At 41.2% G+C, this 72089-nt stretch overlaps 2 protein-coding genes and 1 long non-coding RNA gene across 3 annotated transcripts in view; all 3 read right to left on the bottom strand.

Annotated features, from left to right (window-relative positions):
• LOC308661329 (butyrophilin subfamily 1 member A1-like) overlaps positions 1-17658 on the bottom strand; it is a gene marked incomplete at both ends in the record, with an annotated part of 24524 nt that extends 6866 nt beyond the window's left edge. Inside the window, 2 exons of the mRNA XM_081316252.1 lie at positions 3752-3850; positions 17583-17658. Coding sequence (XP_081172378.1) covers positions 3752-3850; positions 17583-17658 — 175 coding nt within the window. The remainder of the gene's footprint in view (positions 1-3751; positions 3851-17582) is intronic.
• Positions 17659-44264: 26606 nt separating this feature from the next.
• Positions 44265-53711, bottom strand: LOC308663617. Its single transcript, XR_014025453.1, has 4 exons — positions 53636-53711; positions 51696-51791; positions 47027-47125; positions 44265-44446 (listed from the first exon to the last, which is right to left on the bottom strand). It is a non-coding gene; the product is annotated as an uncharacterized lncRNA (long non-coding RNA).
• Positions 53712-55521: 1810 nt separating this feature from the next.
• Positions 55522-68284, bottom strand: LOC308661325 (vomeronasal type-2 receptor 26-like; the record flags this gene model as incomplete). The annotated part of the gene is made up of 4 exons (XM_081316248.1): positions 55522-56264; positions 59423-59549; positions 60626-60853; positions 68105-68284. The coding sequence occupies 4 exons, from the start codon at positions 68282-68284 to the stop codon at positions 55522-55524; spliced, it is 1278 nt and encodes a 425-aa protein (XP_081172374.1).
• Between the last annotated feature and the right edge of the window lie 3805 nt (positions 68285-72089).

Below are 72089 nucleotides of genomic sequence, written 5' to 3'. Positions count from 1 at the left end.
GAGACGTCCTCGGACAAGCGCTGGCTCTTTGGCTTTGAAACGGAGATGAGCACCGGCCCCTAGAGTTGGAAACGACTAGCACGCATGTGCGGGGGAACCTTTACCTTTACCTTTAATATGAGATATGATCTATATATATATATGTGAATTAGGGAGGTGTCTGCCTAATCACATACTTTCTTCTGATTTGGACCTAAGCCATGTTTTTCCCCTTGTCAATGTGGAAACAGATCTGCCCTATCTTTTTCCAAGTGCATCTTGAAGGAACCGTGGGGGCACAGTATAACTTCATGGAGTATTGCAGGCGAATTCTGCTGACTGCCAAGGGTTTGATCCTGACAGGCTCAAGGTTGACTCAGCCTCCCATTTTTCCAAGGTCAGTAAAATGAGGACTCAGATTATTGGGGCTAATACCCTACTCTGTAAACCACTTAGAGAGGGCTGCAAAGCACTGTGAAGCAGTATATGCTATTGCTATCTCCCTTACCCTCTGCAATTTCACACATTATGAGTGATGTATGCAGTGTAATATATATTCTTCACTCGGACTGATGGAAAATCACCATTATTTGTCTACATCACTCCTGTTTAGCAGATGAGTTGCACTTACATCATCTGACGGACAAAATCGCTCGGATCCGGACCGGCTTGGACTCTGACTGGGCAGAGTCTGATGTGGAGGAATCAGGCGGTCTTGAGCACGTTATCTGGACTGAGTTCGACCCTGTTTCCCCTGATGATGTGGACAGGATCATGGGGAGACTGAGCTCCACCACCTGTTTGTTGGATCCGTGCCCCTCCTGGCTAGCTTATGCGGCTCGGGAGGGAACACGAGGCTGGTTCCATGCAGTGATAACTGCTTCTTTGAAGGAGGGTGTCTTCCCTGCCACCTTGAAGGAGGCGGTGGTGAGACCCCTCCTCAAGAAGCCTGCTTTGGACCCGGCTGTTTTAAACAACTATCGTCCAGTCTCCAACCTTCGCTTCCTGGCGAAGGTTGTTGAGAGTGTGGTGGCGCATCAGCTCCCTCTGTTCCTGGAGGAAACTGATTATCTGGACCCGTACCAATCGGGCTTCAGGCCCGGATACAGCACGGAGACGGCATTGGTCGCGCTGGTGAATGATCTCTGGAGGGCTAGGGACAGGGGTTGCTCCTCTGTCCTGGTCCTATTAGATCTCTCAGCGGCTTTCGATACCATCGACCATGGTATCCTGCTGCGGCGTCTCAGGGGGTTGGGAGTGGGAGGCACCGTCCTACGGTGGTTCTCCTCCTACCTCCAGGGCCGCTCGCAGTCGGTGTTGACAGGAGGGCAGAGATCCGCCCCGAGGTCTCTCATTTGTGGAGTCCCTCAGGGGTCGGTTCTCTCGCCCCTCCTGTTCAACATCTACATGAAGCCGCTGGGCGAGATCATTCGTGGTTTTGGGGTGGGGTATCACCAGTACGCTGATGATACCCAACTTTTTCTTTCCACCCCGAACCAACCCAGTGATGCCCTCTCCGTGATGTCCCGGTGCCTGGAGGCGGTCCAGGTCTGGATGGGGAGAAACAGGCTTCGTCTCAATCCCGCCAAGACTGAGTGGCTGTGCGTATCGGCGTCTCGGGTTAACCAAGTTATTCCACCTCTAATGATGGGGGGTGAGGTGTTACCCCCCGTTGATAGGGTTCGCAACTTGGGCGTCCTCCTGGATTCACGGCTCAATTTTGAAGATCACATAGGAGCCGTGACCAGGGGGGCTTTTGCACAGGTTCGCCTGGTGCGCCAGTTGCGTCCCTATCTGGACCGAGACGCCCTACGCACAGTCACTCATGCGCTTGTGACCTCCCGTTTGGACTACTGTAACGCTCTCTACATGGGGCTGCCCTTGAAGACCACTCGGAGGCTTCAACTGGTGCAGAATGCGGCCGCGCGAGTTGTAATGGGGGTTTCCCGACACTCCCATGTAACACCTCTACTCCGCGAGCTGCATTGGCTTCCGGTTGCCCTCCGGGTGAAATTCAAGGTGCTGGTTATCACCTATAAAGCCCTACATGGCCTGGGTCCGGGTTATTTGAGGGAACACCTGCTGCCGGCATCAAACGCCCTTCGCCCAGTGCGCTCCCACAGGGAGGGTCTGCTCAGGGTTCCGCCGGTGAGAGATTGCCGGCGGGTGACACCCAGGGATAGGGCCTTCTCAGTGGGAGCGCCTGCCCTCTGGAACCAGCTGCCAGTAGAGCTGAGGACTGCTCCCGACCTCCGATCATTCCGCCGGGGCCTGAAGACCTGGCTCTTTGAGCTCTCGGGCCCAGGCTGAGGGGAAAATTTTAACTGGGGTTTTAATGTACAGGGTGAATTTAATGCTTTTTAAATTGGTTTTAACTTTTGTATGTTTTGATTTTAATTCCCTGTAAACCGCCCTGAGTCCTCAGGGAAAGGGCGGTATACAAATGCAAATATTAAATTAAATTAAATTAAATTACATAGCAATAGTGCTTAGACTTATATACCACTTCATGGTGCTTTACAGCCCTCTCTAAGCGGTTTACCAAGTCAGCCTATTGCCCCCCCCAACAATCTGGGTCCTCATTTTACTGACCTTGGAAGGATGGAAGGCTGAGTCAACCTTGAGATGGTGAGAATCGAACCGCCAAACTGCTGGCAGCCAGCAGTCAGCAGAAGTAGCCTACAGTACTACATTCTAACCACTACAGGTAGTTCTTGACTTAAAACAGTCAAGAAGCCTTGGTGGAGCAGTGGTCTAATGCCTCCTTAAGTAACACCAGCTGCCTGCAATTAGTGCAGGTTCGAGTCCCACCAGGCTCAAGGTTGACTCAGCCTTCCATCCTTCCGAGGTAGGTAAAATGAGGACCCAGATTGTTGGGGGCAATTAAGCTGACTTTGTAATAATGCCGCTTGGGGGATGTATGAAAGCCCTAATAAGCAGGCATATACATAGAATGAAGGCTACTGCTAAGCTTGTAAGCCGCCCTGAGTCTTTGGAGAAGGGCGGGATATAAATGGAATTAAAATAAATAAATAAATAAATAAAAATTTAGTGACCATTCAGTGACAACGACAGTGGAAAAAGTGACTTATGACCGTTTTTCACAGTTACAACCTTTGTAGCATTCCCATGGTCACGTGATCCAAAATTCACATGCTTGGCAACTGGTTCACACTTACAATGGTTGCAGTGTCCCGTGGTCATGTGATCCCCTTTTGCGACCTTTTGACAAGTAAAGTCAATGGGGGACGCCAGATACACTTAACAACCATGTTACTAACTTAATGGCTGCAGTGACTCACTTAAAAACTGGGGCAAGAAAGATCATAAAATGGGGCAAAACTCACTTAACTGTTGTTTCTCTGTGTCATATAATATATGTGGTTATATGCATAATTCTGTATTTATTTATTTATTTTTGTCTTATTTATGCAATGTATATCGGAGGTGGTGATCCTTTGAGGGCTGAAGGCAACGAAATCTCCTTTTAATGTATGTCGATTAGTGTACATTCAGAGTAACAATGAAGTCATTATTCTATTCTATTCTATTCTATTCTATTCTATTCTATTCTATTCTATTCTATTCTATTCTATTCTATTCTATTCTATTCTATTCTATTCTATTCTATTCTATTCTATTCTATTAACAAATGTCTCACTGAACAACAGAAATGTTGGGCTCAGTTGTGGTTGTAAGTCGAGGACTACCTGTATAGGGTGGCCGGAGAGAATGATGACAGGTTCAAGGAACAAAGCAGAACATTCCTTACCTGGAAGAGTGAGAACAATCAAAAGCACAGCCAGGGCCACGTTTCCTACAGTCGAAATGCCAAGCAGAATTTTCCATATGAGAGGATTCATCGAAGGATCTGTGGGATTGGAAGGGAATCGTGAAGTTCACCACCCGTTCCTTAATTTACGTGAAGTATTGTAACTTTAACAACAATTCCCAGTGGAAAGCCAAATGGGTGGCTGAACACCCAGACACAGGAAGACATATGAATGACCCCACACACAAAAAAGGTGCCAAGCTTTGAACAATCACCTCAGCTCTGGACAGCCCTGAATAGGATTCGCCCCTCACACAGCATCTGCTGGGACTCTTATAAATGGGGTATAGTATCCTCCCCTAAGTGTGACTGTGGGATCCCACGTCAAACTGTAGGTCACATTGTGACCAGCTGTAAGCTCAGGGCACATACCGGTCCACTATCTGATTTTTTAAATATAAACGATGCTGTGCTTCAATGATTAGACATTGGAGTTTGAACATGGATCCTTTTGACATTTCATCATCATTGTTAAATAGCGGGTTCTTTGGCGCAGGAATGAAGATGCGGAACAGAGTACAGAGTAACTCATTATTTATTTTGTGCTGGAACTCTACTGGGGAAATGGCTGCAACTAGCTGCAATATATAGTCTAGCCCCTAGGTGGCAGCCAATAGGTTTGAATCAACCATTGCTGCCTGGAGATAGCCAATTGCAACACAGGAGACTTGTAGTCTGGGTTGCTGAAGAGCCGTTAGCTGCTCCAGCAACCCACGTGGTATTTCACAAGAGCCCAGTACATAAAAATCATCATAATCATTTTAGCTGTTGTTCCATCCACTGTAGGATGAAGACCTCTTCCACATGTTTCCAACCAATACAGTCTTGGGCTTTCTTTTGCCAATTGGGCCCGCAATACTTGCTGATATCGTCAATCCATCTTGTTCTAAGTCTCTTTCGTGGATGCTTTTTATCAAGTGGGATCTGTTCTATGACTGCCTTGGCCCACCTGCTGTCCATTTTCTTTTCTGTGTGACTAGCCCATTTCTCTTTCAGCTCTTTTACTCTCTTGATGATATTATTGTATACTTTCGTTTGTTCTCTAATCGACGTGCAGGTCTTTCTATCCTGTCTTGTAATGCCGAGCATGTATTTTTCCATGGCTCCTTGCGCCACTCATAGCTTTTGTATCGATTGTGAGGTTAGTGTCCATGTTTCGCTGTCATATGTTAGAGCAGGTAGCACACACTGATCGAAAACTTTTCTCTTCAGGCATAGGGAGCAGTTGTTCTTGAAAATTATGCTTAGCTTGCTGAATGCCTGCCAACCACATTTACCACACCATTCAATTTCCTTTATAGTATCACTTACCATTGAGATCCGTTAGCCAAGGCATCACATCTTGACATTTATATTTTATTATGTTTTACTGATCTAGCTGAAATGTTAATATATATTGCTAGTCCACATATATATATATAAAAGGCCTTGAATAGGTTGAAATCCTCCACAGAAATTTGAGTGACTGTGACCTGATCATACTCCCTCCCTCAGCCCAGTCTACCTTAAAAGGATGTTTCAGTTAGAAAATAAAACAGGCAGGGGTGCCGTGTGCATTGTTGTGTGCGTCTGGAAGCACAAAGTGAAGCAACAACAATAACAAAACACTAACACCATTCATTTAGAGAAGCTTATTTTAAAAAAAAATGCAGCCAAGCTTCCCAACTCAGCATTAAATAGCTTGCCTTTTTACTAATATCTTAGAAAGGCTTCATGTGACATAATGAGCCCAGAGATAAGAACATGACAAAAAATTAGATAGCAGCCTTTGTCAAGACCAGAAAGAACAACTCGTGATCCTTAGGTTGGTGTCTGTGAAGATAATTTTACAGAGCACAGGGTAATTTAGAGAGGGGAACGTTTTGCTTCCTTATTCATGGCTAGCACCTCACTGTCTTGAGTTCAGGTTCTACAGAGAGGAGGTATTATAGGCAGATGCAGCTTCTGAAACAAAAATTAAGGGGATGAGTTATGTGTTCTTTGAATCTTTCCTAGGAAAGATGTTTTTAAAGCCACTGCCAGATTCATTTCATTATTTCATTTCATTTCATTTCATTTCATTTCATTTCATTTCATTTCATTTCATTATTTTATTTTATTTTATTATTTTATTTTATTTTATTTTATTTTATTATTTTATTTTATTTTATTTTATTTTATTATTTTATTTATTTTATTTTATTTTATTTTATTTTATTTTATTATTTTATTTTATTTTATTTTATTTTATTTTATTTTATTTATTATTTTATTTTATTTATTTTATTTTGTTTTATTTTGTTTTATATTTTATTTTATTTTATTATTTTATTTTATTTTATTTTATTTTGTTTTATATTATATTTTATTTTATTTTATTATTTTATTTTATTTATGTCATATTTATGTAGCGTAGTGACAGATTTTATTTTCCTGGGCTCCAAGATCACCACAGATGGGGACTGCAGCCAAGAAATTAAAAGACACTTCCGGTGGCGGCGGCGCCGTAGACAGCCGTTTTCGGGCTGTCCGCTCCGCAGCTGTGTTTATCCACCGAAAACAGCGCCGATCAGCTGTTTAGGTGGATTTGAAGCCCCCTCCTTGGGAGAAGAGGAGGGGGTGAGGCCCCAGGTAGGGGTTGAGCTCTCCGGGGCCGCCTGAGCTGAAAGTTTGGGCGGCTGAAGGATTGAGCCCCCCCGAAGCCTGGGTTGCTCCTAGCTGCTCAGCGTCTCTGCTCCGGGATTTTTGGAGCAGAGCCAGGCGTTTGCGACCACCCCTGCCAGAAGGAAAGACTTTTGAGTAATAAGGAGCAGGCAGAGCAGTACAGGAGGTCAAGGTGAAGTGGATTTTTATTTCTACTCCCTAGCTCAATGGATTTTATAGCTTTAAAGTGAAAGTACGCAACAAGTGAAAGTGGGAAAGATGGCGGCTAAATCTTCCTCTAAAGTTCTTCGGAGTGCGGGAACTTCCCCGGTGCAACAGACATCGTTGCAAGCTTTGCTTCCTCCTGCACCTCCTGTGGCATTGACGCTTAAGGACTTACAAGATGCCTTTGCAAAGCAATCCCAGGTAATGTCAGAAATGATGGATGATAAGATGGCAAAGCTGGAGGAGAAACTGGAGAAATTGGAGGAGAGGATGGAAGAGAAGTTTAGTGCAATGGAGGAGAGGATGGAAGAGAAGTTTAGTGCAATGAGGGTAGACATTTTGTCTACAATTGAAAGCGTGGCTGAATGTGTGCAACGTTTGGATGAAAAAGTGGAGGATCTTAGTCAAAAGAACTCTATATTAGAAGTAAAGGTACTGGAGAACGAAAATTTAAGGGATAAAATGGACGGAGAATTGAGCCTTGTCCAGTACCATCAGATGCAGTATGCTATTAGAATCAGGGGCCTAAAAGAGAATCCTAAAGAAGACTTAAAGCAGCTGATTTCTGAGGCTTTGGAAGCAGTATTGGGCCAGCCAGCATCTGAAATAGAGGGAAGCATGGATAAAATTTTTCGTGTTAATTCATGGATTGCAAGGCAGAGGAAGCTACCTAGAGATGTGGTGGTCTATTTTACAAAGAGAGCAACTAGAGATGAAGTTATTCAAGCTGCTTATGATACTAAAGTTGTGGTTGCTGAGCAAGAAGTCCTGGTTCTAAAAGAGATTCCTCCAAAGATTTTAAGGAGAAGGAAAGATTTTGCATTTCTTGTACAGGAACTTAAGCAACGTGATATCAAGTTTAGATGGGAGATTCCAGTCGGATTGGTGGTGATGCACGAAGGTAAAAGATATCGTCTGGTTACCGTGGCTCAGGCGCGTGATTTCTACAGCAATGTTTTAAAAGCAACCCCTCTATCACTCTTGGAAGCTGCAAAGGGATCTGGAGAGGGAAAATCTCAAGATGCTGAAGGGGGACAGACAGAGGAGAACGGTGTTGGAGGGGATCAAATTACAGTTTCATCGGCTGTTGCTGGAGAGCAGAGGTTGACGCGTGCCGCTTTAAGACGAGCAAGACAAGTACAAGAGCAAGATCAGCAGAAGTTTATGGAACTTTCAAAGCGTACTTACAGTGAAGCTGTGGGAGGAGCGCGGCCCAAAGAAGTTACAGGGGCCATTGAAGATGTGCTCCAAAAGCTTCGGGGCGCCAAGCATGGCGACTAAATTCCTAACCTGGAATGTCAATGGATTAAACTCACCACAGAAAAGAAAGAAAGTTTTTCAATATTTAAAACAATTTAAGATTGATGTTATATGTTTGCAAGAAACGCATATTAGGGTTATGGACCAAAAGTATTTATCGAACTCAAGGTTGGGCATGCAATTTGTTGCCTCCGCGATGAATAAGAAAAATGGAGTGGTTGTCTACGTTAAAAGTACTCTAACAGCGGAATTAATTGAAGCAGATAAGCAAGGAAGATATGTTATGATAGATTTGCTGTTAGAAGGTAGAAAAACGCTTCTAGTTGGACTGTATGCTCCTAATCAACAACAAGCTGATTTTTTTAGTTTACTTCACACAAAGGTTACCCAATTGGATTACAAATAGTTTATTTTTATGGGGGACTGGAATGGTGTTTTGGACGTACAGATGGATAAGGCTGGTTCTTTTAAGCGTGTTCCGTGTCATGCCAGATTGCCTAAATCTTTTTTCGAAATGAAGGACGATCTGGAACTGCTAGATATTTGGCGTGACACACATCTACATGAAAAGGATTATACTTTTTTTCTGACAGACATCAATCTTTTTCCAGGATTGATTTTATTTTGCTGACTAATGATTTTTTTTCTAGGATTAAGAAGGTAAAGATCTGTGCAAGAACTATTTCTGACCATAGTCCAGTTTGGTTAGAGATCAATAAGGACAATAGGGATAGGCGCTCGTGGCGCGTAAATGAGAATTTGTTTAGAAATCAGAGAAATGTGGAAGAATGTAAACAGCAGATGAAGGATTTCTTTGAAATTAATATGAATAAGGATACCTCTATGGACATGGTTTGGGATGCTAGCAAGGCCTACATGAGAGGGGTGTTGATATATATGAATAATAAATGCAGACGTACTTTGGAAGTTAGAAGGAAAGAACTGGAGAATGAAATTAGGGAAAAAGAAAAGGCCCTAATCGTGAACCCATTGGATGTGAAGACTAAGGAGGTTATTAACCTATTAAGAGGACAATTTGATAAGTTGATGGCTGATCAAGTGGCAACCAATTTACGGTTTGCTAGGCATAATACTTTTTGCAATGCTAATAAGCCAGGTAGATGGCTAGCTTACAGACTAAGGAAAAAGCAAAGGGCTTCTAATATAGATAAAATTGAATATAAGGGAAAGGTTGTGTTTCAACAGGATCTTATTAAGGAAGCTTTTGTGGATTTTTATTCTAAATTATATGCTAAGGAGAAGATTAATGAAAAAGACATTGATGTATATTTGGAGAATGCTAGCATCCCGGTTCTTACGCAAGCACAAAAGGAGGAGATTAATCAATTGATAACAGAAGAAGAAATTCTTATAGCAATTAAGGAATTGAAGGTGGATAAAGCGCCAGGTACGGATGGCTTGACTGCGGCTTACTACAAAAATTTACAATTGGAGTTGATAAAGCCGTTAAAGGAACTGTTCCAGACAATTCAGAGAGGGGGAAAGGTGCCTCCGTCTTGGAGAACTGCTTTTATCTCTTTGATACCGAAGGAAGATCAAGATGCTACTCAAGTAAAAAACTATAGACCGATATCACTTTTAAATACAGATTACAAGATATTTGCTAAGGTGTTGGCTAACAGATTGATGAGGGTTCTGCAACAGGTGATTCATGGGGATCAAACTGGGTTTATTAGTGGTAGGCAAATGAAAAACAATGTGAGGCATATAGTTGATGTGATAGAGTTTTTGGAGGGGAACAACCAGATCCCTGCGGCGCTAATTTTTCTAGATGCTGAAAAAGCTTTTGATCAATTGAATTGGCAATTTTTGATGAAAGTTTTAGATAAAATGAATTTTGGGGATAAAGTTTTGCAACCAATTAGGGCATTATATCAAAAACAAACTGCCCGAATAATAGTTAATAATAGTTTGACTGAAGCCCGAATTATAGTTAACAATAGTTTGACAACAGTATGTAATATTGAGAAGGGCACAAGGCAAGGCTGTCCGCTATCGCCCTTGTTATTTATATTAACATTAGAGATACTATTGGTTAAGATTCGGAATTCGGAAAAAATTAAGGGGATACAAGTTGGAGATCAGGATTACAGATTGAGAGCATTTGCAGATGATCTGGTTGTTACAGTGACCCAGCCAGAGAACTCTGTTGTGGACCTGATGGAGATAATAACACAATATGGGAAGGTTTCTGGATTTAAAGTAAATATACAGAAAACTAAAATTTTGGCTAGAAATATGACAGTTTCGCAGAAGGCTCTCTTAGAAGGATTAACTGGATTTGAGATTGTTAAAAGGGTTAAATATTTGGGGGTGATTTTGTCGCCCTCTAATACAAAGCTATATAAAAATAATTATGAAAAGTTATGGGGGAAAATTCAAAAAGAACTGGAGAGTTGGGAAAAATTGCAATTGTCTTTGTTGGGACGGATCGCAGCAGTGAAAATGAATGTCCTGCCCAAATTTTTATTCTTATTTCAAATGATACCGATTCTTAAGAAAGATTCTAACTTGGAGGAATGGCAGCGTGGTATCAATAAATTTGTGTGGGCAGGGAAAAAGCCACGAGTTAAACTTAAGATTATGCAGGATACTCGTGAGAGAGGTGGCCTTAAAATGCCTAATTTTAAATTATATTATGAAGCTGCTGCACTAGTAGGAATAAGTGATTGGATTAATTTGACACAATCGAGGTTATTAAATCTTGAGGGCCATGATCTGTTGTTTGGCTGGCATGCATATTTGTTGTATGATAAGAAGGTAGATATTGTGTTTAGGATGCATATTTTAAGACAGGCATTGCTGAGAGTTTGGAAGAAGTATAGACATAAGTTAAGCAGCAAGATACCATTGTGGGCAATCCCAAAACACGCAATAGAAAATATACATGCTGGTTTCAAACATGATGAGACTACTTACAAGGAAATTTTAAGTTTGGAAAGGAATATTTGGTGCTTGAAATCATATAGTTTCTTGCGAGAAGAGAAGGTTGTTCAGACTTGGTTTCAATATATTCAGTTACAGGCCAGGTGGAAAGAAGACCAAAAAAATGGATTTGCAACGACTGATGAAAATTTGATAAAGCAAATTAGAAATCAAGGACCAGCACATATTAAACGGATATATCTTGCATTGATAGAGATCGATTCAGAAACAGAGCTTGTTAAGGATTGTATGATAAAATGGGCCCAAAACATTCAGGAAGTTATTACAATGGACACGTGGGAAAAGATCTGGGTGAGGAATGTAAAATTCACTCAAGCTCAAAGTTTAAGAGAGAACTTTTACAAAATGTTTTATAGATGGCATCTAGATCCTAAAAAGCTTGCAAGTATGTATCCGAATTATCAGCCTAAATGTTGGAGGTGTGGTGATGAAGAGGCAACATATTTTCACATATGGTGGACATGTAAAAAGGTCAAGGCTTTTTGGATAAAAGTCTGGTGGAATATGCAGAAGATTTTTAAACGGAGGATAAAGTTTTGTCCGCAATTTTTTTTGTTGGGAATAATTGTTGACGCTACAGTTGTGGACTCTAAGTTGATGCTGAATTTAGTTACGGCAGCAAGACTTTTGATAGGTCAATATTGGAAGAAAGAGGAACTGCCGACTATACAAGAGTGGATTTTAAAGGTTTCCGACTTGGCAGAGATGGCGAAGATTTCGGCCTATTTGAAAGATTACTCGCAAGAACATTATATTATGGAATGGAGAAAATGGATTGAGTTTATCCAGAATAAGTATAGGGTCAAGAAGTTTTATCTAGCATTTGAATAAGTCTTCTTTCGTTTTCTTTTTTCTTTTTTTATTTTGTCTTCTATATATATTTAATAATGCTAAGTTTTGTTTGATCCTATATAAGTTAGAGAGTGATGGATTTTAGAATTTATAGTTGTTAGTATATGGTTGTTTATGATTGCCTTTTTATATATATATACCTTGTATTTAGCTCTGGGAAGTCCGGGGGGGGGAGGGGGGTTAGGGGGAGGTGGGGGGGGAGGAGGGAGGGGGGGAGGGGGGGGAAGGGGGGAGGTAGGGAGGGGAGGTAGGGAGGGGGAAGGGGGTTTTTTAAAGGAAAACTGTATTTTTAAAACTTTTCAATAAAAAAAAAAAAAAATAATAGTTTGACTGAAGCATGTAATATTGAGAAGGGCACAAGGCAAGGGTGTCCGTTATCGCCTTTATTATTTGTGTTAACATTGGAGATATTACTGGTAAAAATACGGAATTCGGAAAGAATTAAGGGTATACAAATTAGAGATCAGGATTATAGATTGAGGGCGTTTGCAGACGATCTGGTTGTTACAGTGACCCAGCCAGAAAACTCTGTTGTGGACCTGATGGAGATAATAATGCAATATGGGAAGGTTTCTGGATTTAAAGTTAATGCACAAAAAACTAAAATTCTGGCCAAAAATATGACAGTATCGCAAAAGGCTCTTTTAGAAGGATTAACTGGATTTGAGATTGCTAAAAGGGTCAAATATTTGGGGGTGTTTTTGTCATCCTCTAATACAAAGTTATATAAAAATAACTATGAAAAATTATGGGGAAAAATTCAAAAAGAAATGGAGAGTTGGGAAAAATTGCAATTGTCTTTGCTGGGAAGAATCGCAGCAGTGAAAATTAATGTCCTGCCTAAATTTCTATTCTTATTTCAAATGATACCGGTTCTTAAAAAAGATTCTAATTTGGAAGAATGGCAACGGGGTATCAATAAATTTGTTTGGGCAGGGAAAAGGCCACGAGTTAAACTTAAGATTATGCAAGATATTCGTGAAAGAGGTGGTCTCAAAATGCCTAATCTTAAATTATATTATGAAGCTGCTGCGTTATCAGGAATAAGTGATTGGATTAATTTGACACAAGAGAGATTATTAAATCTTGAGGGCCACGACTTGTTATTTGGCTGGCATGCATATTTGTTGTATGATAAGAAGGTAGATAATGTATTTAAAGTGCATATTCTAAGACAGGCATTGTTGAGAGTTTGGAAGAAGTATAGACATAAGTTAGACTGCAATTCCAAAACACGCAATAGAAAACATAAATGTTGGTTTCAAACATGATGTGACTACGTATAAGGAGATTTTAAGCTTGGAAAGAAGTGTCTGGTGTTTAAAATCGTATAACCTCTTGCGAGATGAGAAGATTGTTCAAACTTGGTTTCAATATACTCAGTTACGGGCCAGGTGGAAAGAAGATCAGAAAACTGGTTTTGCAATGACTGACGAAAATTTGATAAAGCAAATTAGAAATCAGGGTCCAGCACATATCAAACGAATATATCTTGCATTGATAGAAATTGACTCAGAAACAGAGCTTGTTAAAGATTGTATGATAAAATGGGCTCAGAATATCCAAGAAGTTATTACAATGGACACATGGGAAAAGATCTGGGTGAGGAACGTAAAATTTACACAAGCTCAAAACCTAAGAGAGAACTTTTATAGAATGTTTTATAGATGGCATTTAGATCCTAAAAAGCTTGCAAGTATGTATCCGAATTATCAGCCAAAATGCTGGAGGTGTGGTGGCGAAGATGCAACATATTTTCACATATGGTGGACCTGCAAAAAGGTTAAGGCTTTTTGGATAAAAATTTGGTGGAATATGCAGAAGATCTTCAAGCAAAGGATAAAGTTTTGTCCGCAATTGTTTTTGTTGGGTATAATTACAGATGCTACTGTTGTGGACACTAAGTTGATGTTGAATTTAATTACAGCAGCAAGACTTTTAATAGGTCAATATTGGAAGAAGGAGGAACTGCCGACTATAGAAGAATGGACTTTAAAGGTTTCTGACCTGGCGGAAATGGCAAAGATCTCGGCTTATTTGAAAGATCATTCGCAACAACGTTATATTATGGAGTGGAAAAAATGGATTGAATATATCCAGAACGAATATGGGACTAAAAAGTTTCATTTAGCATTTGAATAAGTCTTTCTTTTTATTTTATTTTCTTTTTATATGTAATATTAGTATTGTTTGTAGTTATCTTATATGAGCTAGAGAGTGATAGATTTAAGAATTTATTGTTGGTAGCATATGGATGTTTATGATTGTTCTTTGTTTTTATACCTTGTACTTAGCTCTGGGAAGTCGGGGGGGGAGGGGGAAGGGGGGAGGGGTAGGGAGGGATAGGTAGGGGTGGGGGGAGGGGGGATTGTTAAAGATAAAATGTATTTTAAAACTTTTCAATAAAAAAAAAGAAATTAAAAGACACTTGCTCCTAGGGAGGAAAGTCATGGCAAATCTAGACAGCACACTAAAAAGCAGACATCACCCTGCCAACAAAAGTGCTTATAGTCAAGGCTACGGTCTTCCCAGTTGCAATATATGGCAGTGAAAGTTGGACCATAAGAAAGGCTGAGCGCCAAAGAATTGAGGCCTTTGAACTATGGTGCTGGAGAAGACTCCTGCGAGTCCCTTGGACTGCAAGGCGATCAAACCGGTCAGTCCTAGAGGAGATCAACCCTGACTGCTCTTTAGAAGGCTAGATCCTGAAGTTGAAACTCAAATACTTTGGCTACCTAATGAGAAGGAAGGACTCACTGGAGAAGAGCCTAATGCTGGGAAAGGTTGAGGGCAAGAGAAGAAGGGGACGACAGAGAATGAGGTGGCTGGATGGAGTCACTGAAGCAATAGGCGTGAGCTTAAATGGACTCCAGAAGATGGTAGAGGACAGGAAGGCCTGGAGGAACGTTGTCCATGGGGTCACGGTCCATAGACTTCGCAACTAACAACAACATATCGGAGGTGGTGACCCTTTGAGAGCTGTATGCAACAAAAAATTCATTTTAATGTATGTCGATTAGTGTATATTCAAAGTGACAATAAAGTTATTATTCTATTCTATTCTAGACGGTCATGTTAACCTGCAATGCATCTGTCCTTCAAGCAGTCTGCTAGCCTAAAATTTGCTGTCCAGATTTCTGAGCCCACTTCTGGTGAATGGTGTTAAGGAAAGACCAGCAATGGAAGGGGATTAGTGGATTCTGCCTATAGAGATTCTCAACCATCCACGTCCTGGTTGTCCCCAAGGTGCTTTTTCAAAAGGCAGCTGGACTTTGTTTTCCTTGAAGACGTTGTGCTTCTCATCCAAGAAGCTTCTTCAGCTTCTTCAGAATTGAAGAAGCTTCTTGGATGAGAAGTGAAATGTCTTCAAACAAAGTCCAGTTGCCTTTTTTAACAGCACCTTTGGGTTCCTTGTGGATCAGGTGCAAGCCCACCTGAACAGCCCCACTCCCCTGGTGCCCAAAGAGAACAGCTGTGGAAAACAGGGAGCAGAGAGGAGAAGGTATGTTGACCACAACTTCCTGTGGTTGAGAGGATCTGGGCAGATCCCAGCAGATGAGCTCCAGGGAAATCCCTCAGAGATGAACATGAGACTTGTAAATCCAGAATATTAAAAATACATAAAAGACCATGTATTATTAAAGTAAGAGACATTTGGTATATAAATGAGGTATTTCTCTAAAGTTGCTTCGTTGCTCACTTCTCTAAATGTAGCCTGATCAGACTACAATATTCACTTCAATATTTTTCTTGCAGTAAATGATTATAGACAATGCCATTCTACTCATAAAATCTTAGCAATCCATCATGTCTAGTGGATTGGGATAATCTGCTCTATAGGAAAAAGCAAACCCACCCTAAGTAGATACCACACACGTATTGGAACAGATATTAAAAACTGGTATTTCCCACTTAGAACTTCTCTCCAGGCAGCGCCAACAAAGTACATCATGGGACACAGTAGCTTCATTTTCCGTTCACATGAAGGAAGACAAATTAGACTTTTAAATACTCAAAATGTGGGAGAAGTCTGTTAAGTTGCTTCATATGCAGCCTTCCCTTCAATCTGCTATTTTTATAAAACAAAAATGATTGGAAAAGGAATGTAAACCTTTTTTTGCAGACTACTCTTCCTCCCACATATATGAAATTATAATCTTGAAGTATGGAAGTTTATCTTGAGAGAACTCTAGTCATGTGGATGTGAATCTGTATTCCTTTTTCTCCAGTTTTCTTTTTTTTCTGTCTAGGATTACTAGATCATTAGGTGAGGGAGAAGGAGGAAAACAATATTGTATGTAGACAGTTTGATGGGGCAAGAATGGGATTACTTGATCTCTCTGAAGCACAGTTTGCAAAACAAGAAACCTAACACGTTATACAATGCTGTGCCAGGGAGAGAAGGAAACTTAATATGGGAAATTCATTCTATAAAAAATTCCACTAGCATGACAAGTTGTCGTACGACTTCCACCAGCATGATACTAGTGACAATACATGCTAGTAATACACTAGTGCGAGTAGAGTGCAATATTAGTGTTCCACTCGTATGATGAGTTGTCAAACTGTAAAAGGGATCTTGGAGTCCTACCAGACCACAACTTAAGTATGAGCCAGCAGTGTGCTGCTGCCACCAAAAAACCCCAATCCAGTCCTAGGCTGCATCAAAGGAGGGATAGCATCAAGATCCCATGAAGGTTACTACCACTTTATCCTACATTAGTAAAACCATACCTGGAATACCAGCTCCAGTTTTGGACACCACAATATAAAAAAGATGTTGCGACTCTAGATAGAGTGTAGAGAAGAACAACAAAGATGATTAGGGGACTGGAGGCTAAAACATATGAAGAAGGGTAGCAGGAATTAGATATGTCTCCTCTAACAAAGAGAAGGACTAGGCGACATGATAGTAGTTTTCCAATATCTGAGGGGCTGTCAAAACAAGAGGAGGTTGACCTATTCTCCAAAGCACCTGAGGGCAAGTAACGGATGGAAGCTTATCAAAGAGAGATCCAACCTAGAATTAAGGAGAAATTTCCTGTCAATGAAGTAGTGGAACAGTTTGCCTCCAGACGTTGTGGGAAGAGATTGAACAGCCATTTGTCTGTCATTGTATAGGATTTCCTGCTTACGCAGGAAGTGGATTAGAAGACCTCCAAGGTCCAATCCAACTTTGTTATTCTGTAATTCTGTAAAGTGTAAAAATGTTTTTTATCTTTCCAGAATTTTGTTCCATTGTACGAAATGAGATTTATTGCCATTTTTAAAAGCTCTGTTGTTTATCTTGCCAGCCAACCAACATCTCTGCTTTAGTTTCTAGGTTCTGGATGTAATTGATACATTTATTTAATATTTAATTTATTTTAATTTAATAATATTTCTATACCGCCCTTCTCCCGAAGGACTCAGGGCGGTGAACAGGGCAAGAATAAAAATACAAAATTACAAAAGTTAAAACAAGATTAAATAAATGCCCATATACTAAAATACATCTTAAAAACCCGATAAAATAACAATAACAAACCCCCCTGCCTCTATTACTGTTATAAACAACTCAAGGTGACAAACATATCTAATATTCCTTCATCCTGCTATTTTCCCCACAACAACAACTCTGTGTAGTGAGTTGGGCTGAGAGAAAGTAAGCAGCCCCAAATCCCCCAGCTGGTTTTCATGGCTAAGGCAGAACTAGAATTCACTGTCTCTGATTTTTTTTTCCTCCAAGAACAACAGGGACCAGATTCATTTTCATTTTTTTACTTGACTTCCCTTTTAAAAAAAAACAACTTAGTGCCGATATGCAGAGTAAAATAAGGAAAAATAAATAGCTATAAGATATTACCTTTCTTTCCTTTAACGGCTGGCAAGGGATGTTCTCTCTTAGTTGGGTCTATACTCATATATCCATCTTCATCCATCTTCTAGAACGTTTGATTAATTTTGGTGGCAGCAAGTTTTATAGTCTTCGCAAGAGGAAGTGGCAGTTCTTCAAGGTTCTTCAAACAGCCAGTCTGATACAATTGTGTAACTGGTTTCACAAAGCCAGCCTCCGAGTTAGTAAATATTTTTTTTTTGCCCAAGGGGGAGAGGAGACCAGCTTATTCCTTAGTTACAATCATCAGGAGTGAATTGATGCACAATGATGCTTGAAGTTGCCCATAGGATAGTTAGCTGAGATGTCTTTTCAGCCTGATTCAGACATGGATGTAGCCGTTTCTGCTCTTTACTTCCCACCCTATTTCTTTAAGCTTAGTTGCAGGTGTTTACCGCAAGTCTTGAGGAAGAAGTCAAGTGACTGGATTGGGAAAGTAGTTGGAAGGAGTTGTTGCTGGCACACCTCCTATGCAACAGAATGAATCATCCCAGGACATGGCGATGAGCCCCTAATGACTCACAACTACAGTGTTGAAGAAGGTGCCTTGAAATAAAAAGTTCTATCTAAGCTTTAAGAGCCTCTTTGTAGGCATATAGGCTCTCCTTCCATTAGAAATTAGTGTCAATATTTCTTTGGGAACTAAATGTTTGGGTTTCGCTCATTTTGTTTCTATCTCTCCAAGTCCAAGTTATTTTCTTTCTTAAGTTCAGTATAGGAAACATAGGTGAAGAGTGAACACAATTGCAATGGTGCATCTGAACCAGCCAAGCAGATCTCAGTGTGTAACGGAGCAGCCGTCTGACTTCCCAGCAAGAGGCTCCATAAAAGTTGAGACTTGATAGGGGCAAAGAAGTAGTTACAGATAAAGTAAAGGTAAAGGTTCCCCCGCACATGCGTGCTAGTTGTTTCCGACTCTAGGGGCCGGTGCTCATCTCTGTTTCAAAGCCGAAGAGCCAGCGCTTGTCCGAGGATGTCTCCGTGGTCATGTGGCCGGCATGACTAGACGCCAAAGGCGCACAGAACACTGTTACCTTCTCACCGTAGTGGTCCCTATTTTTCTACTTGCATTTTTATGTGCTTTCAAACTGCTAGGTTGGCAGAAGCTGGGACAAGTAACAGGCGCTCACTCTGCTACACGGCACTCGGGATTCAACCTGCCAAACTGCTGACCTTCTGATCAACAAGCTCAGCGTCCTAACCCACTGAGCCACCGCATCCCTATAGTTACAGATAGTGAGGAGTTTAAAGTTGCTTTAATTAAACTCTGAATATGAGAGTCTGGGAACACTTTGACTGTGTTTGGGCACCTATGAGAAGAACAGGAAAATGGTCTATCTATTCCATACCAAAGAACCAAGGCCTTTTGCTGACTATGGTGTAGATACACCTCACTGAAGCAATGGGTGATTAATGTGTAGAACTGGGTCAGGAAATTCCATATACAGTACGATGACAATAATTCTCTAACACACTTTGTCAAATTAATTAGGAAAACGAAAGAGAGTTCTTTGTTTTCCAATGAGCCTACAACAACTTTCAAACTTAGCTGATTTGGGGTTTCCCAAAGAAGACAGGAAAAAGTGGTTTTTGTCTCCGGATTCCAAATTATTAGAGGAGATCTCGGTTTCATCTACTTACTGTTTGCCCACTGAAATGACATGTAGTTGTGGGGCTTATAGATCTCACCAATTGGCATTATTCATAATGGGTGAATTCTAGATGCTCATGAGGTTCCTTCTTCCAATTCATAGTGAACAACTTGCCGAGTCATGCTAAAACACAGTTTTACAATCATAATTTATTGATAAAAACAAGCAGTTGGCTTTGCACAACTTGCTAAAAATGAGGTATGATATACCCCCTTTCCTTTGATGTTCTGAATCTTAGATACTTAGCCATCAGGCTCAATTATTTCTTCTCTTTTAGTCGATGAGTAATACTAAAAAGCAATGAAAGAGGAATCCAGCAAATGCCTTGCTGAGCCCCTAAAATCAGAGATTAGTGGAAGGAAGAACGTGCAGTAGGTGGCCCTCAAAAAGTGAAGTCACCATTGTGTGAAGACTTAAAAGGCATCTAAGATGCTTCCATAGCGATCTGACCCGTGGAAGTATGTTGGTCGGGTCCTCTCTTAAAATATACCCTTTCTTTTAAAAATATCCTACTGATCCTAGAATTATCCTTTGCTGGGGTTTCCCAGACACATCCATTTCCCCCTGTGTTTTAATCTCCGTGGATGTGTTGTTTTTTGATATTTGAATGTTTGAAAAAAATATCTGGGACTTCATCCCTTAAATATTTGATTCTGGTTAGCTGGCTAGAGGTGGCATTAGGAGACACGAGGAAGGTGAGGTAGAAGGAGGCCTTTGATTTAGAAGATAATGCAGTTATCTTCTAAATCAAATGGGGAAAGGAAGGTCAAAGGAAGTCAAAGACTTCTGTGACAATGGTGTGAATGGAGAAACACAAGTATTGGAAGAGAACTAAAGGCAGATAGTCTGAAGATCTTCACGTGATGACCCCTTTGCTCCACCATCTCACGGGTGCAGGAGAAGCTGTCCATTCCACTTATAGATCAAGAACCAAGCGTGAATCTTCTCTCCAGCAAAATTGGTCTTAGGAAAAGTGAAGATTTCAGCATTTGTGTCGCCATCAAAGAATGCTATGAGGCCCTGGGAATAATCCAGAGAAACTCGGATCCTTCTCGGCGGATGACTCAGTGACAAATTTATCCTGGGCTGAGTGGTGGCTTGATGCTGTCCATGAATTCGCTGCACTCCCCAGTAACCTCCACTTGGTTGAAGGCGAATGGGCCCATTTCGGTTTGCAGACTCCCGAACAATTCCCACCCCCCACCAGTTTCCTTCTGCAACCACCTCCACCTCCCAGCAAAGCTTCCCAGAGTTAAAGCTCTCGAGGCTTAGGACACTGGTCAAAAGTTCGTATCTCAGAGGACTGCCCTTCACTTGCTGTTTCATTTCTTTCCATCTCACGCTTTTCAAATCAGGAGACACATGGAGTTGGGGGTGGGCTGTGCCTGGATCCAGAGTCAGATTTGCTGTTTGAAAGAAAGAAAATAGTTTTTGGGAGAAGAAACCATCTTTTGCATGCCATCTAGTTTTTCTTATGTTGTTAATTTACAAAACCCCAAAACAACAGATTTTGTCTGATTGGGCCAAGGATTAAGGCTTTCTGCCCCCAAATCTTGGGAGAACTGGAAGTAATAAGATAAATAGGAAAAATAAGCAATTGAATCAAAGAACTGAATGTCTTTTCAGAATTGCTTTTGCTCAATTGTATATACAGTAAATTTTCTGTTTTATAGACACCCTATCAGTTGACTCTGGATGCAATTGAAAAAAAACCCAGACTTCATATTTTATATACAGTAAATTTATTATTTATTTATTTATTGATGGGATTTATATCCCGCCCTATCTCCCGAAGGACTCAGGGCGGCTAACAACAAAACATATAATAAGTACAGAAATCAAGATAAAAATAAAATTGAGAACATCTGTGCAATAAATTAAAATTAGAGAATTTAAAAAATAAATTAAAAATTCTAAATATAAATTAATTAAAATGCCTGTCAGTCCAGGTCAGCCTGGTGGAACAGGAGTGTTTTGAGGCCGCGGCGAAAGGATTGGAGGTTTTGGGCCATCCGAAGCTCAGGGGGGAGCTGATTCCATAGGGCTGGCGCTCCCACAGAGAAGGACCTTGCCCTGGGGGTCGCCAGCCGACATTGCCTAGCTGACGGTACCCTGAGGAGGCCTTCTCTGTGTGAGCGTACTGGACGATGGGAATTTGTTCCCGGCAGCAGATGGTCCTGCAAGTATCCCGGACCTAAGCCATGTAGGGCTTTAAAGGTAAGTACTAGCACCTTAAATCTCACCCGGAGGGCAACTGGTAGCCAATGCAGCTCACGCAGGAGGGGTGTAATATGGTAGTATCGGGGAGCTCCCATCACAACCCGTGCAGCTGCATTCTGCACCAGCTGAAGCCTCCGGGTGGTCTTCAAGGGCAGCCCCATGTAGAGAGCATTACAGTAATCAATACGGGAGGTAACGAGTGCGTGGGTGACTGTACGTAGGGCATCTCGGTCCAAAAAGGGGCGCAATTGGTATATAAGACGAATCTGTGCAAATGCCCCCCTAGCCACGACTTCAATATGATCTTCAAAACTGAGTCGTGAATCTAGGAGGACGCCCAGATTGCGTGCTCTATCAATGGGAGGTAACATCTCTCCTCCTATAGTCAGAGATGGAACCTCTTGGACTAAACGAGATGACGGTATTCTACAGCCACTCAGTCTTGGCCGGGTTGAGTCAAATGTTACCTGGGTAATGCAAAAATTAGTAATTTAAAATAAATTGCAAAGTCACATTGCATAATTAAGATACAGGTTGCATAATTTACATAAGATTTGACTACGTTGTGCACAAATTAGCTCTTGTGTAAAATTTCCCTAAATTCTGATTTAACAGATGTTTGGCTTTAACAGACATCTTCTTCCTTCCATTTCTCTGTAAAAGTGAGGTTTGATTGAAACTTTAATTTTGTTCCTACTTTCCCTCCCCCAAATTCTCTCTTGTTCAAATTAATGATTGCTAGTTTCGGTGTGTTGATGGTGCCGTTTAAACTTGGTCTTTTCACATGTTCTCTTCGTTGCCTCTACAGGTGGTTCTCAACTTACAATCATTTGCTTAGTGATTGTTCAAAATTACAAAAAGTGGTTTATGACTGGTTCTCAGACGTATGACCGTTGCAGCATCTGCACAGTCAAGTGATCAGAATTTGGGCACTTGGCAACTGTATCTCGGGTTCTTGGGATTGATGTCTGCAACGTTCCTAGGGCATTTCTGACAAGCAAAGTAAATGGGGGAAGCCAGATTCGCTTAACAATTACATGATTCATTTAACTGTGGTGATTTGCTTAATGACCATGGCAAAAAGGTCATAAAACGGGACATGGCTATCTTAATAACTGCCTTGCTTAGCTATGGAAATTTTGGGCTCAGTCCGGGCTGTAAACTGAGGAGTACCTGTATTAAAGTTTAAATCCTTCAGTTCTTTATTTTGCTCCCTTCCTGTTCTGAACCAGCCCTCTTCTGGCCTTGTAGTAAGGCAAACCCCTATTCAGAAAGAAGAGACTGGAGAGCGTCCAAGGCTAAAAGGCATCTGCCAAGATTTAATTACGCAGTTAACAAAAACACTAGAGCTTGTCTTCTCAAGCGGAAAAGTTGCTTTCAGCAACCAGCCCCTCCCCAAACACTCCTTTTATAGAGAGCTCAGGGCGTGGTCTCCCTGTGCCTCCTCCCGAGGAGTCCCACAGCCTTTCTTTGTTTGTTCCTGCTCGACTGCCTCCTGCGTCGGGCGTCCTTGAACAGGGCCAGCTGTGGGTCATCTTCCTCCGCACTCTCGGGCTCACGCAGCTGAGAAGAGGTCCCCGGTTGAGGGCTCTGCAAAGCCTCCAAACCATCATCAGCCGGTTCGTTTCCCTCCCCCTCATCTGAGTCATCCGATACATCGGAGCCGGCTGTCGGACCCACAGGCTGGCCCTGAGTCACAACACTTCCATTCCAGAATCTGCTGAAGCACCACAGCGCTGAAGCCATTGTTCTAGAAGTTTTATCTTTGCCCTTCTTCCTCCATTCAGCGGGGGGGGGAGGAGTATATAGCTCCCGATGTATGACTGGTTTCATCTAGAGGACTAACCCCACCCAGATATTGTGAAACGTAGGCAGAAGAAATATGGTACTTGGGGATATGCTTCCCTTGTGTTAATGCAGACATGTCAAACACAAGACCCGGGGGCCAGATCCGGCCCACGAAGTGGTTTCCTGTGGCCCGCGAAGCCATCCTGGAAACAGTGAGGGAACAGCCCCCACTGCCTTGGCACTTGCCTTGGTCCCATCTCCTTCTGCCAGAGACCCTCAGATCTGTCCCACTCCTGCCCAGGCCCCCATAGGCACCCTTGATGCAAACGATGTAGAGATGGCCACGCCCACCCAGTAGGCCACACCCACCCTGGCCACACCCACCCGGCCCCCTGAGGGCAACCGCAATGCTGATGCGGCCCTCAATGAAATTGAGTTTGACACCCCTGTGTTAATGCCTATGCAGTGCACCTATCCAGAGTGTTTATAAATCATTCCTCTAAAAAGGGAGGTCTCACTTTGAATGAGATATGGATCTAAATTCAAGATGTGAACTTATTATAACTAGCCTTGAGCTACACAGCTATGTTTTTTAACCCACAATCACTCTCGGATGGCTGATATTGTGTCACTGGAAGGTGAACGTTTCTTTTGAACTCAAGTTCACCAATTTGCTTTTCTACTTCTTTACTTTTGGGGGTGGGCTTGAAATAAATCTTCCTCAAACTGGCCTCATCTGGAAACCTCTAAGGGACATTTCTCCCTTGATACCTGAAGAAAGCATTTCATTTTCTGCTGGATTGTGCCCAAAAGGAGAAAAACATCCACAGCTTAATTTCTTAGCACTGATAGAAAGACTAAGCAGGCAAAGTTGGCAAACACAGCTCACACCTCTAAGTTCCTGTTATCTTTGTCCTTACTGTAGTTCCTGTTGCAATTGAATGGCCAACTTCTTCAGCAACGCATATTGCCAGAGGAAAGGACTGTATCCCTTTTGTAGCTGGTATCTTCCTTCCCCCAAAAGGCCTTCAGCATTGAGCAACGTCAGATGACCTTGCTTTATTTTGCAGTCCAAAGCCCATTTTGCTAGGGAGCCAAAATGATCACCCTGGAGCTTTGAAGCACACTGGATCATCCTGTCGCTGGAGCAACACGTATTTCTGAAAACACCTCAGCAATGTGTGAGCTTTCCCACCACATCTTCTATGTCTTTGAAACCACAAAGAGGAATAAATCTGTTGCTCAATGCTAGAGCAGTTGGAGTTTACCTGTTACACTGTTTGTAGCTGATCGACAAGGAATACAGTTAAGCATGCAACTCTGGATGTGGTAAGGTGCAGGTTTTGAAACAGGATGAACCTGGAAATCTTAAAAAAAAATAATAATATGAGTGTGATGCCATCCAACAACACCATCTGGTTTGTATTGGTTCACAAACTGCTCAGGAAAGTAGAAAACCCATTAGACTTTTGGTATTCTGAGTTACCCCTTCATGGATTACTGCCTTGTCGTGGCGAAGGGGCTTGCGTAATTCAATGAAGCTATGAGCTATGCCGTGCAGGGCCACCCAAGACGGACAGGTCATAGCAGAGAGTTCTGACAAAACGTGATCCACTGGAGAAGGAAATGGCAACCCACTCCAGTATCTTTGCCATGAAAACCCTATGGACAGTACCAAAAGGCAAAACGATATGACGCTGGAAGATGAGCCCCTCAGGTCGGAAGGCGTCCAATATGCTACTGGGGAAGAGCAGAGGGCTAGTACTAGTAGCGCCAGAAAGAATGAAGCGACTGGGCCAAAGCCGAAAGGACGCTCAGCTGTGGATATGTCTGGTAGTGAAAGGAAAGTCCGATGCTGTAAAGATTTTTTCTCCATAGGAACCTGGAATGTAAGATCCATGAATCAAGGAAAGCTGGACGTGGTCAAACAAGAGATGACAAGACTGAACATTGACATCTTAGGTATCAGCGAACTAAAATGGACAGGAATGGGTGAATTTAATTCAGATGACCATCAGGTATACTACTGCGGGCAAGAATCCCTCAGAAGAAATGGAGTAGCCTTCATAGTCAATAAAAGAGTAGGAAAAGCAATACTGGGATACAATCCTCAAAATGACAGAATGATCTCAGTTCGAATCCAAGGCAAACCATTCAATATCACAGTAGTCCAAGTCTATGCCCCAACCACCGGTGCTGAAGAGGATGAAATTGACCGGTTCTATGAAGCCCTACAGCACCTTATAGAACTAACACCAAAAAATGATGTCCTTATCATCATGGGGGATTGGAATGCTAAAGTAGGAAGCCAAAAGATAACCGGAATAACAGGCAAGTTTGGCCTTGGAGTACAAAATGAAGCAGGGCACAGGCTGATAGAATTTTGTCAAGAGAATACGATGGTCATAGCAAACACCCTTTTCCAACAACCCAAGAGACGGCTCTACACATGGACATCACCAGACGGTCAACACAGAAATCAGATTGACTATGTACTCTGCAGCCAAAGATGGAGAAGCTCTATACAGTCAATAAAAACAAGACCAGGAGCTGACTGTGGCTCAGACCATGAGCTTCTTGTTGCAAAGTTTAAGCTTAAACTGAAGAAAGTAGGGAAAAGCACTAGGCCAGTCAGGTATGAATTAAATCATATCCCTGTTGAATATACAGTAGAGGTGACAAATAGATTTAAGGAATTAGATCTGATAGACAGGGTGCCTGAAGAACTATGGACAGAGGTTCGCAACATTGTACAAGAGGTAGCAACCAAAACCATCCCAAAGAAAAAGAAATGCAAGAAAGCAAAATGGCTGTCTGAGGAAGCTTTGCAAATAGCTGAGGAAAGGAGGGAAGCAAAAGGCAAGGGAGAAAAAGAAAGATACGCCCAATTGAATGCAGAATTCCAGAGAATAGCTAGAAGAGATAAGAATGCCTTCTTAAATGAACAGTGCAAAGAAATAGAAGAAAACAATAGAATAGGGAGGACCAGAGATCTTTTCAAGAAAATTGGAGAGATGAAGGGAACGTTCAATGCAAAAATGGGCATGATAAAGGACCAAAATGGCAGGGACCTAACAGAGGCAGAAGAGATTAAGAAGAGATGGCAAAATTACACAGAAGAACTATACAAGAATGAGCTTAACGTCCCTGATAATCACAATGAGGTGGTCACTGACCTCGAGCCAGACATCCTAGAATGTGAAGTGAAGTGGGCCTTAGAAAAGCTGAGCAACAACAAAGCTAGTGGAGGTGACAGTATTCCAGCTGAGCTATTCAAAATCTTAAAAGACGATGCAGTAAAAGTGCTACACTCAATTTGCCAGCAAATTTGGAAAACTCAACAGTGGCCACAGGATTGGAAAAGATCAGTTTACATTCCAATTCCAAAGAAAGGCAGTGCCAAAGAATGTTCAAACTATCGCACCATTGCACTCATTTCTCATGCTAGTAAAGTTATGCTTAAAATCCTACAAGCTAGACTCCAGCAGTATGTGGATCGAGAACTACCAGAAGTACAGGCAGGATTTCGAAGAGGCAGAGGAACTAGAGATCAAATTGCCAACATACGCTGGATCATGGAAAAAGCTAGAGAGTTCCAGAAAAACATCTACTTCTGCTTCATTGACTATGCTAAAGCCTTTGATTGTGTGGATCATAACAAACTGTGGCAAGTTCTTAAAGAGATGGGAGTACCAGAACATCTTATTTGTCTCTTGAGAAACCTATATGCGGGCCAAGAAGCAACAGTGAGAACTGGACACGGAACCACTGATTGGTTCAAAATTGGGAAAGGAGTCCGGCAAGGCTGTATACTGTCGCCTTGCCTATTTAACTTATATGCAGAGCACATCATGAGAAAGGCAGGGCTAGATGAATCAAAAGTTGGAATTAAGATTGCTGGAAGAAATATCAACAACCTAAGATATGCAGATGATACCACTCTAATGGCAGAAAGTGAAGAGGAACTGAAGAGTCTCTTGTTGCGAGTGAAGAAGGAGAGTGCAAAAGTTGGGTTGAAAATAAACATTAAGAAAACTAAGATCATGGCATCCGGCCCTCTTAATTCCTGGCAAATAGATGGGGAAGAAATGGAGGTAGTGACAGATTTTATTTTCCTGGGCTCCAAGATCACTGCAGATGGGGACTGTAGTCAAGAAATTAAAAGACGCTTGCTCCTCGGGAGGAAAGCCATGGCATATCTAGACAGCACACTAAAAAGCAGAGACATCACCCTGTCAACAAAAGTGCGTATAGTCAAGGCTATGGTCTTCCCAGTTGCAATGTATGGCAGTGAAAGTTGGACCATAAGAAAGGCTGAGCGCAAAAGAATTGAGGCCTTTGAACTCTGGTGCTGGAGAAGACTCCTGCGAGTCCCTTGGACTGCAAGGCGATCAAACCGGTCAGTCCTAGAGGAGATCAACCCTGACTGCTCTTTAGAAGGCCAGATCCTGAAGCTAAAACTCAAATACTTTGGCCACCTAATGAGGAGGAAGGACTCACTGGAGAAGAGCCTAATGCTGGGAAAGATTGAGGGCAATAGAAGAAGGGGACGACAGAGAATGAGGTGGCTGGATGGAGTCACTGAAGCAGTAGGCGTGAGCTTAACTGGACTCCAGAAGATGGTAGAGGACAGGAAGGCCTGGAGGAACATTGTCCATAGGGTCGCGATGGGTCGGACACGACTTCGCAACTAACAACAACAACAATTCTGAGTTATTTTAAGAAACAAAGTCTCTACGAATAAAAGTAAAATATTAAGAAGTACTTTTGTCTCAGATTCAGTCATTTCAAAGGATTTCCTCACCAATGAGGCCAATTCACAAATTCAAGTTATTAATTGCTTGGTCACTCATGCCACGGTCATCTTCTGTTTGGACTACTGCACTATGTTGTAGATGGGGCTACCCTTGAAAAATATTCAGACGCTCCAGCTGGTATAGAATGTGGCTGTGCAGGCAATCTTGGATGCCCAAAGAATGGCACACGTAACACCTTCGTTGCAGAGGTTACACTGGATACCAGCTTGCTTCCGGGTCCAATACAAGGCGTTGGTGATGACCTATAAAGCCCTAAATGGCTTGGGTCCGGGATATTTGAGGGAACACCTCCTGCCAGCATCAAACTCCCTTCGTCCAGTGCACTCCCACAGGGAGGGTCTTCTCAGGGTGCCACCAGGAAAAGATTGCCGGCGGATAACACCCAGGGGGAGGGCCTTCTCTGTGGGTGCGCCTGCCCTCTGGAACCAGCTGCCCGTGGAGCTTAGGACTGCCCCTGACCTTCGCTCATTCCGCCGGGACCTGAAGACTTGGCTCTTTGAGCTCTCTGGCCCAGGCTGAGAATTTTTAACTGAGGTTTTTAGTTAAGGGATAATTTAATCTTTTTAATTGTTTTTTAACTTTTGTATTTTGTACTGTTTGATTTTAAATACCCTGTAAACCACCCTGAGTCCTTCGGGAAAGGGCGGTATATAAATTAAATTAAATTAAATTAAATTAAATTAAATTAAATTAAATTAAATTAAATTAAATTAAATTAAATTAAATTAAATATTAAATTAAATTAAATTAATTAAATTAAATTAAATTAAATTAAATTAAATTACCTACAGAATCATCTTTGCCCCATTACCTCAGCCCATCCTACCCAGTCAGGTAAGAAAAGCATGTTGCAGACCCCATCAAAGTCCCGAAGGTGCTTTTTCCAAAAGGTAACTGACAGAAGTGAAGAAGCTTCTTGGATAAGAAGCAAAATGTTTTCAAAGAAAAAAAACCCCAAGAAAGTCCTGTTGCTTTTTGGGAAAAAAGCAACTTGAATGCATTTGGGTCAATAAAAAAGGGTCAAAAAATGACATTGCCATAGGTATATACTATAGGCCGCCCAACCAAGCAGAGGAAACAGATGAACTTTTTGCTAGTCAGCTAACTAAGGTATGTAGGAAGCACATCACAATAGTAATGGGGGACTTTAATTACCCTGACATCAACTGGGAGACAAACTCTGCACTAAGTGGAAGATCGAACAGATTCCTCACAAACCTAGCAGACAACTTTGTCTCCCAAAAAGTAGGGAAGGGAACTAGGGGATTAGCCATATTGGATCTAATCCTCACTAACAGAGATTGTAGTGTATGCAGGTTTTGCATACACGTGTGGGTCAGTGAATTAAGGAGGCAAGGAGCTGGACAGCTCCGCGCAGGAACACCAAGCAGGAACAACATTCGGCGGGAAGCCAAAACAAAGACACAGCATTCAGCGGGAGAGCCGGATTTAAAGGGATTGGCTGACCAACTGGCAGGACGCTTGGATTTTAACCCATTGGCCAGGCAGTTACCTGGCCAGGTATAAATAAGAGCTGAAATCTTTTGTTCCCCAGTTCGGCCATGTTCCTCAATAAAACAACTTAGCTCCTGAACCTGTGTCATCTCTGATTCCAGAACCCAACTTAACAGAGATGAAATGATAGAAGGTGTCGAAGCCACAGGAACCTTGAGGGGAAGTGATCATGCAATATTGGAATTCAACATTATGGAAGCACAAGCAATAGAACACAGCCAAACTAGAGTCTTGGACTTTAAAAGAGCTAATTTCAATAAACTTAGAGAGAGCTTGGGAACGATTCCATGGATGAGAATCCTAAAGGGGAAAACAACTCAAGAAGCTTGGGAAATTTTGAAAAGTGAAATAATAAAAGCCCAGTCTAGGCAAAATACCAACAAAGAATTAAAATAACAGCTCTCAAAAGAAACCAGCATGGCTGCATAAAGACTTCTCTGATAAACTGAAAGATAAAAAGGACAAGTATAAGAAGTGGAAAGAGGGGCACATAACTAAGGCAGAATATCACCAAATAGCCCGTGCCTGCAAAGATGAAGTGAGGAAAGCTAAGGCTCAAAATGAACTAAGGCTTGCAACCAAAGTCAAAAATAACAAAAAAAGCTTCTTTCAACATGTAAAAAACAAGAAAAAAGTCAAGGAAATGATTGGTCCATTAGTAGGTAAAAGTGGTCAGAAGGTGACAAGCAACAGGGAGAAAGCAGAACTATTTAATTTGCTTTTTGCATCTGTCTTAACACAAAGGGGAAAAACAAACCAACCTATCAAAAACAGTGCCATAAAAAACAGAATAGAAACACAAGTTAAAATAGGCAAGAAAACGGTAAGTGAACACCTGTCCAGCATAGACAAGTTCAAATCACCAGGACCAGATGGATTACACCCCAAAGTTCTGAAGGAACTGGAGGATGTGATCTGAGAACCACTGAACTATATTTTTCAAAGATCCTGGAGCACTGGGGAACTACCAGAGGACTGGAAGAGAGCTGATGTAGTTCCCATCTTCAAAAAAGGGAAAGAAATAGATCCAGGAAACTACAGACCTATCAGCCTGACCTCAATACCTGGGAAGATTCTGGAAAAGATAATCAAACAATGAATCAGCGAACACCTAGATGCAAACAAAGTCATTACTAAAAGCCAACATGGGTTTGTCAAAAACAGATCATGCCAGACAAATCTTATTGCATTCTTTGACCAAGTGACAAAATTAGTGGACCAGAGGAATGCTGTGGATATAATTTACTTGGACTTCAGTAAGGCATTTGATAAAGTAGATCACAACCTACTACTTGATAAGATAGAAAAATGTGGGTTAGTCAGCATCACCACCAGATGGATTCATAGCTGGCTGACAGGCCATACTCAGTGTGTGGTCCTCAATGGAACTGCATCTACATGGAAGGAAGTGTGTAGTGGGGTGCTTCAGAGCTCTGTTCTAGGCCTAGTACTCTTCAACATCTTCATCAATGATTTGGACAAGGGAAACTCATCAAATTTGCAGACGACACCAAGCTGGCAGGAATAGCCAACATTCTAGAAGATAGGCTTAAGATATAGGAGGATCTGGACAGACTTGAACACTGGGCACTATCTAACAAAATGAAATTCAATTGTGAAAAAGTAAGGTTCTACATTTAGGCAGGAAAAACCAAATGCACAGGTATAGTATAGGTGGTACCTTGCTCAATAGTAGTGACTGTGAGAGGGATCTTGGAGTCCTAGTGGACGATCACTTAAATATGAGCCAGCAGTGTGCTGCAGGTGCCAAAACAGCCAACACAGTGCTAGGCTCCATTAACAGAGAGATAGAATCAAGATCATGTGAAGTATTAATACCACTTTACAATGCCTATGTAAGGCCACACTTGGAATACTGCATCCAGTTTTGGTCACCACGATGTAAAAAAGATGTTGAGACTCTAGAAAGAGTACAGAGAAGAGCAGCAAAGATGATTAGGGGACTGGAGGCTAAAACATATAAGGAACGGTTGCTGGAACTGGGTATGTGTAGTTTAACGAAGAGAAGGGCAAGGGGTGACATGATAGCAGTGTTCCAGTATCTCAGGGACTGCCACAAAGAAGAGGGAATCAAGCTATTCTCCAAAGCACCTGAAGGCAGGACAAGAAGCAATGGATGGAAACTGATCAAGGAGAGAAGCAACCTAGAACTAAGGATAAACTTCCTGACAGTTAAAACAATTAACCAGTGGAACAACCTGCCTCCAGAGGTGGTGAATGCACCAACACTGGAAGTTTTTAAGAAGAGACTGGAGAGCCATTTGTCTGAAAGGGTATAGGTCCTTTCCAACATTGTTGTTGTTGTTGTTGTTATGCAACTTTTTGGAAAAGCAACTTTGGGACAACCATGACCTGAATAATTGAGAATCTCCATAGACATGACCCCATCAAAGAATTCCAACTGGCAGAGTCCAGGAAGAGAGACTTCTCTGCTGTTGTCCCCACCCTTAGTAACATCCTTCCCCACCCCCCACCTCTGGATGTGAAGCAAGCCCCTGCTATCCTGGCCTTTTGGAAAGGTGTAAAAACATGGCTCTACAATGGAGCACAGAGCCATAGGGCTGGTTAGCACTGAAAACTCTTCCCTCCCCTTTTGATTAACTTGTACTCATCCTTGCCTCTTTTAAACATTTGATATACTATTTTTATGTTTTAATATTTTATTCCTATAGCTAAGAAAAGCATGAAAATTAGGAGAAGACTTCAGAGACCACACGTGGAATATTGCAACTGATTTTGGTCACTATACTACAAAAAAGATGTTGAGATCTTGGGAAAAGTTCAAAGAAGAGCAACTAAGATGATCCAAGCCCTGGAGACTAAAACATATGAAGAAGGGCTGCAGGACTTGAGTTTGGCTAGTCTAAAGAAAAGAAGAAATAGGGGTGACATGATAGCAGTGTTCCAGTGTTTGAGGGGCTGTTACAAAGATGAGGGTGTCAAATTATTCTCCAAAGCACCAGAGGGTAGGACAAGAAACAATGGTTGGAAACTGATCAAATAGAGAAGCAATCTGGAATTAAGGAGAAATTTCCTAACAGTGAGGACAATTAACCAGTGGAACAGCTTGCCCTCAGAAATTGTGGGTGCTTCAACACTGGAGATTTTTAAGAAGACACAGGACAGTCACTTGTCCGATATGGTATAGGTTCTCCTGCTTGAGTGAGGGGCTGGACTAGAAGACCTCCAAAGTCCCTTCCAGCCAGTGCTGGGAATCAAATATGTGAACAACTGGTTCTCTGTGTGGATGCCGCTTCTAGAAGTCCATTCTGGGCCTGGGCAACAAAAGATTAGCTACCGGTTCTGCCGAAGTGGTGCAAACTGGCTGAATCCCACCATTGCTTCCAGATTCTATTCTATTCTATTCTATTCTATTCTATTCTATTCTATTCTATTCTATTCTATTCTGTTCTGTTCTGTTCTGTTCTGTTCTGTTCTGTTCTGTTCTGTTCTGTTCTGTTCTAATCTTGTCTTACCTCCACATATGAGAAGAATCAAAAGCACAGCCAGAGCTACATTTCCCGCCACCGAAATGCCAATCCCGATCTTGCAGCAGAGATTAAAGGAACGACCTGTGGATATTAATCATAGAGTTTAGCCTTCCATCCCTCCACCAGCTTCCATAACTGTGTTGTGGTGATTAAAATACTGTGATTAGGCCCAGGTTTACCCTCAGCCATGGAAACTCACAGGGTGGTCTGAGGGCCAGGCTCACTTTTCAGCCCAACCTGCCTCACAGGGACTATGGATGAGGAAGTAACGCAGATGCCACGGGTGTCCACAGGATCTTGTTGTCTTGAAGAAAATCATGAAAGTGGCATTGTTTAGTTGCACTACTGTTCCTCTTGTACTTATGTGTGATGTAATAACAGACCTACAAAAGGGAGTCCATCATTCTTCAACCCTTGCAGATGATGCTGAAGGAGAAATTGCTCTGCACTCCACTATATTTCCTTTTGGTTTAACTAATTCCTCAGCAAAGCAAATTGAAACAAAAAGAACCCAGAAATAAAAGTCATAAGAACAATTTCAAATTAGACATTAAAATAAAACGTAAAAGCAAGAAACATGACAGCCCAATTTTGCACATAGAAACTAAATAAGTTGACTTTTTTCCAAAGATTTTTTGGGAAGGCCTTAAGGGAGGACTTAGTTTTTTGCAAAGGTCAAAAACAAGCAACCTGTGGTCTTAGGGAGAATTTCAATTTCTTTTTTTTATTGAAAAGTTTTACAGTACATTTTATTTTTAACAAAACAAAACAAAACCCCTCCCAACCCCCTCCCCTCTTCCCAACCCTCCCCAACACCTCCCTCCCTCCCTCCCCCTCCCCCCTCCCCAACTTCCCAGAGCTAAACACAAGGTATAAAAGTACAAACAATCATAGTCTACCATATGCAAACAACAATAAACTATTAAATCTATCGCACTTTAACTCTTATTAAAAAACTACAAGCAATATAAATATCACATCAATACTTATTCAAATGCTAAGTGAAACTTTTTAGTCCCATATTTATTCTGGATATAATCAATCCATTTTTTCCACTCCACAATATATCTCTGTTGTGAATTGTCTTTCAAGTACTCTGAGATCTTTGCCATTTCCGCCAGGTTGGAAACGTTTAAAGTCCATTCTTCTATAGTCGGCAGTTCTTCCTTCTTCCAATATTGCCCTACTAAAAGTCTTGCTGCCGTAATTAAATTCAACATCAACTTAGTGTCCACAACAGTAGTGTCAGTAATAATGCCCATGTTTAATAATGCCAATTGTTTTTACAAACAATTGCGGACAAAACTTTATCCTTTTCTTAAATATCTTTTGCATATTCCACCAAATTTTAATCCAAAATGCTTTAACCTTCTTACAGGTCCACCATATATGAAAATACATTGCATCTTCACCACCACACCTCCAACATTTAGGCTGGCAGTTCGGATACATACTTGCTAGTTTTTTAGGATCTAAATGCCACCTATAAAACATTTTATAAAAGTTCTCTCTTAAATTTTGAGCTTGCGTAAATTTTACATTTCTCACCCAAATCGTTTCCCAAGTATCCATTGTAATGACTTCTTGAAAATTCTGAGCCCACTTTATCATACAGTCTTTAACAAGTTCTGTCTCTGAATCAATTTCTATCAGTGCAAGATATATCTGTTTGATATGTGCTTGACCTTGATCTCTAATTTGCTTTACCAAATTTTCATCAGTCATTGAAAAACCAATTTTCTGATCTTCTTTCCATCTGGCCTGTAATTGCCCATACTGAAACCAAGTTTGTACAATCTTTTCTTCTCATAAGATATTATACGGCTTCAAATACCATACATTCCTTTCCAAACTTAAAATTTCCTTATATGTAGTCACATCATGTTTAAACCCAACACTTATATTTTCTATTGCGTGTTTCGGTATTGCCCATATAGGTATCTTATAATTTAGCTTATGTCTATACTTTTTCCAAACTCGCAACAGAGCATGTCTTAAAATATGCACCTTGAACACATTATCCACCTTCTTATCATACAATAAATATGCATGCCAACCGAATAGCAAATCATGACCTTCAAGATTTAATAATCTCACTTGTGTTAAATTAATCCAATCACTTATCAGAATTTCAATTTCTTTCAGACCGGCTAATCACACTTTGGCCACAAGTGGGAGCCATAAGTGGTTTGGTTTTGGTTTTACTTCCTTATGTGTAGCTGGCACCAGACTGCTTTGGGTATGTATTTTGTAGAGAGAATGAATTAAAGGCAGGTGCAACTTAGCAAAGAAAATCATGGGGATGAGGTGATGCACTTTGAATCTTTTCAGTGAGAGATCTTTTCTACAGGCACAGCCATGTCAACCTGCAATGCATTTGAGCAGCCTAGAAAGTCTTCTAGCATAAAATTTGTTGCGCTTCGATCATCTTCTCTTTCAGGAAGGAGACCGGTTGTGTAGTGAGTTCTTTGGAGGCAGTAAGCGAGACGAGAGGTTGCAAACAGGAACATTGTTTTATTGAGGCAAACAGGAACAGAACTGAATCAGAGGCTTCTGCGCAGCTACTTATATGGTTGGCCACTAGGCGGCGGCCAATAGGTTTAAAGGAACTCATTCCCGCCGCAAATCATCCAATGATCTTCTTGGAGACAACAAGTCTGGCAAGTCAGTGACCGTTACACAGACACACCAATTGAGCAACCTTAAGCAGCATTCAAACAGACACGTGAAACAGTTCAAGTAAAATCCCAATACATTACAAGACCTGTGGATGGAGCTGTCCTTACAGGGTTAAGAAAAGGCTACTGTAGTGGAGGAAGCTGGTTAGTGAATTCCCCTGGCTTTGTTTCTCCTTCCCTTGTCACAGGACTGACAAAATGTGGAACGAGTCCATTTAGTTGCTTAATATCTTCTCTTCAGCTGCCCTCGAAGGCAGAAATAGGAAAATTCCCCACCCAGAGATGCAATGTCATTGTGACTCTGGACATTTAGAGACAACAGAGCAGAGCCCATAGTCACTGTAACAGTGAGATGAGATGCCTATAAATTTAATAAGTAAATTTTAAAGTGTTCCTTCTATGCCTGCACAACAGAGACATTCATACTAGCCTCATTTCACCAATATGGTATAAATAGTAGGGCGCACAGGACAATTTTATGCCTCTGTGCACTCGCGGACACCAATCCTGCCACAACATAAAATCTTGCCAGATTTTGCACAGCAATGATTAAAATCTGCCAGATGATAGATGACCCGTGCCTCAAACCAGCCTTTAACATGTATTTGAATTGTTTGTTGAGAGTATTTTGTGTTTTGAGAGATTTAGTGAGCTATATTTTATATATATATTTATTTTTTAGCTTTTAAAATTATTATTTGTTTGTATTCCATCCTTCTTATGCTGGTTTAAAAAGGTAAAGTTTCCCCTGCACATGTGTGCTAGTCGTTTCCAACTCTAGGGGCTGGTGCTCATCTCCGTTTCAAAGCCGAAGAGCCAGCGCTTGTCCGAGGACATCTCCGTGGTCATGTGGCCGGCATGACTAGATGCCAAAGGCGCACGGAACGCTGTTACCTTCCCACCGTAGTGGTCCCTATTTTTCTACTTGCATTTTTACGTGCTTTCGAACTGCTAGGTTGGCAGAAGCTGGGACGAGTAACAGGCGCTCACTCTGCTACGCGGCACTCGGGATTTGACCCGCCAAACTGCCGACCTTCTGATCGACAAGCTCAGTGTCCCAACCCACTGAGCCACCGCGTCCCTTACGCTGGTTTATGACTGTAATAATGATTTGGTTGAGTTGCTTAATATGCATTATTCTGCTTAATACACAAGAAATGGCAGGATATGAACTTTGGGGAAAACTAAACACCGCAGTGTTCTCTTCTTTCCTAAAGATAAAATTAAAGATGAAACCTGAAGGACACATGCTTATCTTTAGAAATTCAGATCATATGGGTATCTGCATATATTCCATCTTCTTTGCTTTTTAAATATTTTCTCCTGCCTAATATGACCAGATCATTAGATGGCAGAGAAGAGGAAAATAATATGAAACGTAGCTCATAAAAATCTGATAGGGAAGGAGTAATCTTTTTGAAGTATATTTTGTAATAAAAATTAAAAAGTTATATTGAAGAGCTGTTATACAGACACCAGGAAGTTGTTGGAACATAGGAAGTTGGAATAGAGGAAGTTCAACCTAGAAAAACTTCAATTTTTATGACAATTTTATTAAAAGTTTGCAAAGAGCTCAAAAACTAAGACAGGTAAAGAGTAGAAGAAGCAAGGAAATAAAGAAAGAAAAAGAAGAAAAAGTGCAGAAAGAAAGAATGACAAGGAAATATAAGAAACTTCTGGTTTCCTTTGCAGTAAATATACGGTAAGCGCTATTATAAAATTATTTTTTTACCTATGTTTGAAAAAAACCTCTCATTTTTCTATTATCCAGTTTTTTCTAATCATCATACATCAATAAGAACATCTTTTTTCCAATAGATTCAAAAAGTCTAAAAGGGGTTTCCAATCAGCTACAGATGTCGATATTGTTTTTCCTCCGATCAAAGAAGTTAATTTAGCCATCGTTATTAGAACATTAACTTCATCTGAAGTTAATTTTTCCATCATCTTCAGCAACCGTTCCTTCATTGTGGGTAGTACCAAACCTCTCCCACTATTATGACAAATTTTAAATCTTTTTTTTTTAGTCTCTCCAGTTTCTTGTCCCATTGTAGCAACTGAACAAATTTGCTTCAATGTTTAAAAGCTCAGCTGTTAACCATGCCAATCAATCAAAATGGCAAATTTTGTATTTGTATTCTCCAGGAACAAACAAACAAAAAAGGAAAAATTCTTCATGAACCTATAGATATGAAGGAAAACATTCTTAGCTTTTTCCCTTTTTACAATAAAAAGGATAAAAATCCTAGGGACTGGATTCACTTTCACCATCTTCTTAAATTGCCCTAGGGGGGAAAAATACTGCCCACATACAGAGGGCAGTAAAAAATAGCTTTAAGCCATTACCTGTACTCTGTTTAGAAGCTGGCAAGTGTCTGTTTGCTGGATCCATAGGTACATAATCATCTGCATCCATCTTCTAGAGCTTGTTAATGGCAGTAGCAAGTTTCACAGTCGTCAGACAAGAAAGTCCCAGTTCCTTGAGCTTCTTAAAAAAGTCAATCTGAAGCAATTGCATAATTGCCTTTAGAAATCCAGCCCCATAAATGATGTTTCATTCAAAAGGGGGATGGATAGGATTATTCCTTAATTGCAATCATTAATATACAACTAATGCCTTGTTGACAATTATGGCTTGAAGATGACCAGGAGACAGCTTCTGAGTTGACAGCAGATAATTTTAGCTTTATTGAGACCCAGAACCTCAAGTTCTGGGGACAAACATCCTATTTCTATTTGATTCCATTTTCCCACCATATTTAATAAAGCCGAATTCCATAGTTTCATGACAACTCTTCTCAGACTCTAGAAAGGGTACAGAGAAGAGCAACAAAGATGATTGGGGGACTGGAGGCTAAAACATATATGGAACGGTTGCTGGAATTGGGTATGTGTAGTTTAACGAAGAGAAGAGTCAGGGGTGACATGATAGCAGTGTTCCAATATCTCAGGGGCTGCCACAAAGAAGAGGGAGTCAAGCTATTCTCCAAAGCACCTAAAAGCAGGACAAGAAGCAACGGATGGAAACTAGTCAAGGAGAGAAGCAACCTAGAACTAAGGACAAACTTCCTGACAGTTAGAACAACTAACCGGTGGAACAACTTGCCTCCAGAAGTGGTGAATGCTCCAACACTGGAAGTTTTTAAGAAGAGACTGGAGAGCCATTTGTCTGAAATGGTATAGGGTTTCCTGCCTGAGCAGCGGGTTGGAGTAGATGACCTCCAAGGTCCCTTCCAAATTATTATTATTATTATTATTATTATTATTATTATTATTATTATTATTATTATTATTATTATTATTATTATATAACTTTGGGAAAAACAAATTCAGAAGACTCAATTGGGAAAAGTGGGATGGCTGTTCCATCTCCTAATTAACCTCTTACAATAAAGTAGTCATAGAAGACTCATTCTTGGTTAAGGTTATAGTCATTGACAACCGTCATTGTCAGTGAGGGTTCCATGGGATCAAGAATTCTTCTGCATACAGATAGTGCTCTACTTACAACAGTTCGCTTAGTGACAATTCAAAGTTACAACAGCACTGAAAAATGTGACTTGCGTGCATTTTTCACATGATCATTGCAGCATCCCTGTGGTCATGTGATCAAAATTTAGGTGCTTGGCAACTGACTCATATTTATTTTTTTTATTAAAAAGTTTTAACATACAATTTTTCCCTTAAAAAAAATCCCCCCTCCCCCCCTTCTCCCTCCCCCCCTTCCTCTCCCCCCTCCCCCCCTCCCCCCCCCGACTTCCCAGAGCTAAGTACAAGGTATATATAAAAAAAAACAATCATAAACAACCATATACTAACAACCATAAACTCTAAAATCTATCACTCTCTAGCTTATATAGGATAAAACAAACCTTAGTAATATTAAATATATATAAATATATATAAAAAAAAAACTAATATAGAAAAAAAATAAAGAAAGAAGACTTATTCAAATATAAAACTTCTTAACCCTATACTTATTCTGAGTAAACTCAAGCCATTTTCTCCCTTCCATAATATAGCGTTCCTGCGAGTAATCTTTCAAATAGGCCAAAATCTTCACCATTTCGACCAAGTCGGAAACCTTTAAAATCCACTCTTCTATGGTCGGCAGTTCCTCTTTCCAGTACTATCCTATCAAAAGTCTTGCTGCCGTAATTAAATTCAACATCAACTTAGTATATTCCATCAGATTTTTATCCAAAAAACCTTAACCTTTTTGCAAGTCTACCATATATGAAAATATGAAAATATATTACGTCTTTATCACCGCACCTCCATCATTTAGGCTAATAATTCAGATACATGCTTAGCTTTTTAAAATCTAAATACCATCTATAAAACATTTTGTAAAAATTCTCTCTTAGATTTCAAACTTATATAAATTTTACATTCCTCATCCAAATCTTTTCCCACCTCCCACTACTTGGCTGTAAGTACGTTGTGAAAGTTCCATAGACTTCTGCTGATCTTGTTCTTTTATCTTTTTTGATCGTTTTAAAGCAGCACGCGTCACCCTCTGTTCTCTGGGATCATCCAAAAGTGTTATAACTTGATCTCCTGCAGCACCATTCTCCTCTATCTGTCCATCTTGAGTCTCTTGATATTCTCCTTCTTCAGATCCCTTTGCAGCTTCCAGAAGTGTTAATGGGGTTGCTTTTAAAACATTATTGTAAAAATCACGCGCTTGCATCACAGTAACCAAACGGTACCTTTTACCTTCATACATCACCATCAACCCAGCTGGAATCTCCCATCTGAACCTTATATCTCGTTGCTTGAGCTCTAGCAACTGACTCATATTTATGATGATTGGAGTGTCCTGGGGTCATGTGATCCCTTTTTGTGAGCTACTGACAAGCAAAGTCAATGTGGAAGTCAGATTCACTTAACAACTCTGTTACTAGCTAAACAATTGCAATGGGACAAAATTCACTTAACAACTATCTTCCTTGGCAACAGAAAGTTTGGGGTCAATTGTGGTCGTAAGTCGCTGACTACCTGTATTGTAATTTTGGAGGGGCCTTATACTTCCCTCAACTGACAATTGCTGTGGACCAGTGATGGCAAACCTTTTAGAGACCGAGTGCCGAAACTGCAACCCAAAACCTACTTATTTATTGCCGGGTGCCAGGTGGGCGTGGCCACTGGGTGGGCGTGGCTGTGGTGGTCATTGCAGATTGGGTGGGTGTGGCCAAGGTGGGTGTGGTCACCTCAGTGTTGCTCGTGGGGAGGGACGCCTGTGAGGGGTGGGCAGGGTTGGGGGAGATCCAGGGGGTCTCTGGCAGGTGGGGCGGTAGGCAGGAGGCTCATCCTGCGGGGTAAAGCGAGGCAGGGCAGGGGTGCCATTGCCATGGGGCAAGGTAAGGGCCAGGGCGGCTGCTTCCTGACACCATCGGCCCCCCCACACAGAGGCCAGCAAGCGCATGGGGGCCGACAGTGTCCATCAGCAGCCGCAGTCTGCCGGCCTCTCGACCAGCATGCTCTGGGGCTCTGCAGCCTGTTGCCAGCAGTTCAAAGAAGCTGCCTCTGAAATGGATAGCCGGCCAACAGCTGAGGAAGCGATGCAGTGGGACATGCCCTGGAAAAGGAGAGCATGCGAGGCCAGGAGGGATGGGACAGGGGGGAGGGAAACCAGCCGTACCTTGGTGAGTTAGCAGGCAACTGGTTGAAGAGGGACAGTTGCCATCTCCGGGGTATGGTGCGCGTGCCCACAGAGAGGGCTCTGAGTGCCACCTCTGGCATAGATGCCATAGGTTCACCATCACTGCTGTAGACAATCACCCTGTCAAGAATGAAACTTTGGCAACTTTGTGCCACTTTTTTTTTGACTTGCTATTAAAGTAAGGGGGGATGTGTTGCTTTATAAGTGTTTAGATGGAGAAATGAAACCTTTATCATTTTGCTGAAGACCATGAGAGTCTGAACCGTTTCCAAGGACATTGCAGCAGGTGTGAAGGAGAAGCAGACAGTTCCCATAACAAAGTAAAATTGTTTACAGGGACTATGTGAGAGAGTGGGGGGTTGGCCAGTAGTGGGATTCAAATACCTGAACAACCAGTTCTCTGCATGGGCGCCACTTCAGGAAGTCCGTTCTGAGCTGGGAAGGCCTCCCAGGCCCAGAACGGCCCACCAGAAGTGGTGTCCATGCACTTCCGGTAGTCCGTTCAGGGCCTTGCAAAAAAGGGCTAGGGCATCAGCTGGTTCACCAAAGTCAACAAAAAAATAGCCACCGGTTCTACCGACTTGGTGCAAACCAGTTGAATCCCACTACTGGGTTTGGCCAGAGAGAATATTGTGTAATTCTCTGAACTGGACTCTTGGAACCTCAGAATTAATTTTGTTTTGACAGTACCATGGCATATATTCAATAAACAGCAAGATTTTTGGAAACAATTTGGATCCTCGAGCTGGATGTTGACACACCCATCAGACATAAAATATATTAGTGTCAACATGTCATTGGGAGTTAAATGTAGTGTTCATTCTGGTTCCATCCTTTTTCTATCCCTACAAAGCCAAGGTTGTTTTTCCACTCTCTGCATCTCCTACTATAATGGTATGTGGGGAGTATCTCTCCTAGGGAACAATGAGATAAAAGGGGGCATAACCCAGAGTTGCATAATGGGCAGAGAAAGAAAGGAATCTCCCTGACTCATCAGGCAGTTAAAAAAGATTGGCGAGAGATTTGTCCTATCAAACTTGCAATGTTGTGGTCAGCCCTCCCAGGAAGGCCAAACAGGAAACAAGACCAGATGAGCTAATTCTACTTCATTTTATTTAGTTTAGTTTAGCTAATTCTAGCGGTGTGCGGGCGAGCATTATCGTGAACCAACACCACACCGGAAGTGGTGCCACAGAAAATGTGAAGTTGTGCCAAATGTGAAGATGCCAAAGGAGTACTGCTAGGTAAGTTCATGGAGTGTGGTTCGACCATCAGTTCAGAAGTCTACTGTGAAATGTTACAAAAACTCAGATGAGCCATCCTTAACAAGGGTCGGGGCATGCTGACTTCCGGTGTAATGTTGGTTCATGATAATGCTCGCCCACACACTGCTAGACACACCCAAAAACCTTTGAAGCTGTTCTATTGGGATGTTTTTGATCACACACACCCATAGCTCAGATTTGGTGCCAAGTGATTCAAACCTTGCAAGATGTTAGGACAAGTGCATCAATTCGAATGGTGATTGTGTCAAAAAGTAACGTAATGTCATAATTTTCTAATGTGTATATAAAAGTTCTGTATCTGTGAGTGTCTGTCATTGATAACCAAATGGAGGCTTATTTCCGAATTGCCCTTGTATCTTGATTCCTGGCACATACCTAGGACCCACCCATCTTAGAAAACCAGTTGCACCCTTGATCCAATCCCCATTATCTTAGACTCCTGCAGTTAAAGGTACTCATATATAGTTCAACAGTTAGTTCCCACACAAATGTCTCACAAGCAGACATTTAGGGTGATGGATCTTCCATATTGCTCCCAGGAACCTTTAGTGCTATTGTGTAAGAAAAGTCTATTTAGTTACCCCGGCCATGAATGGATGAATTCTGTTTTAAAACCATCAAAACTGATAGTTGTCAGCTGTTAATTGAGATGAATCCCATAGAAAGATTCTGGGGGAAAAATTGCTTCTTCAAATTCAGTATGGAAAACATTGAAGTGTGAAAGCCTGGGCTTCAGTATCTGAACCAACCAAAGCAGGTCCCACTGGATGATGGGATCAGAAAGTTTAAAACTGTGAGTGGCCAGCAGCGTAAAGAGAGCCAATGGCTACAAGGTACATGGTTTGGGGGATGGATTGGCAGATGAGCTTTCAAAGTCAAGATAATTATTTGCGTCCTAGTCAGGTCTAGCGCACTTGTTCTCAAATTTAGCAGACAGACTGAAGCACGATTTATTCCTTCTAGTCTTTCAGTTAGAAGTGTTATTTGGAATGAAGCTTATTACTGCAACTCAAAGGATCTTTGATTTAGAATTAAACAAGGTGGCAGCAGAGAGGCAGGACGAAACAAGTCAAAGGGCACATCGTACAGGAAGGCAGAGAGAAACAGAAGAAGTGGAAGAGAGCTTAAGGCAGGTGGTCTGAAGTTCTTCCAGCAGGATGACCGTCTTTGTCCCGCTGTGTCACGGGTGCAGGAGAAGCTGTCCATTCCACTTATGGATCAAGAACCATGCATGAATCTTCTCTCCAGCAAAATTTGCTTTGGGGAAAGTGAAGATCTCAGCATTCGTGTCGCCATCAAAAAATACCACAAGACCTTCTAAATAGTCCAAAGAAACTCGGACCCTTCTCAGGGGATGGCACAATTGCAGTTCTGTCCTGGGCTGGGTGATTGATTCATGTTTCCCATTAATTCGCTGCACTCCCCAGTAACCCCCTCGAGGCTCGAGGAGAATCAGCCCATTTCTGTTTGCAGATTCCCTAACAATTCCCACCCCCCACCACTCCCCTCCCTCCAGCACCTCCACCTCCCAGCAAAGCTTCCCAGAATTGAAGCTCTCATGGCTTAGGACACTGGCCATAACGTCATATCTCAGAGGACTGCCGTTCACTTGCTGATTCATTCCTCTCCATCTAACACTTTTCAAATCCGAGGATACGTAGAGCTGGGGATGAGCCGTGCTTGGATTCAGAGTCAAATTTGCTGTGTGGAAGAAAGGACGGAAAAACATTCACCACCAAGTGTGGAATGTATAGCTCTTCAAATAATTTTTATAGTTATCAGTTTGTAGGGCTCTAGAGGTGGGATCTCTCCTCAGTTCAGGGAGTTTTTCAATGAGGAGATTACAATGACGCTGATTTTAAATACGTAATAACATTGAAAACCGTAAGTAATTTCAAAAGTGTTCAGTACTATAGAGCAGGGCTTTTCAACCAGTGGTACGGGTACCACCTGTGGTACATTGGTACCTGGCAGGTGGTATGCGACCATCCTAGAAAAGTGGTAGTGGGGGAGGGGAATGAGCTGAACCAGTGTTAGCACCGCAAAAGCCTGAGCGAAAGATGGCTGGAGCTGCAGGGCTGTCAGAGCTCAGCGGAAGTGCTAGGATCAGTGCCAGGCTCCAGCTGGAGATCGGCGCTGATCCTGGTGCTTCTGAGCCCAGAAGAAGCGCCGATAAGCTGGAATGTTGCAGCATCTCCAGGGTCCTGTGATTTACATTCAGATGTTTAACAACTGATTCATATTTATGATGGACACAGTGTCCCAGGGTCATGCGAAGTGACCAAACCCTGCTGCAACCACCCAGCAGACAGGGGGAATAAAAACCATCCACCCCACCCCACCCCCACTCCCAATCCTCAACAGATATGCTCACAACAATGAAAACCTCGGACAGGAGGAAGAGCGCCACCAGGCAGGGAGGCAGGTGTCTTGCTCGGCTGTGACTTGGGAGGCACTTTTTTCAGTGCCATTGTAACTTCGAACAGTAACTAAACGAACTGTTGTAAGTCGAGGACTACCTGTATTTCATCCCTTTTTTCCTTTTGGGGGAGGGGTGTCATCAGGTTTTTGACACCTTGCTAGGCGACTGGTGGTACTCAGATGTTATCATATCCTAAAAGTGGTACAATGGGTGAAAAGGTAGGTATTCCAGGGATATATGGAACTGATGTTACATGAAGATACCTTGTCCTCTAGGCCAGTGTTTTTCAACCACTGTTCCGCGGCACACTAGTGTGCCGCGAGATGTTGCCTGGTGTGCCGTGGGAAAAATTGAAAAGTAATTATAAAATACTTTCTTTGTGTTTATTTGATTCCTATTCAAGAGAATTACGGTACTTTATATATAGTCAATATAGGCACAGAGTTAAATTTTTTAACATTTTCTAATGGTGGAGTGCCTCATGATTTTTTTCATGAAACAAGTGTGCCTTTGCCCAAAAAAGGTTGAAAAACACTGCTCTAGGCAAGACCCCAGTAGAAATCAATGGTGGCAAGTTGCAAAATCTGGACTAAAATTATTTTGAAACAACGTAGAATGGGGGCGGGGAGCGAAAAAAATTCCCAATGCAGCTTGTAAACAACAGATCACGATTCAGGTGGTTTATCTCTTTATCTGTCTCAGAATCACAGAGCTTTAGTTCACACAAAGATCACAAGTTAAAACAGAGATAAACGGAGTGTGGTTAGCCTCCTTCTTGAAATGGTTTACCCAGTGCTTTTTTTTTGTAAAAGAAAAAGGTGCCAGAACTCATACATGTCATACAACCCGCCTTGCCTACCCTACAAGGTTCCATCCCAAAAAGGTGCCGGAACTCCGTTCTGAGCGTTCTATGACAAAAAAAGCCCTGGGTTTACCTAACTTGAGCCACAAAAATCAAAGTGTGCCATCTAAAAGGCTGATTTGTGATGCCACTAAAACAGAAAAGGAAATAGCATGCATGCATGCACACAACTATTTCCTTCAAAGTTGAACAACTGCAGAACTGAAACCCTTTGATATCCACACTCGGATGAGAACAGATGCCACTACATGGAATGATGAGTGCTGTATTTTAAACCTAGTTAATATTTTTTGCCCAGCTTGCAATTTTATGGCTTAGCCACAGCAGGTCAAAAGAGCTAGGAGGAGATTTAAGGATTCTTCCTATGAATCAGACTTTCTCTTTCCCAATCCTTCCTATTTTCAATATAAAACACATCCAAGATTGAGCCAGGTTGTAAAATTACTCCGTTTTCTCTTCCTTGCACATTTCTCTTCTTGTATTTAGAGTGGGAAGCCGCAGAAGGCACATCTCTACTTCATGCTGCTCCTGTTTGAATCATTTGGGCAACAGCTGCAAAATCTCCTGCCTGGATTCAAACTCTCCCATTGGACAACTTCTATGCTTCTTCTCCCTCCCACTTTTCTTTCTCTTGTAGAATTCCATTGGCCTTGCTTCCTCTAGGTTGGGACTCTTAACCTATCAGAAGCCTGTAAAAAGTACTATTCTGTAAAAGCCTGTAAAAAGTACTAATTTAATGACCTCTGAGGAGATATCTCAGATGGACCTTCAGTTCTCCTTCTCCATTTTAAAAACCATACAGTAGCTGATATTGATATAGCTGATGTTTAGTGATGGAAATAACCAGTGCTTTTTTTGTAAAAGAAAAAGGTGCCGGAACTGACACATGTCATACAACCCGCCTTGCCTACCCTACAAGGCTCCATCCAAAAAAGGTGCCGGAACTCCGTTCTGAGCGTTCTATGAGGAAAAAAGCCCTGGAAATAACCTGGATTACCTGTTATGTGGCCTTTAGCTGATCCACAAGGAATACATTTCTGTAGACAACTTTCGATCCCTTTTCTTGGCTTGATTCCTTCGCTAGGAACCTGTGAAGCTTAGAGAATAGCTTGATGTTAGTCACGGTTTTCTTCTTGTTGTCATGGTTGTCATGGTGACCTCCCATTTAGACTACTGCAACGCTCTCTACATGGGGCTGCCCTTGAGGACCACTCGGAGGCTTCAACTGGTGCAGAATGCGGCCGCACGAGTTGTGATGGGGGTTTCCCGATACTCCCATGTAACACCTCTACTCCGTGAGCTGCATTGGCTTCCAGTTGCCCTCCGGATGAGATTCAAGGTGCTGATAATGACCTATAAAGCCCTAAATGGCTTGGGTCCAAGATATTTGAGGGAACACCTGCTGCCAGCATCAAGTTCCCTTCGTCCAGTTCGCTCGCAGAGGGAGGGTCTTCTTAGGGTGCCGCCGGTAAAAGATTGCCGGCGGATAACACCCAGGGGGAGGGCCTTTTCTGTGGGTGCGCCTGCCCTCTGGAACCAGCTGCCCGTGGAGCTCAGAACTACCCCTGACCTACATTCATTCCGCCGAGACCTGAAGACTTGGCTCTTTGATCTCTCTGGCCCAGGCTGAGAATTTTAACTGGGGTTTTATTTTCAGGGATAATTTAATCTTTTATTTGTCTTTTAACTTTGTATTTTGTATTGGTATGATTTTATAATGCCCTGTAAACCGCACTGAGTCCTTCGGGAAAGGGCAGTATATAAATATAATAATAATAATAATAATAATAATAATAATAATAATAATAATAATAATAATAATAATAATAATAATGGTTTTCTTCTTCTTTTTCTTACAAAGACATTGTAAGGAGTTTATTAATATATGCCATCTTTTGGAGAAGGTGTGTTGGAGTCCTACTGCTTCAAGGGCAGTTTTGGCTAAAATAAAGCTAAGAACTAGCTACTTAGTTCTCCCCCATGTTTGGCTATTTGGAGACTCTTCAAGGATAGATGTGGATTTATTTCTATTGTGATTTGCAAACTACTTTGGGCAATTTCATTCCCAGAGGGGAGAAGTGGTGTTTGAATCAGAACGATAAATATTTTGATGTGGCTTTTTAAGGAAGTGATATAGATGGAGCAGGTCACCAGTCCTATTAAGTGTTTGCCAAAATTTGCGCACTGCTTCTGAAGTGAGAGGAGGATTAGAATGTGAGGTTCCACTGGCTGAACCTCGCCTTCCTCTAAATTCAGAGTGTTGAGGGCTTTTCTTGGGCTAAAAGCTTTACTCAGGCTTTGAATGGCATGTTGGGACCAAAAATTAACTGAATTTAATTTTGTTATTCCTTTAAAACAGCCATACTTAATTCAGTTACTTTCCAATCATTGATTTAATTCTTTCTCCCTTTTCATCACATTAATGGACCACTTTATTTTTTAACTTTATTGAATTTTTATCCTGCTTTTGTTACTTTATAAATAAGGCAGTGAACATACTTAATACTCATTCCTCCCACTTTATTTAGTCTTCTGTTCTTTTTATATCATTTTTAATGGTTGTAAGCAGAATCATGTTTTTGAGACTGGTGGCCATATTGACACTGGATTGATTGATTGAATGATTGATTGAATGAATGAATGAATATAATTAAAAATACTATTATATAGTATTTAGACTTATAAGGGAAATGAAAATTAACTATTAGAACATAGTTTCAAATTATAATATAGAAGATGGACTGAGACAATAAAGGATATTTATTAGTAAGTGGTGAGGTACTAGGATGAGAAATAGAACATGTCTATGAAATAAAATGAGAATGTATTTAAGTACGGTAAGCAATATGTGTATTTTAGTTATGACAATTGTTATGTAGTGAAATAAAGGAAATTTGGGTTACCGGAAATCTAAATACTATGGATATTAAAGGTTAAATTGGAATACTGTAATTGAAAATTGAAAAGTAGGTAAAATCTAAAAATAGGACATGAATATGTATAAGTAAAAATATATTGATAAATGTTTTAATTGAATGTGCTATAACTAGAGATGTACTAGCTTAAATATGATACAGTAAATGTTAAGGTAAATTTTTGATGATGCAACCTGAGATATGTACAGAAGATTTTGTTGTTGAACTATTGATTACCCGATCACCACGCTGCTTTCTAAATATTTAAATGTAAAACTGGAAAACCAATAAAATTTGTTTTCTAAAAATACTATTATATAATAATAGCAATAGTACTTAGATTTATATACTGCTCCATAGTGCTTTACAGCAATCTCTGGGCAGTTTACCATGTCAGCATATCACCCCCCCTCAACAATCTGGGTCCTCATTTTACCAACCTCAGAAGGATGGAAAGCTGAATCAACCTTGAGGCGGTCAGGATTGAACTCCAGGCTGTGCGCAGTTTTCCTGCAATACTCTGAGCCTTCCCTGGTGACAGGCAAGACAGCCAGGACTATGAGATTAAAGCTCTGCCACTCTTTATGTGGAGTGCACACATGATTCACACACACACACACACAGAGAGAGAGAGAGAGAGAGAGAGAGAGAGAGAGAGAGAGAGAGAGAGAGAGAGAGAGAGAGAGAGAGAGAGAGAGAGAGAGAGAGATGGGGCTTTGCAGTGACCCTCTTGAATTTGTGTTTTCTTTGTGAAGCTTGGTGGTGATCTGTGTAATCTGTACCTCACGCTTTAGTTATCATTTGTCCCAACTTGTTAAAAAAAAAAAGATTCTCAGGCCTATAGTTAGCCAAAGGTATACTTTACTAAAGCTAAGTGGTTACAGAACAAGAGAAGCTAGATTTGAGGTTTCTGCACTCAAGCATATGGTTAACTTCCCTTTGTTCCCATCCACCCCCCCTGGTTATCAAAGAGTGTTCAGTTAGGTGCTAAAAATGTGTTTGGGAAATAGTCCCTGTGTCCACAGGCTGAATGTTTCTGCATTCCTTTGCTTGACCTTGGAATGACTGGCAATTCTCACAGGATGGTGCAATGCTTAGTTTCAAACCTTCCCCCTTATCCCACCCCGACAGTCCCTCCCACCATTGCTGTCAGGCTAACAGCAGCAATGCTCAGGAGTTGGGAGTTGAAATCCACGAGTCATAAAAGAGCCAAGGTTGCCTACCCCTGGCGTAGCTGAATGGCAGCCTTGACACTACTCCTCTGCAGCCAAAGAAAAATATTGTGACAGGAAATGGGAAGACTAAGATATTTATAACCTCTGCTCCCCAGATTTCCACCTATTAAAATGGGGAACAACACAGTGCTCTCTTCAACTTTGATTTGTTCTCAAAATGGAGGGGGAAAGGAACAAAAGATGTTCCTAGTGAATGAGCAAATATTGATTTTCCCGCAACCAAGTATTGGAGAAAAGTGGGAAAGACAGAGGAGGAAAAAAATTAATGGACATATTGATATATTAATCAGGGAGGGGGGGAAAAAGAGGGTTAGTTTGAGAAAATAGTGTTCTTACATAGGTCTCCAATCCCCTTTTTCACAGTATGCTGAAGACAACTCATGTTTCAAAGATTATGTCTTCTTTTCTTTAGAAATGGAATTGTGTCATCTTTAAGACAAAGAGAAATCAATAGACTTATTTTTAGAAATGTAACCATGGGGGCAAATACTAAAGGGGGCAGGAATGGTGCTTTCAGATCAATGTTGACTCCTGGTAACTGCATGAATGAGCTGTTGCAATTGCCCAATGGGGTCAGCCCTGGTTTATTTATTTATTATTTATTTATTAATTTAATTTGTATACCGCCCTTCTCCCGAAGGACTCAGGGCGGTGAACAGGGCAATACATAAAAAACAAGATACAAAAATTAAAAATTATTAAAAAGTAATTAAACAGTGCCCGTAATAAATTAATACAGATTAAAAATTAAAATCCGTTTATAAAAATCCCACCCCGTCCCATCAGGCCAGGCCAGCTTGTTCAAAGAGATGGGTTTTAAGATCGTGCTGGAAGGAGCGGAGATCGGGCACCATCCGGAGCTCGACCGGAAGATGGTTCCATAAATCCCGCGCGCCCACAGAGAACGCCCTCCCCCTGGGGGCCACCAGTCGGCATTCTTTGACCGGTGGCACCCTGAGGAGGCCCTCTCTGTGGGAGCGTACTGGGCGGAGGGAAGTTGACGCCGGCCGCAGGTGCTCCCCAAGGTATTCCGGACCCATGCCATGTAGGGCTTTGTAGGTCATTACTAACACCTTGAACCTCACCCGGAAGACAACTGGAAGCCAATGCAGCTCGCGGAGCAAAGGTGTGACATGGGAGTGTCGGGAAACTCCCAATACAACTCTCGCGGCTGCATTCTGTACCAGTTGGAGCCTCCGAGTGGTCTTCAAGGGTAGCCCCATGTAGAGAGCGTTGCAGTAGTCAAGACGAGAGGTCACGAGCGCATGAGTGACCGTACGTAAGGCATCCCGGTCTAGATAGGGCCGCAACTGGTGCACCAGGCGAATCTGGGCGAAGCCCCCCCTAGTCACAGCTACTATATGGTCTTCTAGGGAAAGCTGTGAATCTAGGAGGACTCCCAAATTGCGAGCCCTATCTACAGGAGGTAATAACCTCCTGCTATTAGTCAGGGGTTGGGTGCTGACTTTAGGGCCAGCTTTGATTTTCAGATTATAGGATGAAACCAGATGATTACCTGAAAACATCAGAACAATCACCGTGCACTTCAGAGCAATGCTTGCAATCAGCAATATCAAAAAAGCAGTTCTGGGCCAGAAGAAAGATGGAGCATCTGCGGAACATTGGGAAATAAATACAGTAAAAAAAAAAAACCAAACCAAATCAATAACATTGGAAAATGTAAAGAGTTCTTATGAAACATCTGGAAGTTCATTGTAGCTGATGGGTTGCCTGCACAATATTGATAGGTACAAGGAGAGACATCTGTAGCGTGTATAGAGTGTGTATGTGTGTCAAAAAACCAAGATGAGTAGGAAGCCATGGAGATGACCTGGCAGATGCCATCCAGAAGCCATCCAGAAGCCACAATAGAATAACAAAATAATAGAGTTGGAAAGGACCTTGAAGGTCTTCTGGTTTAATGCCCTGCTTAGGCAAGAAACCCTATATCATTTGAGACAAATGGTTTTCCAGTCTCTTCTCTTCCAGTCTTTCCACTAATTAATTATTCTAGCTGTCAGGAAGTTTCTCCTTAGTTCTAGGTTGCTTCTCTCCTTAATTAGTTTCCATCCGTTGCTTCTTGTCCTGCCTTCAGGCGCTTTGGAGAATAGCTTGGCTCCTTCTTCTTTGTGGCAGGTAGAGAAGAAGCATGTGTTAAGACCAGGTTGTTGGGAAAGTATTTAAAAAAAGATTGCCCCCTCAATTCATGGGGGTATAAGAAGGGGAAAAACCGCCAAACTTGCATGATTCTGTTACAATATCTCAAGGAAATATACAGATAGTCCTTGACTTATGACCACAGTTGGGATCAGAATTTCCTTTGCTAAGCAAGGCAGTTGTTAAATGAGATGCCTAATTTTAGGACCCTTTTGCCACAGTTGTTAAGCAAATCACTGCAGTTCTTAAGAGAATCACATGGTTGTTAAGTGAATCTGACTTCCCCCATTGACTTTGCTTGTCTGAAGCCGGCTGGGAAGGTAACAAGTGATGATCGCATGACACACACACACCCAGGGATGCTACAATGGTCATAACTATATGCTGACTGCAAAGCACCTAGATTTTGATCATGCGGACCGTGGGGATGTTGCAAAGGTTGTAAGGGTGAGAACTGGCCACAAGTCACATTTTTTTCCAGCGGCGTTGTAACTTCCAATGGTCACTAAACAAATGGTTGTAAGTCAAGGACTAGCTGTAGTTCTAATATTCCTGTGGAGTTGATTTCCTAATGGGGTCCACCTCATAGAGCTGACAAGATGGCAGTTATGGCAATATAACTGAAGCCCTGCTGTGCAAGAGATGTAATAAAAAAAAGAGATGAAGCTTCAGCTATGCCAGCATCTTGACTTTTTACATACATGCACCACAGTGGATAACGTACAGCTACAGCCTTGCATATCAGCAAGCCGATGTCAGCTTTTAATAGAAACATTCTCCAGATGAAACCAAACACCAAATGTCAAGCATGGCTAAACTTTTCAGAAACCGCAAAAAAGTCAGACAAAACTAGCCTCAAGGACTGATATAAGTCAAGCATGATTCTAAATTCTAAGAACTGGTCTCTTAAAACCATATAAAAGCGTCTTATTGCTAAAACAAGACCTTGTCAAATGTATTTTTCAATAAACTTTAAAAGAGAGTAAAAAGAGACAGCTACATTTTTTTTTGCCCTGTTTGAGATTGAAATTAGATAGCTGGCATGCACAGTTGGAAGCCCCTGGCCTACAGGCAGTTCTCGCCTCTATTTTTTTGGCCCTGCAAAACCTTGTCTCTCAACAATTTAGCTGCTGAAATTTGCTTGCAAAATAGCAATTTAAATTTAGTTCCTTTAAAAAGAAAAAAAACCCTGGGTCTTTCTTTGGGCTTTATTGTATTTTATGCTAATATCAAAAGATGCAGTCAAGAATAGCTTCACAGTTCAAAAAAGTGAAAGCAATTAGAATATTAATTCAGTACCTTTGGGCTGCGTTGATGCTAATGTGGGGCGAACTGCTGGTTTTGATGGATGGTGTGGTTGACGATTCATGTTGAGCATTTCTCTGCCTTAAAGAAAACCTTCAAAACAAAAATTGAAAATGAAAAAAACCACAAGCAAAAAAAAACCCGAAAAAAGGGAAGCTAATTTATGCAACTACTTCGTTTCCATTTTTTTTCAATAAAGTAGAGAGTGGTTTTTTTTGAATGCTGAGTTAAACTGCTGGCCAACTATTTTGGAGGCTTTTTTACTTTCTTTTTTGTTTTTTACTTTAGCATGTGTCAGCTTCCAGACAAAACCAATCCTGTTTATTCAAACCCATTTATTGAAAGAATAAATATTTCCTTTTCTCTCCCCGTGGTTTATATTAAGTAATTTATTATATTAAGGTAAAGGTAAAGGTTCCCCCGCACATGCGTGCTAGTCGTTTCCAACTCTAGGGGCCGGTGCTCATCTCCGTTTCAAAGCCGAAGAGCCAGCGCTTGTCCGAGGACGTCTCCGTGGTCATGTGGCCAGCATGACTAGACGCCAAAGGCACACAGAACGCTGTTCCCACCGTAGTGGTCCCTATTTTTCTATTTGCATTTTTACGTGCTTTCGAACTGCTAGGTTGGCAGAAGCTGGGACGAGTAACAGGCGCTCACTCTGTTACGCGGCACTCGGGATTTATTTATTTATTTATTTATTTTTATTTTAATCCCATTTATATCCCGCCCTTCTCTGAAAACTCAGGGCGGCTTACAATCTAAGAAGCACAAATCAATGTGCTTAGCAATTCATTCTATGTATATGCCTGCTTATTAGGGCTTTCGCCCCCCCCCAGCGGCATTATTACAAAGTCAGCTTATTGCCCCCAACAATCTGGGTCCTCATTTTACCTACCTCGGAAGGATGAAAGGCTGAGTCAACCTTGAGCCTGGTGGGATGCGAACCTGCACTAATTGCAGGCAGCTGGTGTTACGTAAGGAGGCATTAGCCCACTGCTCCACCAAGTCTCCTGCCAAACTGCCGACCTTCTGATCGACAAGCTCAGCATCCTAACCCACTGAGCCACTGCATCCCTAATTTATTATATTGGTGCCCTCTAATTGGAGTTTGTATTCAGTTAACTCTTACCTAGCACCAACTCAGTGCTGATCGTTAATGGACTCGATTCTTGTGTTTGGGCATAAGCAATAAATCATCTTAACTGGAACCTATTGTGTGGTCCTGATTCTTTGTGCGTGACAATGTGGGATCTGTTACCGCAATCAATTAAAGAAACATTAATCACCTAGAGTTTCTTGGTCTCTCAGTTATTCATCTTATTTAGCTATCTAATCTTGAATCTCTTTGCCTTTTCTAAAAGGGTTGTTCATTTCTCCAAACCTCTTGGGAAGATTTCATGTAAAATGTGATTTGCGTGAGGAGTAAGTGTAATGGGTTTAGTGTATTTTCTTTCTTTTTATTTGTTGACATTTTAATTTGCCCCACTCTTTTCCCTTGGTTTACTTATTTATGGCCCTGGAAATCTTAGAGAAGCAATGACTAATGGGAGGATCTGTTTATCTGATAATGGAGAAAGTCACTGAGTTTCTAACAGGAAAAATAGCTTTTTTACCTTTCATTAGATCTGAATGTCATATATTAACCTTAATAATCTGTAATAAATCAACAAATGGTAAATTCTCTCTGCCATGATAATCATACAGTTTTATTCGTCCTAGTAATGTACTAGGTCCTTCTTTGACTATTAAAAAAAGAGACATTGTAACTGTATAATTGCTACTGGTTTCATTGGTATGCATTTATAATCCAGTGGTTGGCTATCTTCCCAATAGCAAAAGATTCAGTGAAAAAACCCTTCATCATGGAATACCTTCTGAAATTACTTTCTTCTTTTCATCATTAGGTGCTCTTTGGTATTCAGATGAGGCTGCAATACAATTATGTAACACTTGGGAAGGAAGATGCAACCCACTAGCCCAGCACTGGAAGCCAAAATGGAGAAAACCTGCACAGCTACCATATATTTTCCCCTGGTGCTCAAGTAGCTTGGCACAAAGGACACCCAAACACTGCAAAAGACCAGCATACTGAAAGTGATTAGCTTGGCTTCATTGAAACCTCCTGGCAACTCTCTGGCTAGGAAAGCCACAGTGAAACAAATAGCTGCCAGAATGCCCGTGTAACCAAGAGCGCTGTAAAACATGGCGACAGACCCTTCATTGCATTGCAGTACCAGCTGTGTAATCTGAGAATCAGTGTCAAGTTCTGGGAAGGGGGGACAAATTCCAATCCAAGTCATGCAGATGCCACACTGAATTATGGACCCAGAGAATACAACAGCCATTGCCAAATTCTTCCCCAGCCATGTATTCATCTTGTTTCCTGGTTTTGTAGCCATGAATGCCAGCACCACAATCAGAGTTTTGGCCAGCACAGCAGAGACAGCAATTGAAAAGATTATGCTAAACGCAGTTTGGCGCAGGCAACAAGTCACTTTCTGAGGGGGACCAATAAATAAGAAGGAAGATAAGAAGCAAAACAGGAGGGAGACAAGGATAGTGTAGGTGAGCATTTGGTTGTTGGCTTTGACCAGTGGTGTGTCTAGGTATTTAATGAAGATTCCTAAAATCAGAATTGTAGTTAGACTTAAGCACAGGGCAAAGAAGCTCAGAGAGATTCCCAGAGGTTCATCATATGCTAGAAAGACTATAATCTTGTGGATACATTGATCTCTGCCATTGTTTGGATATTTAGTTTTGGAGCATTCATGACAATCAACTGCATCTGAAAAACACAATATATTTAGAAACTTTACCACCTGGTATTTTTCCACAATAATTGACATTTTCTCCTTTATTCTGGCTTTTATTGCAATTTCTTAAAGAGCATTAGAATATGAATCTCAGAGAAGAAGTCAAATCTAGAGACTGAAAACTACTAAGATAATACTAATGCATCTGACTGCAGAGACACTTCCATGTATTTGGCATTTGCAACCGCTCATCTCTAATATAGCAAGCTACAGTTAATTACAATTGTTTTGTGCCTACCCATGTCAAACTATTGTAGAGAACATCTTGAGTCAATCAATCTTTCAGACAGTGCCTTGGCCAAAATTGCTACAAGTCCTGGCACAGTAAAAATTTTCATCCCACTCCGTTAAGAGAAATTGAAGCATATCCAATCCATGTTTTTCATATTTGTATGCATTTTTCTGGTAATTTGCAAAACCAACATACAAACAAAATAGCTGTCTGAACATTTGGAAGCTTCTGATTATACAGCTCCTCATCCTATGGTGTATTTAATAATTTCTTAGAGCTGTGAAGGTAAACTAGTAGTAGGGCTTTTCGGTAGCTACTTTAGTTAAATGTAGCTGTAATGGCTAGAACACAGAAGAGAGGAAGAGGTATGCTTTAAACCAGAGTTTCCATACTTGAGGTGCACCTCCCTTGAGGAAGTGTAGACAGACTCTGGGGAAATCTGAAGACATTTTTTTAATTTATCACAATAAAACTATTCCCAATTTTCATCAAATTGTTTTCATTTTGGTATTTGGATTTTTAGGGAAGACCAGGATTACACTAAATAACAAAAGGTTTAGGAATCCCTGCTCTTGTTAGCACTGGTGTCATGTAGTCTTTGGTTTATAACCGTAATTGAGTCTGGCAATTATGGTCGTAAGTCATGAGGGTCAAAAAGTGGGTCACCACATGACTGGACCTGATTTTATGACCTTTTTAGCAGTGGTCATTAAGCAAACATGGTAGCAGTCATTAATTAAACATGGGAGTTGTTAAGTGAACCCATTGTGCAGTATTTGTCCATTTTTGCCGGAAACTAGAAGCAAATGCCAATTTCTGGCAAAAATATTGTAAATCAAAGTCATATGACTGTTAGGTGCTGCATATAGCTGTAAATGCAGGTAAGTTGCCAAGCTTGTAAAATAAAAATATTTAGTAAGGCCACACCTGGAATACTGCATCCAGTTTTGTCATCACAGTACAAAAAAAGATGTTGAGACTTTGGAAAAAGTACAAAGAAGAGCAACTAAAATGACTAAAGGCCTGGAGACAAAAACATATGAAGAACAGTTGCAGGGATTGGGTTTGGCTAGTCTAGAGAAAAGGATTACGGGTGACATAATGGCAGTCTTCCAGTATTTACTTTACTTTACTTTTACTTTTATTATATTTGTATACCGCCCTTCTCCCGAAGGACTCAGGGCGGTGAACAGGGCATATATAAAAATACAGAATACAAAAATTAAAAAGAATTAAATAGTAGCCCAGCTAAAACAATCAATAATAATATAAAAATCCCCATTAAAACCCCAACACATCCCCCATCAGGCCAGGCCGGCTTGTTCAAATAAATAGGTCTTCAGACCGCGTCGGATGGAGCGAAGGTCAGGTGCCATCCGGAGCTCGACCGGCAACTGATTCCATAAAGCCGGAGTGCCCACAGAGAAGGCCCTCCCCCTGGGGGCCACCAGCCGACATTCTCTGACCGGAGGCACCCTGAGGAGGCCCTCTCTGTGGGAACGCACAGGGTCTACCACAAAGAAGAGGGGGTCAAACTATTTTCTGAAGCACCAGAAGGCAAGACAAGAAACAATGGATGGAAACTAATCAAGGAGAGAAGCAACCTGGAATTAAGGAGAAACTTCTTAACAGTAAAAACGGTTAACCGGTGGAACAGCTTGCCTTCAGAAGTTGTAGGGGCTTCATCACTGGAGGTTTTTAAGAAAAGATTGGACAGCCATCTATCTGAAATGGAATAGGGTCTCCTGCTTGAGCAGGGGACTGGACTAGAAGACCTCCAAGGTCCCTTCTAGCTCTATTCTGATTGATTGATTGATTGATTGATTGATTGATTGATTGATTGATTGACTGATTGACTGACTGCAGGGGGGGAGTGACAACAGAACTTCAAAACTGGGTCATATGTCCCTTTTGGACGGGTCCCATTGTAACTTTGAAAAGTCGCTAAGCAACCAGTCATTTAAGTCACAGACCACCTGTAAGATGGACAAACTCAACTACAGTGGTGACAAGTGCACCATGAGAAGTCCTGAGAAAACAGCTTGGGGACTGATTGCCATGAAGAAAATCTATTGTAAGTAATTGCTAGGAGTTGAAAATGATTTAACGGCATATAATCAATCAATCACTAGATAGATAGACCAGGAACAGGATGTCTTATAATATATTTTATGGTGGGCAGCACTTCTGATGGAGCTACCAGCCAAGTAGTGGTACATGCATCCTCTTACAGAAACAACTGGGCAAAACAGCCACACAAAGCTTTCCAAGACACACAAGGATTTTCATCTTCTCTCATACCCATGGGCCAAATTGCTTTTCTTCAAATGCTTTACACGGTACCAATTCTCTTCCAATCCTTAAAAAAATAGCTCCAAAGGTGCTTCTTTTGAAATTAAAACATACACCTGTTTAATATTTATTTTAACGTGACAGCAAAAAGTCTCCACAGATCACCGTGGGTGTTGTCCATGGACAAATATGGTGTAGCTGAGAACCACAGGCAGCACCATCAGAAAGATTCTAGCTGGGGCTTGTTTATACCTTTCTTTTTAAGGTGTGCATTTGGGCTCAATATGGGGTAAGAAGAGCTCGATATGTTGGGGTACAAAATGTTTTGATCCAAACACTCTGGATTTGTACTTGCAAAGTTGATTAAAGTAGCTACAGGAAAAAAAATCTCAGTGAATCTACCTTTTGTCATTCAACACTTGCCATGTTCTCAGAGCAGTCTACCTGTTTGGGTAGAAATTGTCCCTTCTCTGCAGGGGGCACAATCATGGCAGCACACTTGGCGTCCTTCAGGGATCACTTTGTGGTATCCTGGTTGGCAGAATTCCGCACAGACCGAACAAGGCCTTGTCTGAAGAGTGTCAAGAAAACAACAATGCTTGAGGATCTGTGTTTTATTTGTGGGTTCTGTGTCAGCAGTCCCCAATGTCCGTGCTGCCTTTCCCCCAACTCTTCTACCATAGAAGTAGCTCCTGTCTGAGGTAACCACTTGCCCCCTGTCTAATGGTAGGCCTGGCCATATGAAATGGATCCTGATCCATAAAACCTTACGTTCTTTATCTCTTAAACTTCATTTTTGTTGCAAAATATTTCTTCCATATCTTCCCAGTAACAAAGAGGCTTGCCTACATCTTGTTAAGCCGAATCAAGGCATTTTGTGTGACTTATGTGATAAGGTTGGCTACAAACACCCAATGTTATTTTATCCCTAACGGATAAGAATGTATCGTCAAAACTATGGTTTTCCTAGTAGCAATGTATGGCTGTGAGAGTTGGACCGTAAGGATGGCTCAGTACCAAAGAATTGATGCTTTCAAATTGTGGTGCTGGAGAAGACTCTGGAAAGTCCCTTGGACTGCGAGGAGATCAAATCAGTCAGTGCTGAAGGAAATCAACCCTGACTGTCCTTTGGAAAGACAGATACTGAAGCCGAAGCTCAAATACTTTGGCCAGCTAATGAGAAGAGAGGACTCATTGGAAAAGACCCAGATGTTGGGAAAGATTGAAGGCAAAAGGAGAAGGGGAGGGCGGAGGACGAGATGATTAGCTAGTGTCATTGATGCCATGGGCATGAGTGTGGGCAAATTCCAAGAGACAATGGAGGATGGGGGGGGCCTGTTATGCTGTGATCCATGGGATCCTGAAGAGTCAGACACAACTTAGCAATTGAACAACAACCAAAAAGGTGACACCTGGGAGATAGCGGCTGGCTAAGGTTATTTGGTGAATTCTGCCTGAATTTCAACTCACACTTTTACTTTCTACATCAGGGGTGTCAAAGTGTCGGTCCATGCGGAGGCCACACCCACCCCAGCTCCGGCAATGCGAAAAAAGTCATGATACGTCACGACACGTCATGTGACGCGGCGAGTTTGACACCCAAGTTCTACATTAATTGCCTTAGTGGAGTTTAAGTTTCTTTCCCACCTGATTAAAGGAGCTGGGCCAAACAATGGCCTCTTCCTGAATGCTGATCACCAGACCTGCAGAAACCTGGCTCTCTAGTCTTCCCACTGTCTTGCGTACAGCTGACTTGTTTGGAAATACAACCAAATTCACAATGTCATAGTTGGCCACCAACTCCCCATCTGCATCAAAATATAACTCTTCTCCGATGGTTGTGTTAAAGCGGACAGTTTTCAGGAAAGGGTGAAGCTGGAATGAGAAAGGTAACACAATCCCCCCCAAAAAAACAAATCAGGTAAATCAATTTGATAATGTCAGAAAAATATATACCTGCAATAATTTTCTCTGGAATGCCTGGGCACTCACAGAAATCAAGTCTTTATAAGAAATGTAAGACAAGGCTATAAGAAAGTGTCTGAAAAGCATAAGAGAGTGAGGATCTTGGTCAGGGGTAGGCAACCTTGGCTCTTTTATGACTCGTGGACTTCAACTCCCAGAATTCCTGAGCTGGGAGTTGAAGTCCACGAGTCATAAAAGAGCCAAGGTTGCCTACCCCTGATCTAGGTTGTGGATGTGCCAAAGGTATTTTCCCAAAAGCAACTGGACTTTCTCATTCTTCTGTCTGAAATGGTCTAAGGTCGCCTGGCTGTGCAGGGGGTTGGACTATAAGACCTCCAACGGCCCTTCCAACTCTGTGATTCTGTAATTCTGTAATTCTACTGTACTGTACATATACAGACACTCCTCCATTTACATCCATTCAGTTAGTTACAACAACACTGAAAAAGGTGACGAATGGTCCTCACACTTATGACCAACACAGCATCCATATGGTCAGGGAATCAAAATTCAGCAGTTTGGCAACTGGCAGTTATTTATGATGATTGCAGCGTCCCAGGATCATAGTGACTGTTATTTCCCAGATAGATGATAGATAGATAGATAGATAGATAGATAGATAGATAGATAGATAGATAGATAGATGATAGGCGATAGATTAAATAGATGATTGATAAATAGATAAATGATAGATAGATAGATAGATGATAGTTTAAATAGATGATTGATAAATAAATGATTAGATAGATAGATAGATAGATAGATAGATAGATAGATAGATGATAGTTTAAATAGATGATTGATAAATAAATGATTAGATAGATAGATAGATAGATAGATAGATAGATAGATAGATAGATAGATAGATAGATAGATAGATAGATAGATAGATAGGGTTAGATGATAGATAGATAGATAGATAGATAGATAGATAGATAGATAGATAGATAGATAGATAGATAGATAGATAGATAGATAAGGTTAGATAGATAGATGATAGATAGATAGATAGATAGATAGATAGATAGATAGATAGAGAGAGAGAGAGAGAGAGAGAGAGAGAGAGAGAGAGAGAGAGAGAGGTAGGTAGATAGATAGATAGATAGATAGATAGATAGATAGATAGATAGATAAGGTTAGATAGATAGATAGATAGATAGATAGATAGATAGATAGATAGATAGATAGATAGATAGATAGATAAGGATAGATAGACAGACAGATAGATAGATAGATAGATAGATAGATAGATAGATAGATAGATAGATAGATAGATAGATAGAGATAGATAGATAGATAAGGATAGATAGATAGATAGATAGATAGATAGATAGATAGATAGATAGATAGATAGATAGATAGGGTTAGATAGATAGATAGATAGATAGATAGATAGATAGATAGATAGATAGATAGATAGATAGATAAGGTTAGATAGATAGATGATAGATGATAGATAGATAGATGATAGATAGATAGATAGATAGATAGATAGATAGATAGATAGATAGATAGATAAGGTTAGATAGATAGATAGATAGATAGATAGATAGATAGATAGATAGATAGATAGATAGATAGATAGATAGATAAGGATAGATAGATAGATAGATAGATAGATAGATAGATAGATAGATAGATAGATAGATAGATAGATAGATAGATGAGAGAGAGAGAGAGAGAGAGAGAGAGAGAGAGAGAGAGAGAGAGAGAGAGAGAGAGAGAGAGAGAGAGAGAGAGAGAGAATTATTTTATTAAGAAAATTTATATAGCCGCCCAACTCATTCACAGTGATTTGGGGCAGATTAGAAAAATAAAACTGCAATAAAATCCCCAGATACAAATACATAGATAGAGAGATAAACAGACAGATACATAGATAAGCAGACAGACAGACAGACAAGTAAATTAAAGCTTTGGTTCATTTGTTATAATGGACATTGTAATGTGTTAGTGGTTGCTGTTTCATTAGGTTTGTCTTTTTGAATTCCTGCTTGCTGTTGGTCCGGTGTCCTTCTCACATTGTCTGTTTCATTGCTGACAGATATGCCCCTTCTGACATTACAGGCTCAGCAGGACTGGATTACTGCATGTTAGAGCACTTGAAATAGTTTGTATTACCCGTTAAAGAGATCGGCTTCTCCTTAAGAAGGCCAGATACTTACTGCTCCAGTAAGCAATTTCCCTGAATTTGCAGAAGTATCACCAGGCAGAACCTCAGGGCTGTTTGACCTGTGACATTTCCTGCTCCCACTCTCCACATTTCTCTACATCTCTATATTTGGGTGAGGACAAAACAGGAAGCAGATTTCACCATGGCAGTGAAGATGGAGGATAGTACAATGAAAACAAGAAACCAGTGTGTGGGTTGCAGCAAAACAAGAAAAAAAAACTCAGCAAGAAAAAATCATGCTGGGGAATGCCTCTTTGCAAACAAAACTGCAATACCACGAGTCCTTGTACAAGTATCATCCAACATCAAGAAAGATTTCAGAAGACAGAGATAGACAGCAAGACACCTAAATGACCAAGATTATTTACAGTATTTACACAATCTGTGGATGCCTCTGCTGCCCTCCCTCTTGAAATCCAGTATTATGAGGGAAGGGGAAAAACAATTCCCCATCCTTTCTTTTCACAACCCACCATGCTTCAATTTATGCACCTCTCCCATGATCTTGCTTATCAAACTTTCTCTTAAGCTAAGCAGATTTTAAATGAAGAATGGCTGCAGGCAGTGCTTTTTTTGTAAAAGAAAAAGGTGCCGGAACTCACACATGTCATACAACCCGCCTTGCCTACCCTACAAGGTTCCATCCAAAAAATGTGCCGGAACTCCGTTCTGAGCGTTCTATGACAAAAAAAGGCCTGGCTGCAGGACTTGGGTTTGTCTAGTCCAGGGGTAGGCAACCTCGGCTCTTTTATGACTCATGGACTTCAACTCCCAGAAATCCTGAGCCAGCATAGCTGGCTCAGGAATTCTGGGAGTTGAGGTCCATGAGTCATAAAAGAGCCGAGGTTGCCTACCCCTGGTCTAGTCTAAAGAAAAGAAGAAACAGGGCTAACATGATAGCAATATTCCAGTATTTGAGGGGCTGCCACAAAGAAGAGTGGGTCAAATTATTCTCCCAGGCACCAGAGGGCAGGACAAGAAACAGTGGTTGATCAAAGAGAGGAGCAACCTGGAATTAGGGAGAAACTTCCTAACAGTGAGGACAATTAACCAGTGGAACGGCGTGCCTCCAGAAATTGTGGGCGCTCCATCACTGGAGGTTTTTAAAAGAGACTGAATAGTCCACTTGTGTGAGATGATATAGGTTCTCCTGCTTGAGTGAGGGGCTGGACTAGAAGACCTCCAAGGTCCCTTCCAGCTCTGTTCTGTTCTGTTCTGTTCATTCTGTTCTGTTCTATTCACAGCCAGAACTATGGCAACCAATGGCACCCATTTGAGATAGAGTGTATAAGAACAGTACTGTATGGCAATATGGAACAGGGTCCATCTTCTTGTACGTTCTTCACCATGGACCTTCCCTGGGATAGTTCTTCTGCCTCTGTCCAAGACCAGTGAAGTCTAGGGATGAAGGTGCTGGGGAATGGGGAGATGTAGGTTTTTGTCCCCACCTTAGCCACAAAAGCTGTTTGGGGACTCTGTCCACTCCCTTCTTCTCAGTTCAATAGTCAGAGTGGTGTAATGTGAAGATGCTCTAGTGCAGACATGTCAAACACAAGGCCCGGGGGCCGGATCCGGCCCACGAAGTGGTTTCCTGTGGCCCGCGAAGCCATCCTGGAAACAGTGAGGTAACGGCCCCCACTGCCTTGGCCCTGGCCCAGAGACCCTCCTTCTGCCAGAGACCCACAGATCTGTCCCACTCCTGCCCAGGCCTCCATAGGCACCCTTGATGCGAACGATGTAGAGCTGACCACGCCCACCCAGTAGGCCATACGCACTTTAGCCACGCCCACCCAGGCCACGCCCACCCAGGCCACACCCACAAGGCCCCCTGAGGGCAACCGCAATGCTGATGCGGCCCTCAATGAAATTGAGTTTGACACCCCTGGTCTAGTGGGATGAGGAGACCCAGGTTCTAGTTCCTCTTTAACCATGGAAGCCCCCTCAAGGAGATGGGGTCTTGGCCCAAGACCCAGGATAGGGTAGGGATGAAAGTGCTAGACTACAAGTGGGGGAATGGGGGAGTGAGGGTGATCTAATTTACCTTCAAATCTCACTGCAAGTCTTTGGATCAGTCTATCTCTACTTCTTGTGGGGAGAAATGGGTATTTTGTGCTATTAATGCATACCAAATAAAAATACTAAATTCTGGTATGTCTAAAATGATTCTTGGAAGAGGTGGAGAGACTTGGCCCACAGTATCACCTAGAGTTGGACAGGACTGAATGGGTAACATCATCATCATATTAGGTTCATTTTTTATATTAGTGTATGAAGCATTAAAGCCTTTATTCCATTCAAGAGTTCCTGATTCTTGGAGGCTGCCTGGACAAATCCCTGCACTGTTTTTTGGCAAGGTTTTCCAGAAGTGCTTTGCCATTGCCTCCTTTGTAAGGCTGAGAGAAAATGACTGGACCAAGGTCAACCCCTGGTTTCCAGCTCAAGTCATGGTCTCCCAGTTCCTAGCCTGGTGCTTAACTACTACACCAAAATGGCTGCTTCATTACCGTACAGTGTATTTATGTACAATAAATAGCAAGATAAGGATGAATAATTTGCCATTTTTAAAAATGGTTGCCAAAAGTGGTTTTTTTCAGCCATACAGCTGGCCCTGTTTGCATTATGGGAAAATTATTCTAGCTTTATGTTCTCTACTTTCTCCACAGTATCTTTGAGGAAGTTTAATAAATCAAACATACTATTCCAAATATGGACATATTTTATAAGCACATTCTTTTCTGTATCACTTAGTTATTCTATAGATGTTTCATCTCAGCCACTCAAAATCCCTTTGCTAGCCAGTTTAGAACTCAGTTTAGAAGATCATATAGGAGTCGTGGCCAGGGGGGCATTTGCCCAGGTTCACCTGGTGCGCCAGTTGCACCCCTATCTGGACCGAGATGCCCTACATATGGTCACTCATGCGCTCGTTACCTCCTGTATAGACTACTGCAATGCTCTCTACATGGGGCTGCCCTTGAAGGCCACCCGAAGGCTTCAACTGGTGCAGAAGGCGGCTGCACGGGTTGTGATGGGAGCGTCCCGATACTCCCATATTACACCCCTCCTGCGTGAGCTGCATTGGTTACCGGTTGTCCTCCGGGTGAGATTTAAGATGCTGGTTCTTACCTCTAAAGCCCTACATGGCTTAGGTCTGGGATGTTTGCAGGACCGTCTGCTGCCAGGAACGACTTCCCATCACCCTGTGCGCTCACACAGGGAGGGCCTCCTCAGGGTGCCGTCGGCCAGACAATGTCGACTGGCGACCCCCAGGAGGAGGGCCTTCTCTGTGGGGGCACCTGCCCTTTGGACTCAACTCCCCTTGGAGCTCCGGATGGCCCCAGATCTCCGTTCCTTTAGTCGTGACCTTAAAACATGGCTTTTTCAGCAGGCTGACCTGGACTGATGGAAGGGTGGTTTTCTTAATTTTGTTTTATTGTGTTTTTAATTGGACTGTTTATGGGATAATTTGATTTAATACCTTTTAATGTTTGTATTTTGTGTTTTTATCGTTGTTAGCCACCCTGAGTCCTTTGGGAGATAGGGCAGCATACAAATCCCATAAATAAATAAATAAATAAATAAATAAATAAATAAATAAATAAATAAATAAATAAATAAATAAATAAATAAATAAATAAATAAATAAATAAATAAATATCAGCTCATACTAGATTTTTTTTCCAGATGTTTTCCAGTTGAGTAATGATTTTACATGATTGCTTGGTGTATTTATTTATTTATTGTTTTTTCTGTAATCAGAAAATTCCTTTTGGCTCATCATACTAGATAAAATTCAATAATCAATCAAACAAACAAAATCCTACAAATGCCTTAAACAGTTTCTGAGTTCACACCACACACTGAGCCATAACCTAACCACGTAATGTGTCACACAAGACACTAAGCCATCACCTAGCTTCACCCAACTTTTAGTGCTAAAATGTGGTCGGCTGAAACACTAAAAATGATGTAGTGTTAGTGTGTTGTGTACGAACATGGTTATTGAGAGGTTGTGAGGCATGTCTTCTCTATGGGGTTGCTTGGATCACATTGCAAACAATGCTGAATTTTCCATTTTCTTTCTGATGACATGTTAAGAAATACATGGCTGTTACTCTGATGTCCTGGCACACAGGTTGATTTAAGCGGTTCTCACTTAACAGCCCCTCCCAAAAAATGATTAACCATAACATTACATCATAAACATTACCCTTTCATATATGTTCTTCACATTCAGTGGCACTCACTTTTGCCTGATAAAACTTTTCTTCCTTACAACTTCCAGGAGGCTAGATAAGGATGTGTAAGTCTCACCGTATTTGCATCATGCTGTCACAACTCATGTTTCATCATGAGTTGCTCCACTACAGAAGTCTATGATATATCTCCCATAGCAAAACAAGTCTTGGGAAACATCCTTAGATTTGGTCATAACCACAATTTGTCTACCCAAAAATTGTCCATTCCAGCCGTTCCAAATCTTCAGGTACACGGGCACTACAACAATCAGCTTCTTGGAATTCAAATATAGCTCCAAACAACTGACCACATTGGCACACAAGATACTTAAGAACTAAGGAGAAGAGGACAATTAAATTCTGCTGATAACGTTACCTAATTTGGTAACAAAACGTTCAGGAATTATATTAAGCTAAGCTTGGAGAACAAACCACAGCCAAATCTAGAACCCCAAGCTACAAATATTTCCTATTATTTCTAAGCACTACAACTCTCCAAGTACCCTCCTGGGATTTAGGATTAGCGGCACAGGAGGGCAATAGCGTCTGTAAGGAACTGCTCTTCAGGCCTTTCAGAAAATAAGAGTGGTTATCCCAATCACCCATTGTTGGAAAAAAATGAATGTAGAGGGGCCAGGTCTGTATGCTGGGAGGACATTCCCAGATATTCCCAGAGCTGGAATGGAAAAGAAGACCAATCCAACATGCAAGGTTCACTTCAGTTGTAGCTTAAGTGGAATTTGCTCTTACCTGCCATGGTTGTAGGAGTTTTGGAAGATCTACCTTGTCTTCTCCTGGAATGACAACATGGCTAGATAAGGATGTGAAGACATCCTGGAGGGCATGTGCCACAGCATAGATTGCATGATAGATGTTGTAGCTCTCGGCGGACATTCCTTTCTTGGGCCAACCTGAGAGGAAGCCTGCCATGTTTCTTCTCACAAGGCCCCTTTTCCATGTCTTCCTTGACAATCTATCACTGGAATCATGGAAATCAAACATTTCTGACCAAACCAATTCAAGGGAATCATCTTGAATTAAAATAAGATCATGGAATTTGGATCTTTGGTTTCCCTGGATGGCGAAGGTTAGGGTTCCGTGGAAGGGTTTGATATCTCCGTATCTAAAAGTTGTGCTTAAGGTGAAACCCCACAAAGCTGTGGAGATCCAAACTTTCCCCAGAGGGGTTTGATTGGCTTCTTCAATGTTGGACAATATAAGAGGCAACAGAAGCATTGTGTCTAGATCCCCATAATAAATGAGCACGTTGCTTGTCCCGTGTGTAAATACAACATCAAAGTGCGATAATTCTTCATAATAATCATCAATCTTCTCAATATGAATTTGTGGAATCTTAAATGTGAAGGCTACACAGATCCCAGTCCCAAAGACCATTGTCTCAATGGTCTTCATAAACCAATCTCCACCGTCATGTTTTGGGGCAACAAGTCCAATCCACGTCCATTGAAAATGAAGGAGCAACTTCATGATCCCCATGTATTGTGGGGTTTCCTTTGGGCTCATCCAGAAAGAGAAAGGAAACTGGGTTTTATCATTCCGAATGTGGTTACAAAAACCATAAGTGAGCTAGTGAGGAAAGGAACCAATGCTTAGTGTTGAAAATAGCATTCAGGCTCTTAAAAAAATAATAATCTGAAATGGTTTTAGCCCCTCTGTGAAGTCTGATCAAGGGTCATTCAAAAGTCTTATCTTCCTGGATTGACTCAGCTTTACTTGGAATAATTTATTTTTATTTTATTTATCAAATTTTAAAACTGCTAATTTCTCTCAAAGAGGGACTCTGGGCAGTGAACAAATCAAATATTGAAACATCAAAGGGGTATTTAAAATGTAAAATTTTATTTTAAACAAGAATGTAGTTGTCCAGCTTAGTCCTGGGCTCTTTATTCTCAGACCCCAAAAGGTCTTCTGAGCAGATATGCATCAGATTTTACTACAAGAATACAATTATTGGTTATAAATGATTGTTTTTCAGCATAATTTTCATTGCTATTTATTTATTTATTTAAATTCTAAAATATGTTTAATGTCTTCTAGCAGAAGCTCGAGGGTAATAAATAATTCAGGTTACAGTATCACACAAAAACATAAGGCCCATCTGTCTACCATTTTACATGATTAAAATGATTTTCAAAAATCCATATCAACTTGCTATATGTTTACGACAATTTTCAAACAACTTGCATACTGTCATGATTAGAATTGGAAAAGTAACAAAAGGCAATCTCACATTCAAACCCCAATTCCTTATTATTGTTTTTTCTGAAGTTTTAAAATTGGAACTGCTCTGCATTTCTGTCTACCGGTCTGAACTGTGTTTTAATTCTGTGAAATTTATCATAGCTCATACAGGTATGTGTTTTATATGAAAACAATGATACATTATTCCTAGTGTATGCATTTTTGTATATGATCACTTTTACAAATGACCTTTTGCAATCAAATATTTTTGCATATTTTCATATTGCATAGTCTATACATTTCTACGTGTGTTTATTGAAATATTTAACTTTATAAACACCATATTGTAAAACAAACCCCAAACATGTAAAGCCCACTCCAGTTTGTATATAGCTTCGTGGCATGCAGAACATAAAAACTGAGAACAAATAAAGCACATTTCTCTCTCTTCCATATTTCTGATACTATTTTAAAATATATTTATATCAGTTAAGTTGTATAGAAGATGTTTATGGAAGCTACTAATCTGAACATATATAAGAAATAATACACGAAGGAAATTTAGAGAACATTCTGAAAGCTAATCCATAAAGTAGAAATTGTTTTTCCCCATTATTTTTAAAAAGCCCTATTTATGAGATTTCCATCCTTTGTTCTTTCTTAAGAACATTGTTCTTAAAAAGAACAATTCATGAGATTTCCATCCTTTGTTCCTTTTGGGGCATCAATGAAAGAGTTGTAAGAGGAACCCTCAGAGGTCTATTCTACATGGCCTTTCTTTTTCAGTCAGAAACCCAGAGCCATCATTCAAATTCTGTCAGTTCATATTCATATCACAGCTTATTTGTGGCAGACCTCAGTAAAAAGCTCCCAAACTGAGGAAAAGAATTGACACACTGCAGTGTCCACACAATGTCCTTTTCCAAAATGTTTGCAGAGTTGGTGCAAGTGGTCCACTGAAGTGTGAATTCTCCAGGACTCTCATACCTGGGGGATATTGTAAAGGCTTAACATGATAGCCATCTGAAAGAAGGTTTCAAAGTCCCCTCCTTGAATCACAGCCAAGAGACTCTCTTCCCTTCCACACTTGAAATTAGGGACCATCCCATGACTAGAAGAAAGGATATCTATGGTGGCTTCATAGGTTGTCCTTCTGTTGAAACAGTTTTCGTAGATGCTGTAGCCAAGAGTAACATTGGGCAATAGCAGGAGGTTTTGGTTGATCTCCTCTATGGCTAATAAGATGGCAAATATATGCTGGAAGTTCCTTTCTAGTAATCTAGAATAAAAAATAAATAAACTGGAAATCAGACAATTTAAATGCTATTTCTTAAGCTTGCTTTTTTCAACTAAAAATCTCACTGTCCTAAACATTTCACTGGAATTGCTCCTTCAAAAGCTATTAATGATACATATGATTCCCAGATAAGGTAGCTCCAAAATTACTGAAGAGAAGGTCACACTAGATGATAGGTTTTTTTAAAAAAAAACCCCAGCATTCCTGAAATATCAATAAAAAGCCAAGAATAGGGGTCAAAGAAAAAGAATTGCATTTGGAAATAAGGGCCTTTTGCTGGCTAATAAAGTGTTCTCAAGTTGGTGCCAACTCTTAATGACTAAATATCTTATCACTTATCCATTAGTTCATACTTCACTAAATTCCTAATGTGAACCTTGGTTTTTCCTCTTTTCACTTTGTAACATCTTTCATATATTTGTTTTCCAAAATTGGGAATCTAAGAGCATACTGCTGCTAGTAAAAACAACCTATGTTGCTGATTGCACCAAGGAAGAACTAAATTGGAGAAGATAAATTGAAAGCTAACTTACGGGAAAAAGTCTCCGGAAGGGTCAGACCTAAAAGTGTGTGTTGGATACATAGCTGTCCTGGTGGGTATGACTCCAGCAACGAGGTAATCTCCCGGTTGATAATAGTTATAAGGATACATTTTTTGTATTGACCGACCTAGTCTTTGAGTTGTTACTGCCCCAAAAGTCAAATAAAGCAGTAATAACAGAGCCATCATTTTTTTTAGACATTGACTTTGTAGAAAGATTACCTTTAGTATTTAAAAAGATAGTCTGATCTTTAGACAGATTGATCCTATGCAGTTCCTAATTTATGGGAATTCAAAGCCCAAATCATAGTAATTATTGGTATATAATTATCTACCACTCTTTTTCTGGATTTGGTCAAGAATTTATTAGTGATTTTGAGTACCATCCGCTTCATCATCTGAAGTGACACATGAAAATTTTCCAAGTTCTTGGCACTAGGGACAAATAACAACAGTGGCAATTATAGTGATTTTAATAATTACAATAGAGATGTTATCATCTCCAGAAGTTGTATATGTGCTTGATAGCTGCACGTTTGTGTGCACAGCAGGAGAAAACATGTTTGTCAAAGTCCACCTGAGTCCTGTCATGCTTCATTATGAAACTATGAAGGGATGATAAACTTTGCCAAGAACTTTGTTAGAAAACAGAATGCCAGTTTGGGCTGCTAGTTAAGGGACTGTCCTAGAAACCA

Source organism: Vipera berus (assembly GCF_964194415.1).
Source record: "Vipera berus genome assembly, chromosome: 2".
Taxonomy (NCBI): domain Eukaryota; kingdom Metazoa; phylum Chordata; class Lepidosauria; order Squamata; family Viperidae; genus Vipera; species Vipera berus.
The sequence above is the reverse complement of the archived record's forward strand: the minus strand, read 5'-3'. Positions and strand labels throughout refer to the sequence as shown.